General features: G+C 38.8%; 2 long non-coding RNA genes across 2 annotated transcripts; both read left to right on the forward strand.

The window, feature by feature from the left end:
- Positions 1-10,812: 10,812 nt before the first annotated feature.
- On the forward strand, positions 10,813-23,009 carry LOC148743031 (uncharacterized). The gene is made up of 3 exons (XR_015990246.1): positions 10,813-10,884; positions 14,991-15,062; positions 22,938-23,009. It is a non-coding gene; the product is annotated as an uncharacterized LOC148743031 (long non-coding RNA).
- Positions 23,010-25,018: 2,009 nt separating this feature from the next.
- On the forward strand, positions 25,019-46,456 carry LOC148743032 (uncharacterized). The gene is made up of 3 exons (XR_015990245.1): positions 25,019-25,090; positions 33,817-33,888; positions 46,384-46,456. It is a non-coding gene; the product is annotated as an uncharacterized LOC148743032 (long non-coding RNA).
- Positions 46,457-72,089: the final 25,633 nt, after the last annotated feature.

Here is a 72,089-nt window from a genome sequence, read left to right on the forward strand (position 1 = left end):
GGAAATAATGATCATGATCGACGAACATCTTGTATTCATGGCGTTGACCGTCAGCATTTCTCGGATGAAACACTTTAAAAATGCATCGTTCGGACGCGTAGGAAAACGGAAGGAAAACGCTCCGGAGAACGAACTATTCATTAGCATTTCCTCGGAGCAAGGAAACAATCGACGAACATCGTGTTTTCTTCTCGTTCAGTTTTAGCAATTCTGTGTGAAAACGCTTGGAAAAAGTAGCGCTCAAGGAAACTGCAGAAAAACTTATACGAAAATAATGTAAGCTGTTCACGAGTGTTTCTATAAAGCAGGAAAACAATAGACGAAAAACACGTCTTCATCACCTAATCAAGGTCGTTAGTAATTCTGTGATCACGAGAAAACGCTTGGCAACTGCAGCGTTCGCGCACTTGGGAAAACTATAGAAAAAGGTTCAGGAATATAAGCAATACACTAGTGTTTTCGTGGAGCAGGAAAACAATCAACAAACATCATTTTTTAAAAGCATTCACTGTTGGTAATTCTGCGGTAAAACGCTTGGAAACTGAAATCCTGCTTTCGTGCGCACGGGAAAACTATAGTTAAACGTTCAGGAAATCAAGCTATACACTATAGTATTTTCGTGGAGCAGGAAAACAATCACAAACATCATGTTTTCATAACATTCACCCTTAGTTATTCTGTGGGAAGACGCTTGGGAAACGCTGCGTTTGCGAGCACGGGAAAACTATAGAAAAACATTCAGGAAAACAGACTATTTATGGGTATTTTCCTGGTGCTGGATAACATGCGATGAGCATCGTGCTTTTCTTGAGTTTTACTGAGAGTGAACAATGAAGTTGCAGTCCATTTCCGGATATAGGAATCGTGCATCGTTTGCTTAATAATCGCATCTGACAGCAAATGCTCTTATTATCATACTCTTAGTTTTAGTAGTTCTTCGCACATGGCTTTTCAATTAAGCAATAAATGTCACCTATTTGAAGTATTCTCGGATTTCGGTTCTCAGTGAACTTCATTTCTATTTAAAAACTGTGTTTACCAACGAAGGTATTCTTTTTTAATTCGCTCTTCGACGAAGTTCAGCGCAAGCTTTCGGTATCGCGAGAGAGAGAGTTGAATAACATTTCTTCTCTATGAGAATGCAAGTAAATACGTCAAATTCGGGTTGGGTTTAAATAGAATGAAGTTGAACTGAATACAACTGCAAACGAACAGCCAAATAGGTCAAAATACGACAAATGCTTCCAAATAACAGCCTTTTGCGAAGCTGAAACTTATGTTTATGAGCAAGCAACAGATGAAACGGGCGGTGCCAGGTGATGGATGCGATAAAATTATTTCAGGAGTGGATAACTTGTATCGCACTCCACTTTCACTGATTTCCCTTCCCCGTTGTTGTTGTTGTTGTTTTTCGAACTCTTAGAGATGCGTTTGCAGTGAAACATTGGTTTTTTAGAACTGAGTCTGGCAATTTCCAATTGAGTAAAAAAGGGTTCTGCTAAGAATATTGTTCAGAAGTTTGAAAAACCCAGACTTGGTCGGGGAAAATGCAAAAAAAAATGTTGATGAAATGTATAAGGTGATAACATGGCGTTCAAGTCATTTTAAATACTAAAAAATAACTTTAAGTGCCTATGACACTTATTTTGTATTATTTTACATCAAAATGTAATGACTCTAGAACATGTTTTAGTAACATTAGTGGTGTTTTACCGTTTTCTGAATTTTTTATTAAGCTTTATAATTCGAAGATAAAATGTCTGGCCGAGCAAGAGGGGACTGGGTGCCGTTACGTCACAGTAGTAAGCATATGTTCTTATCATGTAAAGAAATGGGCTTCGTAGTTAGTAATTTCCCTGGCTATTTCGGTCATAGGTTCGTGTCATTATGTCCGATAATTCCTGTTTTTCTGACGAAAGTTTCTTCTCCAATGACTCGGAGTTTAATTATATTCCGGACTACGTGGCGATTGAATCCGAAATTGCAACTCAAAGCGGTGAGATGGAGGTCAAGGAGGACAACATAGAAGGGCCAAATTTAAACGAGCCATTAGCGTATCGTAAACAAAAAGAAATGGGACAGAATATTAACAAGTCGTTTGAAAGGTCTCGAATCTACAGAAAGTGGTACGTTACGAGTATTTTTTTCCGACTTTAGTGACCACATATATGTTTAAGCTGGACATCGTCGTCTTCTCAAGCCGGGTTCTAAAATCTTAGGTAAGACTTAGTTTTGAAGAAAACAAGTTGTAATTTGTTTGATATGGTTGAACACATACAGAAACGTAATTTTGTAATCAGTGCATCCTCTTAGATGTTTCGAGCGGGAATTTACAAACTGTAATTAGTCTTCTAGTTTAGTTTGCGAATGTTATTAGGTGTTTTTCTGGCAATTGATGCACCGAGTCCTTGTTAAATTTTACAGAAGGCATTGTTGTCAAAAGAGCAAAGAATGTTCTCATTCTCTCAAATCGCCGGCTGTAATGGAAGATACGAGAGAACCGGTCGGTTGAGAAATCCTCCGGCTTGAAATGTACCATATATATTTGCGAGGCTGAGCCATTTTTGCAGGAAAATACACTGAGAACTAATCAAACATCAACAAGACTAGGGGGTCCACTTACGGTGGAGTATTTCTTTAAAAAACAAGATTCTTACGAGAAAATACCGTAAATGTAATGTATATTGGGCTAAGAGCCGTGCGATCATCAACTTACACAAATTACTGGTCTTACGCAAAGTTGTAGTTACCCAATCACTTTTATTTGAATGGAGCCGTTTTGTTATGTGATAACTTCAAGAATGAGTGTTAATTCGTCATCTTCTTTGCTTTCGACCTCAAGGCCATCCTGTCGTCCGGTAGTTCGGGAAATTTCGAGCGTGTGGATGTTATCATCTTTTGTCGCGTTGAGCGCGTTCAAAATCCCGCGTGTTAAAGACGAATTCTCCATCATCTCATCTGGAATTTCTGCTCAAGCCCGTTTCACTTTGAATCGCTGCGCAATTCCTTCACCTTTATCCGCAGAATTTATCCGTAAAGAATGAATAAAAGTAACACGATCTGACAGAAATCAGCTGAGGCTTTGCTTCCTAACATTGCATTTTATCCTTACTACTATGCCCGAATAGGCGAAAACCACTTCAGAAGTGTTTGAACTAATACAGGATACTTTGAATACAGCTCGCTTTGCTGAAATTTTATGTATATTATTCGTCTCAGTTGACAACTCGCGTGGACCTTTTTAAAATATTTCAGCAAAACTTTTGGTCTCGGCTTATAGACGGGATCGGCTTAAAGGCAAATGATTGCAGTATTGAACATACGCGTGAGTTTGAAGTCGGTGTCTACTTGTGGCTTATTTTCAATAAAATTCCAACAGCTTCTGAAAGCTAAAAGTTTAGGGTCTCGGCTTATAGCCAGGATCGGCTTATAAATAAACAATTACGGTATTGAACATATGCGTGAATTCACAGTCGGTGTCCAGTTAGCGCACTTCGCTCACAAACTGAATCCACCTCTTCCTCCTTTTCATAGCCTCTGGCCTTTGATCGCCCTAAAAAGGAATGTCGTGGAGCGAAATATTCTTTTTCAAGTCAGGGGTATTCGAACAAACCCAAACTACACACCAAAAGGGCATTTTTTTGCTTAAAGATCGTAAACAATAGATTTCACAGTCACTTTGATTCTCTGATTTAATAAACTTGATCTTACTACCTTGACGTCACGAATATTTGGGTACCAGTACTCTTTCACGCGTGCAAAGAGATACGGGGAGCCTAGTTCGCTACAATTTCGGACTTTTATCGCCTCGGAAAATATTAAAGACGCATCAGAACCACTCCCAAATCTTACCAGACACCCTCTACATGCTTCTATTTTATAATTTGATGCAAAAAAATAGGTGTTATAGGCACTTTAAAGGACACCACCCTCAGTATGGACCATCTCACCGGAATGGAATAAGATAGGTGAGATTAGTAAAATAATGTTATGAGCCGGAACAAATGGCAACACTTCGCCAAATAAAATAAAAGGTGCAAAAAAGAAACAAACGGATTTTTCTATCTCTGGACTAGAACTTTGGACTAAACGGTCGAGTGCAGAACTAGTTATTCACGTTTGTTATATTCATATTACAAATAAAGTGACCTTCATTAGATCTAGAGGAAAATGAACACAAATCAAAAGAACAATGTGTCATAAAATTTACCATGTTTACTGGAAAAGGTCATTTTATCCGAAAAAGTCTACTCCATAGTGGCGAGTAAAAAGTAAACACGTAATTGTAGCTGGATGGTACAATATTTAATTCATGGAGAGTTTTTAGAAGCAAAGAAACCGGTATTTAGTAAAGCAGTCGACGAAGAAATTCAATATAACTTGTTGGTCTTTTCAACCTTTGCAAAAAAGAGCAACCACGAGGCAAAAACAAGATTAACAATCGAATATGATTTATGCAAATGTTTTTCGCAATTTTTATCTGGGTCAGCAAAAATTGCCTCCCAAAACTTTGCGTGCGTTGTAATTGACGGGCCGGTTCACAAAACAGGTTTGAACTTGAAAATGGTAGAAACATTTCGGCCTGATGACCTTTCTAATCCCAACCGATCATAGCGAAAACTTCCTCACGAAGGACATGAACCATTACACTGAGTAGATGAGCTCACGAGTCTTGTTAATGTCATGCATTCTTGATGTGTGTTAAACTTGGGTTGATTCCTTCGCAACGTATCATGGTACCCTAATTTCCTGACATGATTGGCATGAGGGACGGCATTCTGATTTGCGCAGCAACATCCCAATGCTCTGATCTGGTTGGAACGTGATTCGTACTCTAATGCGGCAATCTAACTGGTTTGTAATACACCAAATTTTAAAAATGCGGCAATCTGATTAGAAAGTGATATATATTCTTATGAGGCAATCTGATTGGTTTGTGACACACCAAGATGCGGCAATCTGATTGGTGCGAGTGACGTACCACTCTTTACGCTGACATAAAGTATTTGTTTTTGTTTCTTTTTTTGTTTTTTTTTTTTTAATAAATCTCAAAAGTTATGAAACTGTCTATATAATACTCTTATCAAAGAGTTTTATGTTGGCTAGTTGTATGGAGAGTCCTTCTTCATATTTATCGAAAAACCTTCCTTCAAAGCTAATCGAGCAATGTTATTTGTCTCAGATGAGAGATGAAGTAATAGTTAACTACGTACTTGAAGGCAAGAGAAATCGGTTAAAAAAAATCGAACAAACCGCCGCAACTTCATTGTCGGTATGTTTTTTTTAATTGTGGCTGATTGACGCGAGGCCTTTATAGATTATGCTAGCATAATTTTTGGCATAATTTAAGCAAACTGGCATAGTTTTTGCCAAGCAGTAATGCTAGCATAATTGACATATTTTGATAATTTTCGGATCATTTTTGATGCTACAATTTGATCATTGTTCATCTCTTCTCCCAAGCACTTGGTGACCTTATTCGATGTTTCAATTTTTTAGTTCAAGTAGTAGCATTTGTAGTTCACTGTGAATCACTGAGCGGCGTCTGAAACGGTCTGAGCCCGGGTCTAGGGTGCACCGGAACCGGAAGTCATATTGTACGTCATGTGGGTCCCAGTACCTCTCATCAGGCAACTCGCAGATAAGCTACATGAGAGTATGGTCCAGTACTAGTCTGCATGTTAACATAAACCACATGTTTATTTGAATTTCATTGTGGATTTCTTGTGTTTCTTTCTTGTATACCAATGGTTTGTAACTAAAGGTGTATTTTTTAGACTTATTTGCATTTTTTTCAAAGAGCATAAATTAAAAAAAGGGGCATAATTTGGAAAAAAGAGCATAATTTTAGCATAATTTAGCCAAAAAAAAAGCAGCGCTACTAGCATAATATGCTACTTTTACTACTATAATCTATAAAGACCTAATTAACAGCCGTCCTTACCGAAGCATCAGTTGGAGTCTCTTATTGCTCAAATCAGCAATTCCATGAAAAAAAGACTCGTTGATTCTAGGACTTTGTCCGTCTTGACTGCTTCACTTTTGAAGACTGGCAAAGGCCGACAAAATCTAAAAGGTCAGAGAGCATTGGGTTTCTTTAATTTTGACCGCTGAGGTAAACCCCATTGCGACTTCTTACGCACCGCGTAGGTTATTACGCCAATAAACTGTTAGAAAATGTGGTCGTTTTGCTTTAACAATTAACTCGTTTGGACCATTCAGAATCGGTTGTTCTCGTTGGGTATATTCATGTTATATGAATAAATAAAATGACCTTCACAAGAGAAAATGGACACAAATCGATAGAACAATGTGTGAAAAGCTTCAGTTTACCGAAAGATTCGTTATTAAGTCTTTGGTAAGCCTTAGATACTGTTGCTTTATTTTCATTGTCAGGGACATAAATTTTATCGATGGGACTGTAACCATTCTAGCGAAAGTAGCGGCAATAAAATATTTCACGGATGCTTAGTGGGAGTGGCTTTTGAAGTGAAGTACAATGTCGACTTAATTATTTATGTAGCTATTTAAAAAAATTGTCGATTATATTATGAGTGAGGGGGGAGGGAAAGAGGGCAATCGAGAGCCGGTTAAGCTATTACCTTTTGTTGTTCCAATCCAGAAAAATCCTGAATTATCTGTCTATATAATACTTCTACCAAAGAGTTTTATCTTAGTTAGTTGTGTGGAGAGTCCCACTTCTTATTTATCAAAGAAGCCTTGCTTCAGACCTCATCGACCGATGTTATTTGTCTCAGATGAGATAGGAGATCATAGTTAACTTATATTTGGTAACGTTAAGGCCCATCATTACTTATGTATTTCAAGGTGAAAATTAAATCAGCAACTTTTTGAGCCCTCTCCACCCGGTGAGAGTCGTGTAAAGTTCTAGGCATTATCTAACAGTGCAAATCTAACCACCTGATGCAATGATTTCTTGTTGAAAGGGACTTGTCCAATAATCAGTTTAAGAACTTACCCCTGGCAGTTTTGAAAAGGACTACATGGCTCAGAGAACTGTAAGTACCCACAACCAACATAAAATCTTTATATACTGCTCTAACATCCATGCGAGTAATGGGACGGACTGAGGCAGTTTCGGGCAGAGTTCCACTACTTGCAAATGAAAAATATAAAGTCGGTGGCGAAAAAAAGTCAACGCCTGGCGAGCAAAAAGACACCGCCGGTCTAATTCTACATCCCCGCCCCCATGCTCCCCCCCGTCCCTTTTCACAAACTCCATCTCCCCACCAAACGAGGACGAGAAGCTGACCTTTGCCGAAAAAGTCTGCACCATAAACGTTCCCAATACGAATTGTATGCAACAGGATAGAGCGTGTTTTTCTTTTTCTGGATTATTGAATCCCAATAATTAAATTTAGCTGAAAACAATCCACTTCATGTCAAGAAAGCTGGCACTTATATCAGAATTCATCCAGGCGAGAGAAATCGATAAAAAGTATCGTATTTCTCGGTTGATTTGTATAATGTATATCAAAAAGGTGATTTTGACCGATTTTTGTAGTTTCTAGAGCCGTGCCTTATTGAACGTAGACCTGCCAGAAGCGATCACTGATTGTAACCATACGCTGGATATGACTATCACTAGAAGTGATAACCAGACCTTCTGTTCGGTATATGTCGGCCGCGAGTTAGGGATCTCAGACAATGTGCGACAAAGAGCGCACAGCACTTACGGCGATTTATATATGGCGAAACATCACTTGAACTCGATAAAGAACTTGTTGGAAACACTTGCACCGCTTTACGGAGCTTCGACGGCTTTCTTGATTTTATTGACAATATTTAGACTGGAACGAGACCCAAATAATTGCTTTTTAGGTAAACGGAACCTCAAATAGACGACCCTACAGATTTCATAAGTTACTTTAAGAAAAAAATTAAAATCACCTGACTAAGGTATTTAACACCCTCAGGAGACAGCTGTGGCGAGTCTCGACTTAAACCTATGGTTAGGGTTGGGGTTGCAGAAATCGCTTCAGTTCCATTGACCTTTTTCCAGTATTTTGACGTTAGGTTTACAGTTGGGTTAGGGTTACATTTTGGTTAAGGTTAGGGTTAGCACAAGTCAAGTGACCAGCATTTTCATTGCCCTTCAGCACCCTAGGGCAAGTAGCCAGATGGCGCTGGTCTTGCTGAGCCCAAAACATTTTGCACTAACCCGATAATTTAAAAACGGACCACCCCCCTTACCTGCACTTTGTGTTCTAATCCCAAATTGAGCCCTGCAAGGCTTTTGACAACTACCCTCCCCCTTTAAACTTTTATTCTTTAGTAAGATTCACACGTAGTTAAAGACATGAAAATAGCAATTTAGTGACAAAAGGAATATTTTATTAATTAATTCATTAATACACGATAACAGTCCGAGTTATTTCAGTCTGGTGAATTCCTTTCCCATCTTGATGGCAATCTCAGAAATAATTAACTCGGGTGCCGCACGAATATAACTTGACAGTTACGTTCATTGACATTTTGGACCGGGCTTCCAAGACCAGTGTTCTTCATTTAATTTGAATGGTGTGGGTGTTTCTCGCAATTTTAGAGATCGCCATTTATCCATTAACATACTCGTGTGGAAGCAGTTTGAGGTTATAGAATAGAGAATCCAAACCGCCGGCAACTCCACTGTCTTTCATAATACTCTGACGCCTGGTTTTTAAACTGTGGCTGATTGACACCTGTCCTTACCGAAATTTTAGTTGGAGCCTCTCGTTTGCTCAAATCAGCAATCCTATCAAAACAATATTGCTGATTCTTGGAATTTGTCCGTCGTGACTGTTCGCTTTTTGAGACTAGCAAAGAGCTGATTCAATTTAAAAATTAGATAGCAAGACGTTTCTTTTAATATCCCAGAGACAGGTGCCACTTTATTCGCCGAGGGGGTGATAGACGCCCAGTCTGAGCGATTCTCTCGTATGCTAGGCAGAGAACATCCTAATTGTAAGGAGCGAAGAGACGGTGTGTTACTCATGCAATAAAAGAAGTATGTGTTTCGGCGAAAATTGTAATACGGAGAATGATTTTAAAGTTAATATATTTAGAAACAATTGGACACTGGCCAAGGTGGTAGGAGTGTGGGAGGGGAGGGTGGGGCAAGTTGAAAGCTTTATCTAACAACAAATTTCAAACTTTCTTACTTGATGATTCGTTTTTAACGGGGTAAGTAAAAGTGAACGAGACTTAATGGCATGTGATCATAAGATCCCAGATGTCATTTATCCCCCAGGAGTAGTTAGCCTTTATCAGGGCTCAGTCACGACATGAAAACCTCGTCAAAATTGCTCACCTAAGATTACGCTTAAAAGAAAGTTAACAGTGTGGTTATCAAGAGAGCTGTGGTTTGGTTAGTTCAGCCTTTCTCGATTAAATTTTTGTACTAGTTGCCTTCTACGGGAGAATTAATTAGGTTTCGGGCGCATTCATTATTGCGTGAGTGAATCGGTTTAATTCGTCTAGTTCCGTGGAGAGGTATTAGACAGATCGCCTCTCGTAAAGGGTCAAAATTTTTTCCTTTAACTTTTCAAATCGTGTCTATGATCTCAACAACAATCTTTTTAAGCTGTTAACTAATTCCACGTACATCACCCGGAAAAGATTGCGGAAGCTGTTGGGAGCTACACTGCAGAGTCGAGAAAACATCTCTAGACACGGTAGATACATCTGCATTTTGAATGGAATAGCACCAACACGCACCTTCATAGCAAACGATTGTGATGTGGTACCTTCTTTCGATGTCTAATCACAACTGAACCCACACAGCTAGTTTACCCATTTTAATCTTTCGTAATCTCTTTACTCGTGAGCTTTTGTGAACGGTTTGAAATTATACGGAGAGGTCAGATGTCAAATATTTGGAGAGTAAATGAGTTAACACTGCACTGGCTTATCAACGATTTTTGTTACTTTGCACTCGGTTAAAATCGTAATCTTTGAACACACTATCCAGCTCTAGTAAAAAGGCATTTTTTTGTCCCGTGCAGCTTTCCAATTTCGAAAACATGAACAGCCCACTTATCTTTATACTATGTACCTTTAGGCTTCCAGGTTCAAGCACCGAAACTTTCTTTTGGTAACTTTTAGAGCTCAAAATCGGGAAGACTTCCCCATTGCTGCTTCTTCCGCTTATGAAAATTGCAATTAAGGAGGTCAATATATAGTGCAACCGCCTCTGATTAAAAAGCTGACGTACAAAAATACAGAAAACGCCTTTCATCACATTTGCTAGAAAATATGTACATGTGTTAATGAAATAGAACTTTAACTCCAGTTCCCGAGCTCTTTCTAAAAGAACGCAATAACATAGACTCACTCTAGGAATCATGACCACCCATTAAGGTTACTTGTACATCGCAAGCAGCGCCCGTCGGCAAGATGAAGCGAATCTGGTGTTCTGATTGGCTGCCGGAGCGGGCAAGATCGGCCCTTCTTGCCCACTCGGGATTACCCACCTTGATCCCGCGCATGAAAGAAATAGAATAAGAACTACTTTAGTAACTCTTGGACAATTTCGGCACAGAAACGCAAAAAGCGTTACAAGATAGTCGAAACAAATAAAACAGAAACGACTCTCGTAAGTTTGTTGTACTACAAACACAGCTGGCTTTCTTTCCCTGCACTCGAAGCAAACAGGTTATTATTAATTCTAAATAAAGCGAAATCTTTTTGCAATATGATAAACCCTTCATTAACCAAGCTTGTTCGGTCAAGATGGCTGGATATCCAGCCTTCTTGACCTGACGCTTGGTTAATAACGCATATATCTTAAACTTAGTTATTTCCATTTCTTAGGTACTTTAATGGAAATAAAATCAAGGAGCTACCACTTGGAGCCTTCAATAACAACTCCGATTTGACTCACCTGTAAGTAATACATTCATAAGCTAATATTTGACAGATTGTTTAGAAAACGACCTCTAAATCTCTTTATTAACAGTGCAATCTCATTAACATAAGTGTTAAGCTCCTTCTTTGATTTCTTGCCTCAAAAAGAGTTTGTAAAGCTCCAATTTTTGTTACAACATAGCTAGCAGAGCCGCGCAATCAAATTCAGTATACGTAAGCGTGCTCAAAATCCCGATAGTGCACGCTGATAGCGTGAGCAAATCGCTTCGCAAGAAACTTTTTTTTTCGCGCGAGCGGCCATTCTTAGCGCGGGGAAAAATAATATACATCGCGACAATAATGGATACAAACAGAGACTCGGCCTACTAGTCCCAAAACGAAGACAATTTGTCGACCTGTTCCCTTGGGCCAGAGTTCTTAAATGAGGCAGAAAAAGAGAAAAAGAACGGAAAAGGAGACTCGGTATCGGCGCCGTCACGATTCGCTTCAATTGATATTGTTGTCCGTTTTTCGCGTCGGATTTGATGCACAATTCAATCGGCTATGTTCTAAAACAATTGGTTCATGCTTTGAGCTGTGCACTATTGAGTTATGGAGCACGTGGGAGGTTTGGAGAGCTCTCAAGAAGCTAGAGTTGCCCTCAGGTATTGCCTCCGGCAACTATTACGCTTCTTTCGTGCTCTCCAAACTTCCCGCGTGCTCCATAACTCGATAGCGCACGCTAAAGCATAAACCAATTGTTAATTAAAAGCTGAGTATTAGGGTGTTTAAGTTCAAGGGTCTCCGACAGCCATAATATGAGATTAAAAGAGAGTGGCATTGTTAGAGCGTGTGAGTTAAACGGAGGTAAGCATCTTTTTTCATCAGTTACTGGATACTTGAATAAGATTTGTAACTATGGTAGGTGACCAATTCCGCTCTCTGAGGACATCTATTTCGTTTTCATAAGCGAACACATCTTAATGACCATTAATAACGAACTATTCTAGAAAAAAAAAAAGGAAAAACCATTTCAAAACCCCAATGAACGTTTACACTTAAACAACATCAAAACAACTGCGTAATGATTTATTCATTCGATTTGTCGAGCTGTGCGAGTTGTGTGAAAAAAAACATCTATTGCGTGCTACACGAAATAAAATTTTAAGAGACTAATACTGACCCCGTGACAGGCTGAAAACATTAACATCTAAATTTACCCAAATCATTCACCAAAAACCCGGTTCCACATTGTCATAGAAATACCATTCTCATTGTCATCAGTACCACAGGTTTCAAAAAGGTTGTTGAAGGGACGCTGTTTACTTTTTATTAATCTAATTTATTCAACCCATATCAGCCACCCAGTCAAATTTAGTTTCCAAACAAGTAATAGGAACAGTTTCCAAGGGTTTTTTCCCTTAACGCAAGCAATCATGATAAAAATAATTGATCTTGACTTTTTGCATGCAACGAATCCATATGCTGGACTGAAGACAGTTGGCTATTTGAAAAAAATGATCCGAGTATCGTATTGTTTTTCCAAACTTCAGCTCCATGCAGCTTCAGTTGCATTAAGGGACTTCAACTTTTTAAATTATGTTACTTCAGTACCATTTTCTCAGTCCCGTAGCGGGTGGTAACTGGAGTTAGTGGTTTCTCTTTCTTCCCGTGCGAAAATAGATAAATCTCAGCCCCCTTGCCCCAGTTCCTATTTACTCTTTCAGGACAATCACTAGCCCTTTATTAACTCGTGAATTGCGCTTGCGCAAGAGCGAGTTGTAGGTATGATGTGATGAATGGCGCTCGCTCGATTGGTCGATTCCTGTAAACTTTTTTCTATTTTAGACTTTTGAACACATTTAATAGTAACTATTTTTGGCGAGTGATAAACAAACGAAATGGTGACCTTTGTTGCTAAGAATAGTGTTGGGGTGAAAAAGGAGCCAATGATAATCTTGAAAAAGTACAAAAGTATGCGTTTTTCATTTGTGAATTAATTAAAGTTTGCCAAAACTCCGAATACACTTTTATCTCTTGCAGCGTATATTTCATCTATGGCGTCAATACTTCTATTTTTAATGTATAAATCCAGGAAACTGATTATTGTGTCCAAAAAGAAAACAAAGAAAAGAAGTTAAGCAAAACGCAAAATGTAATATGGACGGCGCTTTTGAACCACCTACGTCGCTAGCCTGAGATCGACATTTACCGCCCCGCTATTTACCGTAAAGCCACCGCAACATTTTGTTAAAGACTTCTGAAACTTTATCAACCTATATATTTTACATTTAAAACGCTGATGTTTTGTTAATTTCAACCGCGGGCTCAAACGACTCGAGTCGCTGCTCGCCGATAGTCCGATATTTAAGTGTCGCTCACGGTCAACTGCTCGTAAAGTAGCTTTTTTTAGGCTTGTTAGGTATTCCTGGAGCTGTATCGACGTTGGAAAGTGGTTCATAAGTGGGAACTTCAGTGAAAGAAGCTCAAGCATAAGTTCAATCAATCGAGATGCTCTTTCTTCAATGGTGTAACTCGCATTGTGTATACGTATGTTATTAGTGCACTGTTCAGTTTATATGTTTCCAGATACCTTGAATTAAGGATTTTTTTTCTTAACAATGCGTCCTGGAGTGAGGAACAGGAAGTTCTAAAGATGAGGATTGATATCACTCAAAATGAGAGTAACTATCAGTTCTCAAAACAAGGAATATGCACTGACAGTGAGTGACAAATACTGCCTAAAACTGATAACAGTCCTTACTTTAAGGTGACTGAAGTTTCTCGTAGTAAGACCTATTTTTTTCAAAATGAGTAAGTAAAGATCTCAAAAGAGAGCACTTACTCCTCGAAGATTGTTAAAAATACATCATCCCTATGTCCTTGAGACAAGGATCTTAACTCCAGGAAGTGGTTCTTTCTATCAATATTTGTGCATGTAACACAGGTTTGCCAGGCCATACTACAAACTCAATATCAACTTTTAATCTGACATAATAAACCCAAATTGTGCTTTCTGTTAAATTTTATCACAAGTTGTCTTTGATTGGTTTCAAAAGTTAAGTCAAACCTTAAATTCTTGGAACTCTCTCAACTTTACTATTTAAGCAGAAATCTCCACAACAATAATCAGGCTCGATAGGCTGGGAAACTTATCATTCTCGAGGGAAGGAAATAAAAATTTTGGATCCACCGAATTAAAATGCATGAAAAGACCACATATCTCCATGTGTTTTGCTGTAAGAAAAGATTCGTTCCGATTTTCAATTGCCATGGCGAAACGTACTCCTTATGTCTGTTGTGTTTAGTTGGGCTTCTCGTTTTATTGGTAAAGATCACTTGCAGTTAGTTGGCATTTTCTCAATGTCAGATACTCTAGAATAAGTGCATCAGACCAAAATGTATCAAGGGTGCAGATATTTTGCAAGGTTCAAGGAATGTTCAGTCAGACATCTTTAACACAGAGAAAAGGATGAAAAACACAACTTCATTTTTTTTCCAGATGGACCAACAAACATAACGAAAGCGAAACAAAAACGAAACAAAAAAAACAAAAAACAAAAACAAAAACAAAAAACAAAAACAAAAACAGAAAATAAAACGCAAAGAGGAAACAAAATGTTGAATGCACACCTAAATTACTATTCTTGCTATTGGGATTTGGCTTCCAACTGGTACCTCAACCTACTGAAGCTATTTAACGACGTATGTTATCCCCTAAGATCTTTCACCCCCACACTCTTGTAATATTTAGTCAATGAAACTTGAGATGCAAAATTTCCACCTTGCGTATTGGCTGACAACGCGTCAGTTAATCATTCATCCGCAACAGCCTCTAAACTTTGCCTCGCTCCCAACGTGCCATATGATGAAGAATCAGGAAACAAATTTGGGGTTATTTGCTATTTTGAAAGAAGTTTTATTCGAAACACTTTAAATGTGTTTAAAATGTTAGGAGTTCACTAATTTGCTACATTTTTGTTCATTAAGAGAATTCGCAACACTCTTAAAATCCTACTTTGACACATACCCAGTTTAAGTTATCTAGCTCAATTTTTACAAAAAATGGTGACAAGGACTCAATGACATCGACTTACTCTTGGAATCAAAGAGAGATCTTTAATTAAGCTATCTCCATTTCTTAGGTCCTTGAATAATATCCAAATTAAGGAGCTACCGTTTGGAGTCTTCACTTACAACTCCAAGTTGTATCACCTGTAAGTAACACATTCATAAGTTAATATTTAATGGATTGTCCGAGCTCCAACTCTTTGCAGCTCTAGCTGCATTAAGGGACTTCATAAAAGTTTTAAATGATGTTTAGATGTAGTACAGAACTCAGTTCCGCGCCAGGAGATATCTGATTTATTAGATTTGCCGACAGGCAGGGACACCACAACAACTTCAAATCAATTACTGCGGGCCCAGTAACCCACCCATCCCACCCCAGGGGAGGACATCCATCACACAGTTATCTCGTGCGTGGGAAATTAACGTCTCCTACCCCTAACCTTGAAGCAGACGGGACCTCCATTTATTCGTCCCTATCCGAGAAGACTAGAATATCTAACCATTTCCTGATCTTATAAAAAGGTGGCATATTCTTCTCAATTATTTTAAGACCTTGAGTGTTGGTCAGGCCGGGGCCCGGACCCTCGACCTCCCGCACAACAGTTCAGCGCTCTATCCATTGAGCTAGTTCCTCGTTTCGCTCTTTCCTGTGCAGAATTAGACATATCTACCCTCTCGCACCAGTGCCCGTTTACTCTCCTAGGACACCCCATAGCCCTTAAGTAATATCAACGTGGCACAGAAACCGATTACAATACAAAAAGGATTCGTGATTCGAACCATTAGAGCTACTAAAAATCAAGCCCTATAGATAACTTGTTCACAACATCCCAACTTCAATCGTCTTACTTCATTATCAGCCAGACTGGTAAAACTTTTCACAAACGAACGACAACACAAGCAAGCTGCAAAAAGTCAAAACATTTATGCTGAGGTGAATATTCACATAACTTATGTGAATATTCATAAAACTTATGCCTTGACTGCCTCCTTAACTAAGGTATATATGTGGCAAAACTGAACGGGTGAGCAGTTACAATAACTAATTAGCCCGGTTAAAATTAACTGAACGACTGAAAAACTAAATTACGCGTCAAGTTAACTGAACGTTTAACATGACAATCACTGCGATAAATGCGATGAGGAAACTTAAAAAGAGTGCGCACGCAACATTAGACATGATGTTATACACAATTAAGATTAAAAATTAATTTACGGGGAGAAAAATTCAACGATTATTTGGCGTCAAGTCCTAAAATTAAGATTGTTAATGGCAAAGGGCTTTTCTTGCCATTATTAGTCGCAAAGAGTGTTCCACTACAATTAATAATCGTGGAAAGTACGGCTGTTAATCGTGACTGAATCACTAATAGTCATGTTCGACGAGCCCTAGACTTTTTAATCGTGCATTGTATGGTCAATAACCGCATCTGACAGCGATTGTTTTTCTTAATCATACTCCTCTCCAAAGAAATTTTAAGCAGGAATTTTACTGGACGGCCGCCATTACGATCAAGAATTCAGAATTTAGTATTTCTTCGCAACTGGCTTTTTAGGTAAATGTCACATATTTAAAGTCTTCTCGGGTTTAGTTCTCATTGAATTTTATTTCTATTTAAAAATTGTGTTTACCAACGACGTTTTTCTTTTCTTTCGCTTTTCGAACAGGTTATGCGCGGGCTTTCGGTGTCGTGAGAGAGTTAACTAAAGTTGCTTCTCTATGAGAATGCAAGTAAATACGTTAAATTCGGATAGGGTTTAAACAGAATGAAGTTTAACCGAATATAATTGCAAACAAACCGCTAAATAGGTCAAATTACGACAAATGCTTATTATGAGCCACCGACAGATGAGACGGGCGGCGGTGATGGATGTAATAAGATTATTTCAGGCGTGGACAACTCACATCGCACTCCTCTAGTCCCGGCTTTACTCAATTGAAAATTTCCGTCTTCATTCCTAAAAAAAGAAGAATGTTTCACTGATTTCTTTTTCCCGTTTCTTTCTTTGCTTTTTTTTTTTTTTTTTTTAAACAAACGTAATTCCAAAAGAGATGAGTTTGCAGTGAAACAATGCTTTCTCTTTAGGGTTCAGTGTAGTAATTTCCAATTGAGAAAAGCAGGGTTTGTCTGGAAAGTCGCTCAGAAGTTTAAATAACCTACGCTTGGTGGTGGAAAATGCTAAGAAAAAAATCTTAAACAGATGCGTAAGGTGACAACATGGTGCACAAATCATCCTAAATACTGAAAAAATAACTTAAAGGACACCAGCCTCACTATGGACCACCTCCCTGTGTGAATTCCAGAGAATCACAGGGTAGCGTCGCTTAGCAGTGGAAGGATAGCCAGAACATAGAGCCCCAAAACGAACGCACAAGCACCACGTGTAACAATCCCAAATGTTTTAATTTTATGTGATACAAAATGGAACGTAGCCAGGTAGCGATAAATAAGGTAGTTGCTGAATACTTGGTGTGATTGCGATAGCAAATGTGGTAGAATTATGTGTGTGTGGTTCGAACTAGAAGGTAACAGAAAATGAAACGAAGCTAATTAATTGACTTACAAACGATGACACAGCACAATGACCTATTCTTGAAATCAACTGAACTAATAATGAAGGAAACGATAAACTAAATCGAGCATAAACAATATAGGTAACTTACTTTGGTAGAGCTCCTAGCGTATTTGAAAAGCGCGGGTAGCGGAGTAGACAAAACAATTTTACATTGAGTAGCGGAGCGCACAACCTCTTGACAGCGATCAAAACATGGTTTTCTCTTTGTCGCAAGGCCGTAATATGAGCGAATGACTGACATAAATTGCGTAACATTGTCACACCAATTGGAGTAATCGAGAAAAATAAACCTTGACGTAGATAATCATTAACTAAGCATAGACAATAGGCGGTTAAGCAATAATCTAAAGTACAAATAAAATAAATAGCGTTTCAAAGCTAACACCCCGGAATAGGCCAAGATAAATGAAATGAGTAGAATAATGTTATGGGCTGGAAGAAAAGCTAACACTTTGCCAAATGAAATAAAAGGTGCAAAAAAGCAAACGCCGTCAGTTTTATCAGACTTGCACGTGCCGAACCAAAACAAAACCTATCAGAACTTTTGCTATTTTCAAAACTCTACACGCTATATGTGCTAGTTTTTAAAGCGCGTTCAGAATTTCCTCTTACGGTAATATGAGTTTGTTTTTCGCTCATTTTCCTGTTTATATGAAGAATATGTTTTCACTCCGGTCCTCTTCCTATGATCTTCGTGGTAACTAAATTCTTTCCCCCACTAAACCTAATAAAACTACCTTTGGTCTTAACTCCTTTTGTTACTTCTCAGCTAAGCAGTGGAATGCACAGCCGGACTTTTAATATTTCGTACTAGTTTCTCTGCAGACTTTAAAACAAAATACGGGATATTACCTTCATGGGGAATCCTTTTTTGCTTGACATACTTAATCTTAAGATTGAGAATTTGTAACTAATATTTTCTTTTCTCTACTTTGTGTGTTTAATATCCTTTTTATTTTTATCGCTGTACTGAACTTCTAGTGCTGAGCTTACTAAAAAGAAAAAAAAACATAGGGCGTAACAACGTAACCTATGTTCCCACCAGGATTAGAACTTTCTATAATATACAGCAAGCAAAAATGGTGGGAAAGTAATAACACTAATTAAGATAGCTCGTGCTCCTTTAAAAACCTAATTTAAAAACTACGTATTAACATTTGCTAGAAAGACTGACCACTGGTCACCATCAATTTCGCTAACTATTTACAATCTATCTTGAGGTCAGTTAGACAGCAGCCTTGAATATCCGGGCGATGTGGAGCGTACTTGAAATGACCGCTCCCTACATTAGCCTTAAGATTTCTCTGCATCTAGAACCTAGGAGCATCCTAAGGGATCTTTCCATGTCCACACTCCAGCCTCCCAACACATCTATGATCCCGTTGTATCGGTTGATCTTATAACCCCTGTACTGTGCTTTACACACCATTGCCGAGATGTCATAAGATATGACAACACCGGCAATGCAAGCTGGTTAGTGGCCATAACTCTGTTCTTACAATACAATAGCCCTTCGTTAGCCCTTCGTCGGAGCGAAGGGCTAACGCTCGAAACGTCAGCTTTTATAATCGTAACGGTGGCCAATTTACCATTTCAACTTTGCTGATATGTTCAAATTATTAGGCTCGGACATAGCCCATCCCCCTGTGGAAGGCCTCTGTTGAACCGTATGGGTGGTGACAGCTCCTTTCCCTTCACGGTGTGTGCCGCAATCTTTGTGTTCCAGCTATCGCACAGCTTACTGACAACCTCAAAAATCCATTTCGGAAACTTGTGGAGCCACATGATCTTCCTCAACCAATCATGGTCAACACAGTCATATGCCTTGCGCACATCTATCCATGCGACACTGAGGTTACGCTTGTTTTCATGACAGTCCAACGTAACCATACGATCTATCATAAGATTATCAGTAGTTCCACTACATTCCGCTTTCGCTCCTCTCTGGCTCTTTTCCATTAGTTCATCCTTGTCCACGTGTTCATCCATAGGACCCAAGGCACATGAGGTGAACCACTTGTATAATGTACTGAGGCACGTGATAGAGAGCTGATTTTCACTTGTGAACTCGGCTAGCTTCGATAACTGACTGGTCTTTCTCTCTGTAAACCATTCAGGGTATGTTGTTGAGGTATCTGCAGCTGCTTTAAATGCAGATACCATGCCTTCGTGTAGTGAGTATGTGCTTTTCCACCGGTAGTTTACTACCCTATCCGGGCCTGGTGCATTCCAATTCTTATTTTTCAATATGATCTTAAAAGATTCCATTTTCGTTAGGCCCCAAACCTCTTCTGATAGACGGGGCACGCGTTCACTAAATGCAATCTCCACTTCCTCAAGGTACTCAGCAATTTCATCTCCAGACCCATTCTCTTCCCAAAACGTTCTCCAAAACTCCTCGGCCTCAGTAATGTCACTAAACACGCCCTTATTTATTCTATCCTGGTCTTCACATTCCTTCTTGTATTTTGGTCGAGCATTGCCTGGATCTTCCGCTGCCATCTTCGTGATAGTCGTATGTACGCTGCCAGGGCACTCTTCTGTCAACTTGCGGTTTAGTTCTTTGGGTTTATCTTACCTTTACCTTCTACTAAAACTAGCCTTTAGTTTTCGAAGCACTGATTTCTGCCTAGCTATCGATATGGCTCACAAGGGTTGATGCTCTCAACAAACCACATTCTTTTTGCAAAAGAGCGCGGTTTTTCTTTTCCTTTTTGTTCAACTTCCAGTTTTTCTTTAGCCTCTCCAACTCAGCTGTTGCTTTAGAAGTACTTCTTCTCCCATCTCCAACACTCTCTATATAAGTTCTTTTCTAGTTCTCACTCGGCTACCCCGAATTTACTTTGTGGCTTTGTCCTTTGGGTTCTTTTCCCATCCTTTCAACACGAAAAATGCAGCTACCACAGAGTACAGAATACATTTAGCAAGCTATATGCACATGAATGGACTGTCCGTAGGTGTCGCTTTTTCCCTCTCCATTAGCACACTGATCACATTATTGATGGACTTTTAGCCGCTTTTAGTTGGCTTTTGTTTTATGCACGTATCTATGGTCCGGTTTGAATATTCACCCTCACGCGTGTTTACTAACGTGAGTAACAGTGACGATTGTTCCAACAGCTCCCATTGGAAATCATTCAAGGTGTTCATCATCTCTTCAGACTGATCTTGTGTATGCAAATAGTCCCTTTTACAGCTGTGTGCTTGGTTGCTAAGCCTTTGAACAGTAGTCAGGCTAGAGGTGACCTTGTTATGATACAAACCTTGCTGCTTTTCGAATGTAAATCAGTTTGTTATAATGCTAACTAGATACTGGTCTCTATCACAACAAGGTCACCTTTAGCCTCACTCTGAATCAAAGGCTTGGCAACTAAGTACACAACTGTAAAATGGCCTATTTGCAGGCTCTTCTCGTCACGGCTCGCTAACTTTAGTCCTGTTTTCTAGAAAATTAGCATTCCGTATCTCAGCAGTGATATCATCATGATTCAAATCTTCCAATAAACTCGGTTTACTTTGCGCTGGCTCGCCTCGTACGATCACTGCACGCACCGTATCTACAACACTACCGACAAACTTCTCGAGTCTGGCGGCCTGATCCCTTAAATTCTGTTTGGTCAAAGCCAAATTACCATATCCCTTCTCTATCGACTGAGCTCGCATCGCTTGCATATAACCCATGTTTCTCCCACTTTCCAACCGTGGTGGGTTGTCCGACTTCACCAATTCCAAGGCCATCTTTTAACACTCCAACAAATCTCTGTTCATCTGCTCACTTCACCCCAACCTTCCGTTTGCCTGGTGATGTAGTCGTCCTTCTACCATAATAAATTAACTCACAAATTCAAAAAAATTAAATGTAGCTGAAAATTCCAATTCAGAGACACTTCACAGTCTAGCAAAACTGCTCGACACACAGCAAAGTGTCCTAATCACTTCTCGCAATAAGCTTTGGCGCTCTGAACTTGGCTTACTTTCGATAGGCGCGGACTTTAATTTAACGGTTAAACTTAAACCACGTCTGCAATACTTGCCACCATTATTATTATTATTATTATTATTATTATTATTATTATTATTGTCATTATCATCATTATCTTTTAGCTCGCTAGCTACTCTAAGTTTATGTATACATGTATTAGGGTTTCTTCTATACAAGCGCAACATGGGACAATGTTTCTGTGCACTCTATCTTGTTGACAGTAGCCCTAAATCAGTATTCCGGCGAGAAAATCTACCTGATTCTCAGAATTAGTTCGTCTTGACCATTTCACTTTAATTCTGAAGACTAGCAAAGGCTGAGAAAGTTTTAAAAGCTAGAGGGCATAAATTTTCACCGCTGACGTAAACCCCATTACGACTTTTTTCTTTCCGTGTGGGTTTTTACGCCAGTGGACCGATCGATAGAAAGTGCGGTCTTTTGCTTTAATATTGAACTCGCTTGGACCACTCAGAAGTACAACGTTTAATTCATGGAGAACTTTCAGAAGCAAAGAAACGGATATTTACTAAGGCAGTCGACGCAGAAATTCGAAATAACTTACTGGTCTTTTCAACCTTTGCAAAAAGAGCAACAAGGAGGCAAAAACAAGATTAACAATCGAATATCATTGATGCAAAGGACCGGTTTACAAAACATGTTTTAACTTGCGAATGGTGGGAGAATTTCGGCCAGACGACCTTTCTAATCCCGACCAATCATAGCGAAAAAAAGTCCTCACGAAGGACATGAACTATTACACTAGCTAGATGAGCTCACGATTCTCTTTAATTTTAATCTTGACGTGTGTCAAAGTTGGGTTGATTCCTTCGCAACTTATTGTGGTACCCTAATTTCCTTACATGATTGGCATGAGTGACAGTATTCTAATTTGTACAAGCATACCCCAGTTCTCTGATCTGGTTGGTACTTGATTCATACTCTAATGCGACAATCTGACTGGTTTGTGATACACAAAAAATGCGGCAATCTGATTGGCACGTGATACATACCCTTATGAGACAATCTGATTGGTTTGTGATACACCAGTATGAGTGGCATACCATCCTTAACGCTGACATAGAATTTTTTTTTTTTTTTGATAACTGAAAAATCATAAAAGTCAAAATTTTCACCGATTTAGAGAAATCGTGAATTATCTTGCTATGTAATACTTTTACCTAAGAGTCTTATCATGGCTACTTGTTTGGAGAGTCCTTCATATTAATCGAAAACCCTTCCTTCAAAGCTAATCGAGCAATGTTATTTGTCTCAGATGAGATAGGAAATCATAGTTAACTGATATTTGGTAACGTTAAGGCCCATCCTTACCATTTATTTTGAAGTGAAAATTAAATCAGCAACTTTTTTTAGCCCTCTCCACCCGGTGAGGGTCATGTAAAGTTCTCAGCATTATTTAACAATGTAAATCTAACTACCTGATGGAATTATTTCTTGTTGATAGGGACTTGTCCTATAATCAGTTCACCTTACCCCTGTTAGTTTTGAAAAGGATTACATGGCTCAAAGAACTGTAAGTACCAACCAAGGTAAATATTTATTTACTGCTGTTACATCCAGGTGAGTAATGGGAGGAACTGAGGTGGTTTCGGGCAGAATTTCACTACTTGCAAATGAAAAATATAAAGTCGGGGGAGAAAAAAAGTCAACGCACGGCGAGCGATAAAACACCGTCGGTCTAGCTCTACATCCTCGCCCCAAAGCCCCCAGTCCCTTTTCACAAACCCTATCTCCCCACCAAACGAAGACGAGAAAGTCTGCACCATAAACGTTTGCAGTGCGAACTCTATGTAACAGTTTAGAGCCTGGTTGTTCTGGATTGTTGAATCCCAATGGTTAATTTTTCCGGAAAACAATCCACTTTTTGTCGAGAAAGTTGGCACTTATTTCAGCTTTCATCAAGGCGAGAGAAACCGATAAAAAAGTATTGTATTTCTCGTTTGGTATTTAAAAAGTACATCAAAAAGGTGATTTTCACCGAGCTTTGTAGTTTCTAGAGCTATGTCTTATTGAACGTAGACCTGCCAGAGGCGATCACTGATTGTAACCATACACTGGATATGACTATCACAAGAAATGATAACCACACCGTCTGTTCAGTATATGTCGACCGCGATATAGGAATCTCAGACAATATATGAAAAAGAGTGCACAGCAGGTTACGGCGATTTATGGCGAAACATCACTTGAACTCGATAAAGAACTTGTTGGAAACACTTACACTGCTACGCAGAGCTTCGACGGCTTTCTTGATTTTATTGAAAATATTTAGACTGGAACAAGACCCAAATAATTTCTTTTTAAGGTAAATGGAACCTCAAATAGACGACCTTATGTAATTCATAAGTTACTTTAATACATGATAACAGTCCGATTCGTTTCAGTCTAGTGAATTCCTTTTCCCTCTTGATCCCCATCTCAGAAATAATTTAGCTCGGGTGCCGTACGAATGTAGCCAGACAGTGACATTCATTGAAATCTTAGACCGGCCCTCCAAGATCAGAGTTTATTATTTAATTACATTTCTGCGAGTGTTTCTCGCACTTTCAGCGGTGGTCCTTTATCCAGCAACAAATTCGATGGGAAGCGTTTTGAAGTTATAAAATAGAGAATCCAAACCGCCGGCAACTCCATTGTCCTTTCTAATACACTGACGCGTCGTTTTTAAACTGTGGTTGATTGACACCCGTCCTTACCGAAATACTAGTTGGAGCCTTTTGGTTTCTCAAATCAGCAATCCTACAAAAACAATATTGCTGATTCTTGGAATTTGTCCGTCATGACTGTTTCGGTTTTGGAGACTAGCAAATAGCTGAGTAAGTTTAAAAAAGTTAGATAGCATGACGTTTCTTTTGAAATCCCAGAGACACGTGCCACTTTATTCGCTGAGGAGATGATATACACCCTGTCTGAGCGATTCTCTCATATGCTAGGCGAGAACATTCCATTTTTAAGGAGTGAAAAGACGGTCACTCAATGAAATAAGTATGTGTTTGGGTGAAAATTGTAATACTGAGAATGATTTTAAAGTTAGTATATTTCGAAACATTTGGAGACTGGCCTCGCAGTCTGCAGATCCAAAGAGTCTTCGAGATCCAGAACCGATAAGCAGTAAAAATAGTGAGATCTGAAAGACCTTAATTGAAGCTATTTGACGGTCACTGATAGGCTCGGATGAATTATACCAGCATAAGTTTGTGTATAATGCTGTTGTCAGAAGATCGAGTATGATTCCGGCATAATTACTTATGCGTAAATGCGTCAAACTGCGTTGCAAAAATCTTGAATTATCTGTAAATGTAATAATCCTATCAGGGAATTATATCTTAAGAAGTTGCATGGCTTCTGTCAAACCAAATCAACTAGTTCCTTTTAACGTACTTCCTCGAATTAACGCCTGGGCACTTCTTTAAAATCTCGGTCAATAAAAATGCAAAAACAGAATTCGGCCAATATCCAGCCCTCTTGACCTCACGCTTGGCTAATAACGCATATATCTTAAACTTAGTTATTTCCATTTCTTAGGTACTTTAATGGAAATAAAATCAAGGAGCTACCACCTGGAGTCTTCAATAACAACTCCGAGTTGACTCACCTGTAAGTAATACTTCATAAGTTAATGTTTGATGGATTGTTTAGAATATGACCTCAAGATCTCTTCATTAACATTGATGTTAAGCTCCTTTTTTGGTTTCTTGCATCAGAAAGAGTTTGTAAAGCTACAGTTTTTGTTAAAAGCTGGGTCTTAAAGTATTTAAGTTCAAGGGTCTCCGATAGCCTTAATATGCGATTAAAAGAGAGTGGCATGACTGTTACAGCGTGTGAGTTAAACAGAGGCAAGTGTCTTTTCTCATCAGTTTCTGGATATTTAAATAAGATTTCTAACCATGATAGGTGACGAATTCTGCTCTTTGAGGACATCTATTTCGTTTTCATAAGGGAACACATCTTGATGACCATTGACAACGAATTATTCTAGAAAAAAAAAAGAAAAGTAATTTCAAAACCCCAATGAACGTTTACGCAAAACATCAAAAAAAAACTGCGTAACGATTTATTCATTCGATTTTTGGAGCTGCAAGAGTTTTGCGTAAAAAAACATCCATTGTGTGCTCCACGACACAAAATTTTAAGGGACTAATACTGATACCATCACAGGCTTAAAACATCTGAATTGACTCAAATCATTTACGAACAATGCGATTCCAAATTTTGATTCAAATACCATTCTCATTGTCATCAGTACCACACCTTTCAAAAACGTTGTTGAAGGGACATTATTTACTTTTATTAATCTAATTTATTCAATCCATGTCATCACCTGATCAAAAGTTATAATATCACTACGATACCTCTAAAAAACTGTTCTGAACGTCAAATTTACCTTAATCTTCAAATTACGGCTTTGTATTTACCAGAAATGCGATTTCAATCGTAACTAACTTATCTCATTTAGTTTCAAAACAAGTCATAGGAACACTTTCCATGTGGTTTTTTCCTCGACGCGAGCAATCATGATAAAAATAATTGAATGATTTGGACTTTTTGCATACAATGAATGCATATGCTGAACTGAAAAAAGTTGGCTATTTGAAAAATTGATCTAAGTAATTTTTTTGCCAAACTCCAGTTCCATGCAGCCTCAGCTGCATTAAGGGACTTCATAAAAATTTTGAAATGATGTTACTTCAGTGCTCTCTTCTCAGTCCCGTAACAAGCTAGGCGGTAACTGTAGTTACTGGTTTCTCTCTTTTCCCGTGCGAAAATAGATCAATCTCTGTCCCCTCGTCCTAGTTCCTATTTACTCTTTTAGAACGCTCACTAGCACGTTATATTATTGATATCTGTGGCTCGGAGACTGAGAACGATAAGGCAATAATTCATGACTCGAACCATTAAGCTAATACAAATCAAGCCTTAGATATAACAGGTTACAACATTACGTGTCCAATCGCCTTACTTCATCATCAGCAAGACTGGTTAGACTTTTCACAAAAAATGGATTGAACACAAAGGACCTGCAAGAATCAAAACATTTATGCTGTTATGAATAGTCACATAAATATTAGTAATCGTTGTGCACTAACAGATTAGGTCTCTGTTAAATTTTATCACAAGATGACTTTGAGTGGTTTAAAAACTTTAGTCAAATCTTAAATTCTTGGCACTCTCTCAACTTTACTATTTAAGCAGAGATCTCCACAACAATAATCAGGCTCGATAGGCTGGGGAACTTATCATTCTCGAGGGCAGGAAATAAAAACTTTGGATCCACCGAATTAAAATACACGCAGTTAAAAGACCACATATCAACATGTGTTTCGTGGTAAGAAATGATTCGCTGCGCTTTTCAATGGCGAAATGTACTGCTTATGTATGTTTTGCGTAGTTGGGCTTTTCGTTTTAGTGGTAAAGACCACTTGCAGTTAGTTGGCATTTTCTCAATGTCAAATACTCTAGAATAAGTGTACCAGACCAAAATGTATCAGGGGTGCAGATGTTTTGCAAGGTTCAAGGAATGTTCAGTCAGACATCTTTAGCACCGAAGAAAAGATAGCCATTCAAGGTGGAATGCACTCGGCTCAATGCACTCGGCGCCAATCATGACGGCCACGTTTAGAGTAGCTCTAGTTTCTATCACTATTTTATCCTGGTTAAGCGCTGTATTTCTAAACCATTTATTATTCTTCGAGGCTACTTTTAAACCAAGGTGGGAACCCCTGCACACTGGTGTTCAACTCAAGAAGAAATGCACTTGTATCGTCAAACATGGTTTTCATCGATCAAGAGTTCCAATGCAGAAGCACACTAAACACGGGTTTGTCTCCTTAGTCATCCCTGGCCACGACCCTCCATTGGACATCACGGTGTACGTTGATATTTCGACCAACCCCGGTCCTGCTCAATCTATTATCGCCATTGGTAGCCGGCAGAGAGCCACTCGAGATTTAATTCGGCAACTTGGTTCTCCAATTCGCCAAACAACGACCCTACAGTATTCTCGGCGTGAACTGGTGTCGCTCCGGAAAAATTACAGCCTTCAGGAGAGACGGTCAGTTTTATTTAAGAACATTCGAGCGGATGGAATTTTCAAGTACCGAGGGAAACGGTCTGGAAGACTTACTAAAGCACAATTAAATGCCGAAGCAAATATTCTTCAGAAACGAATGATTTTTCCACCTTGAATAATTATTCACAGTCGAACAATCACACTTTACCGGGGCTTTCAGTAATTCCCGTGAGAACAACTACGCGCGTCATCTCCAGTAGTTACACAAGACAAAGAACTGTTAATTGCTATAACTCTTCCACCTTGAATCAATTTTTACGGTTCAATAATCACACTTTACCGAGACTTTCAACAATTCCCGTGAGAGTAACTACGCGTGTCTCCTCCAGCCGTTACACAGAACAAAGAGCCGTCAATTTCAACAATCTGGCTATTATCAAGCCTAAGAGAAACAACGACGCCAGCAAAAACACCTTGCAATTCGTACCGTCAATAGCTGTGTCTAATGTAATGAGTTTGGCGCCAAAAATAGACAACTTCGTATTTTTTTGAACACCCACAAGTTTGATCTTTGTTGTATAACGGAGACATGGCTGAAAGATTCTATTGATGACAGCGTAGTTGACATTAGTGGGTACAACATTATACGCAAAGATAGGACCCACAGGCTACATGGGGGTGTGGCTCTATATGTAGAAGATTCTATCAAATTCTCAATTCTACGGGACTATGAGTTCCCTGACCCCGAGAGCCCTGAGGTTTTGTGGGCCAAGATCACGCCCAACCGATTGCCTCGGGGTTATAGCTGCCTTATCATAGGTACAGTATACCATCCTCCACCACCTGCCAAAGATGAGCCCCTCCTTGATTACATGATGGATTCTCTCTCTAGGATAGAGAGTGATATCCCTGGCGCAGGTATAATTCTCGCTGGCGACTGGAACAGGGCAAATGTTTCACCAGTTATTAAGCAGTTCCGCCTCACGCAAGTCGTCCATTTTCCAACAAGAGGGGATCGTACACTCGACAGAGTGTTAACTAATCTTACAGAACACTACGAGAAACCTTCTCCATTCCCGCCATTCGGACTATCCGATCATTGTACTGTTGGTTTGTTTCCAAAAATTAGATCGAAGGCCAATATTCCTGCAAACAGAATGGTTACTACACGTGCTGTTAACGCTGAGTCCAAACAGGCCTTTGGTCGTTATATGACGGGGGTCGACTGGTCATTAATCGACACTATAGATAGCGTCCAAGAACAGTATGCTCACTTCAGTCACCTAATTCACATAGGGTTAGATTCTATCCTTCCCAAAAAGCGAGTTAAGTTCCACCGAAACGACGCACCATGGATTTCATCCAAACTCAAGGCACTTATAGCACACCGTCAAAGAGCATATTGCCAAGACAACAAACCATTGTTCCACTACTACCGGAACAAAGTGAACAGGGAACGGAAGCTCTGCAAACGCTCTTATTACACACTAAAGTCAGCGTTTTGACCGAAAACAATCCTAAAATGTGGTGGTCCGAATGTAGGCGGTTATGTGGAATGAACAAAACGTCTACAAGTGTCGCAAATCAGCTCCTAGCAAGTAAACCAGCTACCTCAATCAACCTTAAGATCTTGGCTAATGAAATCAATACAGCTCTGCTGGAACCTCAAGCTTCGTTTGACCCACTTTTAGATAATATCGAAACTGTGAGCACTGAGGGTTTTAAAAATCCCATTATTTCACTGGAAGCTACCTTCAAATGCCTTAGTACGGTCATCTCCTCCAAAGCTGGGGGCCAAGATAATATCCCAAACTGGGTCTTGCGTGACTTCGCTCCTGAACTCGCTCAACCCCTTCGTTGTATCATCAATTCCTCTATTAGTCAAGGCACTTTACCGGACATTTGGAAATGTGCAAACATCACCCCTCTTCCCAAAACAAAGATAGTTGAGGATGCGGCGAAGGATTTGAGACCTATTTCATTGACGCCAACGTTGTCCAAAATTGCCGAACACTACGTCGTCCATGAACATCTGAAACCAGCACTTCTAAAACGCCTGGAACCCGATAAATTTGGGTGTATTCCAGGATCCTCCACTGCGCACGCATTAATAAATCTGATGCACAATTGGGCGCAAGCAACAGACGGAACGGGGAACACCGTGCGGATCTTTGTGTTGGACTATAGAAAAGCCTTCGATCTGATAGACCACAGCCTCTTGCTATCGAAACTCTCGACCTACAACATCAACCCTTACATCATTAATTGGATAATAGCCTTTCTTAAAAATAGGAAACAAAGGGTCAAACTTGCACATGATTGTCTCTCAGAGTGGGGATCGGTCCGAGCAGGAGTACCGCAGAGAACAAAATTAGGACCGTGGCTATTCTTGGTTATGATAAACGATTTGAAAGTACCATCAGCCAGTGATTGTATAAAATATGTAGATGACACGACAGTGTATGAAATCATAAGCAAGGGTGGTCCTAGCAATGCTTAGTCTATGATAAACGAAGTAGCAACCTGGTCAACACTCAATTCATTTCAACTCCATCCGAAAAAATGTAATGAGCTAAGAGTTTCCTTTGTGCGCTCCCCTCCTTCCTACGATCTGATAGAAATTAATGGCTCTAATGTTAGTGCCGTTAGTGTCGTGAAATTACTGGGTGTGTATTTTCAAGACAACCTCAAGTGGAACACTCACGTTACTGAGACGATTAAAAAGTCCGCTAAGCGCCTTTACTTTTTATCTCAGTTAAAGCGAGCTAAGGTACCATCACCAGAATTAGTTAATTTTTATGTTGCTTGTATTCAATCTGTCTTACTTTATGGATGTCAGGTCTACCATTATAGCCTCCCCAATTATTTGAGCTTAAGTTTAGAGCGTGTCCAAAAGAGAGCCTTGAAAATTATATACGGCTATGATAATCATTATAATAAACCACGGCCTAAAAGGGTAAATATTTATGTTCGGCCCATGTTTATCGTATCAAAGAGGTTTCTCGGCCAATTTCCAACATAAATGAGTGTTCAAATTTGACTAGTAATGAATGCAATGACAGACTATTTCTTTTACCAAGATGTTTCTAGAGATTCAGGCGGAAATGAGCGTGGATGGCGCGACCAATTGTGCTGAACGTTATGTCTGTAGCATTGTCCGCATCGCTCTCCCAGTCGGTGTCGAATTCATCCTCTTGCTCGGGGAGGTCTGTCACGTCACCAAATGCGACAACTCCGAGAATGCTTTCGTCAACAAAGGTGATTCTCGGTACTTCGTCTATAGCTCGTGGAATATTTGTATCCTGGTCGACTCGTTCTTCATTGCCTGTCCCTGAAATGTCCTGAGCATCCTTTTGAAATGTTACTCTTGTACACGATGGCGCACTGGAATATATAGCTGGCAGCAGGGCTCCCTCTTTGTTCTTTGTTGTTTCCCTTCTTACCGCCATTTCCCTTTACATTCGTAAACACTGATTCGTCCTAGTACTCCCCAGAATGTAGACAAGAGCATTTCAGCTTTGGCTCACTATTCGCGAGTAATTTTCTTGATTTTTATGCAGAATTTAAAAGACTAGATAAGATTTAAAAATTTTAAAAAAACTTTGGGATTTCCTTTCAAACACTAAACAGTATTTTTCTCAAGAACAGTAAAGGTTAAAAATATGGCTAATTTAACAGAGAGAGAAAGTAGAAAGTAGAAAGTCTTAAGCACTCTAAACAACAAACGTGTCTAGTTACAATGATAAGGCTGAGATCGGACGTCAGCATTATCAGGCACCCTTGGCAGTCGCTTCAGTCCATGTAACGATCTCAGCTTCCCTCCTATCCCACACAGGAGAGGACATCCATCACACAGTAATCTCGTGCGTGGGAAACAGTAAACACTAGAAAATATGGGCAAATAACACCAAACACTAAACCCCATTTAGGCCCTCAGGATACCACATAGCCCATAAGTAATATCAGCGTGGCACAGAAACCAATAAAAATACCAAAATGATTCCTGATTCGAGCCATTAGAGCTAATACAAATCAAGCTCTGTACATAACTTTTTCACAGCGTCACATCTTCAATCGTCTTACTTCATTATCAGCCAGACTGGTAAAACTTTCCACGAACAAACGACAGAACACAAGCAAGCTGCAAGAGTCAAAACAGTTGTGCTGATGTCAATATTCATCGAACTATTAATAGTCATTATGCAGTCATTGATTGGGTCTTTACTCTATGACTAAACCAGAACACCTTTTCATTTCATTAAAAGCTGACTCTGATTGGTTTAAAATCCTAAGTCAAAAGTCCTAAGAGTCCTAACTGAGTGAAAGCTTTGCCCACCACTTGCCTGCCTTTTCCCATTAGCAAATTTCCAATGCAAATTTCTTCAAGCCAAAATTGACCTTGTTATTCATGGCGAACAAAACGAGGCTAGAGATGGTTTGCAAGTAAAGAAACCATAACACCGTTTCAACTTTACTATTTAATCATATATCTTTACGCCGATAACCGGGCTTGATGGGTTAGGGGACTTATCATTCTCAAGAGCAGGGAATAAAAAGTTTGGATCCACCAAAGTAAAATGCCACCAGTTAAAAGGCTACCCATCGCTATGCAATTCGTGGTAAGAAATGATTCGATGTGTTTTTTAGTGACGAAAAGTACTGCTTGATATTTGATTTAAATAGGGCCACCTATTGCACAGAAAGTAGCCATTATTTCTCGATCAGAAGACCAAAGACCTAATAAAGAGGAAAAGCCGTATTTAATCACACAATTTGATGTAAAGTACAAAGATGCTACGTTCGCAAGCGGCCTTACAAGTGTTTAAGACAAGCAAAAAAAATTAACTGTTAATAAAGCCTCTTAAATCAACTTAAAACTTATACCTTGACTGTCTCCGTAACTAAGGTATATATGAGGCATAAACGTGTGAGCAATTACAATAACTAATTAGCCTGGTTGAAACTGAACTGAACAACTGAAAAACTAAATTAAGCGTCTTTAATTTAAAGTTTGACATGACAATCACTACGATAAGTGCGATGCAGAAACTTAAACAGAGTGCGCACGCAACATTAGACATGATGTTCAACTTAACAATGAAAATTAAAAATTGATTTGCAGAGAGGAAAACTCAACGATTATTTGGCGTAAAGTCCTGAAATTAAGATTATTAATCGCAAAGGGCTTTTCTTGCCATTATTTGTCGCAAAGCGTGTTCTATTACAATTAGTAATTGCGGAAAGTAGGGCTATTAATTGTGAATGAATCATTAACAGTCGAGTTTGACGAGCTCTTGACCTAACAATCGTGCATTGTATGGTCAATAATTGCATCTGACAGCAAATGTTTTTATTGATCGTACTCCTCTCGAAAGAAAGTTTAAGCAAACTTTTTATGGACGGCCGCAATTACGTTAAAAAATTCAGAATTCATTACTTCTTCGCACCTGGCTTTTTAGGTACATGCCACATATTTGAAGTCTTCTCGGGTTTAAGTTCTCAGTGAACTTCCTTTCTATTTAAAAACTGTGTTTACCAACGACGTTTTTCTTTTCTTTCGCTTTTCGAAGAGGTTCAGCACATGCTTTCGATATTGTGCGACACTTGACTAACGTTTCTTCTCTATGAGAATACAAGTCAATATGTTAAATTCGGATAGGGTTTAAACAGAATAAAGTTTGACCGAATACAATTGCAATCAAACAGCTAATTAGGTCAAATTACGACAAATGCTTCCCAATAACAGCCTTTTGCAAAGCTGAAACGTATGTTTGTGAGCAAGTGACAGATGAAACGGGCGGCGGTGATGGATGTAATAAAATTATTTCAGGCATGGATAATATGCATCGGACTCCTCTAGTCCGTCTTTAATCAATTGGAAGTTTCCATACTCAATCCTAAAAAGGAAGAACGTCTCACTGATTTCCCCCTTTTTTTTAACAAAGTGACGTCATTCCAAAAGAGTTAAGTTTGCAGTGAGACAACGTATTTTTTTAGGATTGAGTTGAGAAATTTCCAATGAAGTAAAGCACGGTTCTGTCTGGAATATCGTTCAGAAGTTTGAAAAACCTAAACTTGCTGGGGGAAAATATTAAGAACAAAATCTTGATCAGATGCACTAAATGTGACAACTATTTTGCTTCATTTTGTCCATTGAGAGAATTTGCAACACTCTTCAAATGGTACTTTGACACATACCCAGTTTAAGTTATCGAACTTAATTTTTAGAAAAAATGGTGAAAAGGACTCAATGACATCCACTAACTCTTGGAATGGAGGAGAGATCTGATAATAGGCTATCTCCATTTCTTAGGTCCTTGAATGATAACCAAATTAAGGAGCTACCACCTGGAGTCTTCAATTACAACTCCAAGTTGTATCACCTGTAAGTAACGCATTCATAAGTTAATATTTCATGGATTGTCCGAGCTCCAGCTCTATGCAGCTGTAGCCGCATTAAGGGACTTCATATAACTTTTAAATGATGTTTAGATGTAGTACAGTACTCAGTTCCGCGCCAGGATATATCTGTTTCGCTGGTTCAGTTGGTTTCGCTCTTTTCCTGTGCAGAATTAGACATATCTCTGCCCTCTTGCACCAGTGCCTTTTTACTCTCCTAGGACACCCCATAGCCCTTAAGTATTATAAACGTGGCACAGAAACCGATGACAATACAAAAATGATTCCTGATTTGAACCATTAGAGCCAATGAAAATCAAGCCCTATGCATAACTTGTTCACGACATCACATCTTCAATCGTCTTACCTCATTATCAGCCATACTGGTAAAAATTTTACACAAACGAACGACAGAACACAAGCAAGCTGCCAGAATCAAAACAGTGATGGTGATGTGAATATTCACATAACTATTAATAATCATTATGCACTTATTGATTGAGTCTTTTCTCCATGACTAAACTAGAGCACCTTTTAATTTCATTGAAAGCTGACTCTGATTGGTTTAAAATCCTAAGTCAGAAGTCTTAACAGTCCTAAGTCAAAGCTTTTCCCACCACTTGCCTGCCTTTTCGCCATTTGCAAAGTTCGAACGCAAACTTCTTCCAGCTAAAACTTATCTCGTTATCATTGGCGAACAAAACGAGGCGAGAGATGGTTTGCGAGTAAAGAAACCCTAGCACCCTCTCAACTTTATTATTTAATCAGATATCTTTACATCAATAACTGGGCTTGATGGGTTAGGGGATGTCTCATTCTCAAGAGCAGGGAATAAAAAGTCTGGATCCACCAAAGTAAAATGCATGCAGTTAAAAGGCTACCTATCGCTATGCATTTCGTGGTAAGAAATGACTCGATGTACTTTTCAGTGGCGAAAAGGACTGCTTGATATTTAAAGTGCCCCTGAGATCAAAATTTTCGTGCATCATTTTTTTTTAATTTTTGTGTTTAGTCTGTCTCCTTCGCATAGTCTGCTAAATTTCAGTCTAGACCGAGCACCAGAACTATATTTTTTCGGGCCGTTAAATTCGCGATTTCGCGTCCGCCATTATTTGACCATGTTCCGGAAGTTGATTGCAGAACTCAGAGGAGATGACGTCAAAGGCTCAACGCGAAAATCTCACATGGCAAAATGTCAAGCAAACACAACAGAGTGCTTTACTCTATTCTTACAAAAACTAAATAAAAATGATGAGGGATCGATGCGTAATTCAAAGCTGAAGTAATCGTGCAGACCATGCTGCAGGTATTTCTCTGCATCAGAGCCTTGCAAATGGGTCAGAGCGAGATAAACGGATGCGATTTGCGTGAACTCGCCTAGTAGACTTCAATCCTGCAGGAATATTTGGGATCTGCTCCGAACACTTCTCGGAGGACTGTTTCGAGAGATCTGTGTAATTTGAAGGATCTGGGCGAAGAATTCTGTCGGGTTCAGTGCCTATCGTTCAAAAGAGAGATAAGGAAAACCGTCCACAGTGCGATCTCGACGAAAGGGAAGCTACGAATCTCCACGGCTTTTGTCACCTATACATGTGAGTTAATCATTGTCCGCCGTTAACAACTCTCTGGAAGAATACCTTACACAAGGAAAAGAACTCGGTGAACATTTTAAATAGCAATGATAACATAGCCAAATTGAGGAATGAGATTTCTGACCTTAAAGAACTCACTTTTATATAAAAGAGATGAAAAATATAATTGTGAGCTCTGACTGTAAAAAAAGCTGGCTTCAATATCAGCAAAAGTAGAACAAACAGCTTAAGACACACAGAGCATAGAAACACTTCAAAATGCAGGCTTGACGCCAAAGAACCGAGAAAAATAAAATTTCTTAAAAAAACCTCTTAAACTATCAACCATCTGACAGCCAAGTCAGCGTGCGATCAAAGGGTCTCAAATTCATCTCAACACCCGTGACAAACGAATGCAAAATCAGGCCAACCTTGCGAGATTTATTCGCAAGACGAAAGCGCCTCCGTTACACCTTTCTCGGACAAAACAAAGAACCACTTCCATTTCATATCAAACTGAATGCCGCCGGTTCAGTCTTTTATCGCCCTTTAGAGCTACTTGGAAAATTGTCATAACACAACTTGCAGACTGTATCTAAGCCAAAAAAATACTTTGTAACGCAATGAGGTCACGGCTCTAAAAGAGTTGAAACAAACTCTGCTTTAAACCTCACCGAAGCAGCACAACAACAGTCATCATGAATAAGACAGAACAAACAAAAGAGGCCAAAGTACAAGTCAACAACAGAGTTCACTTCAAACCTGTCAAAGCAGCGATAGTAAAAAATACTCAGGAAAGGGTTAATGAGATCATTGACCAAATGCATCGGTGCAAACACATTGATGGGTTGGAAATGGCTTTCACAAACTCCCAATATCCGCCTTGATACACAATCAGCCATTGCCGAAAACAATTTTATATATCATCCGATTATTTCTTACAAAAATGGAAAATCCCTTACGACAAACAAAAATACAGTTTGAAGGTAATAAAGCGATGCGACCTCAAAAGCCACAGGGCGAGTCCGTGCCGTTCTATGTCTATCTCTATTCGCATGGCAAAAATTCATCGTTTTCCGGCGCAAAACTATCCACAGAAGTATCAGATGATTTCTGAGACATTTCATCGTCAGAGAAAGTCGACATTTCTAACCATTTTCACTGCATTATCCCAGTAGGGTAGGACTAGAACGGAACATATGCGAACCATGCGAGTAGTCCACCCAATAAATCCCACCCATCCCACCCCAAGGGAGGACATCCATCACACAGTAATTTCGGGTGTGGTAAATTAACGTCTCCTACCCCTAACCTTGTAGGAGACGGGACCTTCATTTATTCGTCCCTACCCGAGAAAAGTAGAATATCTAACCATTTCTTGAAGTTATAGAAAGGTAGCATATTCTTCTCAATTATTATAAGACCTTGAGAGTTGGTCAGGCCGGGGCTTGAACCCTCGACCTCCCGCACAACAGTCCAGCGCTCAATCCATTGAGCTAAACGGGAGGCATTGTCATTTCACGACTGAAAACGAAACAGTTTTCTCAAAAAAGTAATATGTGTGATTCTCTGTGCAACGAACAAAGAGAGTTGTGACAAAGGAAACATAAGTTTGTTGAGCCTTTGACGTCATGATGACGTTTTCTGCTGTACAATTGCGGGCTCGGCTGGAACATAATTTCAGCAATGGCGGACGATTTTTGGACGACTTTGAAGTGGTAAAAATTGGTCCTCGGAGGTTTGTTTTGAGTTTTTAAAGGCGAAAAGGGTTTTAACTTGACCCAATTCAACATTCTGTGAACAAATTAATCCAAAATAAAATGGTCAGTTTTCGTCTCAGGGGCACTTTAAATAGGGCCACCTGTTATACAAAAAGTAGCCATTGCTCCTCGAACAGAAGACAAAAGAGCTAATACAGAGGAAGACCCGTTTTTAATTACACAATTTGATCTAAAGTACAAAGGAGCTACGTTGGCTCTCGGCCTCAGTGTTTAAGACAAACAAAAAAATTAACTTTAGTAAAGCCCTTTTAATTAACTCAAAAGTTATGCCTTGACTGCCTCCATAACTAAGGTATATATCAGATACAATGTATATGTGACGTTCATATATTTATGGTATATATGACGTTCATATATTTAAGGTAAACATGTAGCAAAAAAAAGGTGAGCAACTATGGGTGAACAACTGAAAACCTAAATTACGCGTCAAGTTAACTAAATGTTTAAAATAACAATCACTGCGATAAATGCGATGAAGAAACTTAAACAGAGTGGGCTCGCAACATTAGACATGATGTTAAACTTAACAATTAAGATTAAAAATTAATTTTCGGAGAGAAAAATTCAACGATTATTTGGCGTTAAGTCCTAAAATTAAGATAGTTAATCGCAAAGGGCTTTTCTTGGCATCATTAGTCGCAAAGAGTGTTCTATTACGATTAATAATCGTGAAAAGTAGGGCTATTAATCGTGACTGAATCATTAATAGTCGTGTTTGACGAGCTTCTGACTTAAGAGGCTGTCTCTCTTATTTCCCCCGGGTCAATTTCGCGTCAAAAATAATTTTGCCAGAAACTTTGTCAACAGAAAGACTTTACTTAGGAAAGAACTAAATTAGATCTCGTTTGATTCGAAATAATTATCTGACTGCGGTAGGGGCCCTAATTATTTCCCAGTCCGTAGGTACCGTCGCAACGCCTCGAAAAATGAAAAATAGACATGTTTTGTAACATTGTAAAATATTTGATTCGCATAGTTAAGCCACCGAATTTATATCAGATTGCTTAAAAACCTTTTTAGTTTGCCAAGAAAGTTAGAATTTTCCCTCTCAATATATTTGAAAAGGCGAATTTTAACATATTCTGACCACTATAAGTCGTCATCGGCCGATGGTCGTAAATAACCTTTATTTAGACGTTACGTTTTGGGATTTGGGACCTGGTTGACAACTCTAGCCTATACAGCCGTGAATTTTAGACCTTTATAGGCAAAAACGTGTAAAAATCCCTGTTCGCTTTCGATTTTTTAAAAGTTATGACCTTTTGAATTAGCACATGCACGAGTATTCGCGATTTTTTCACCTACACTAAAATCGAACCACTAGAGCAGATTTCGCTATAAATACAGCTTACCTTCGGCGCATCTTGGGTTTATGTGAAATTTCTGATGTTTCTCGCTCCCCAAACTAGTGAACTTAATGATAACCCCAGCTAATAACTCCAAACTTCAGCGGTCGGCATCTATCGACACTCTTCTTTAACTGGTTGTTGCGAACTAAACTCGAAAACTAAAGCCATTTTTCACGCTTAATATCCTGTTGAAACTTTGGATCGCCGCTGCATTCTCTTCAAGAATCAGTCATAGAACTCCACAAGTCTATATGCCGAAGTTTGTTGGCTAAAATTTGGAATATAAAGCTGAACGATAGCGCTATGGAACACAGCCATGGTTCCATTTTCATAGAGGTCCGCAATAACCATTGCGGGTGAACTTGCTGGACCTTTATTTTTTCTGGAAGGCCTGCAAGTGTAGTATGGCATGCAAGTGCTTTTTCGAAACTAGAAAGGCGTCAGCCTGTAGCGAGTCTTCAGCGAGGTTGATAAAGCTTTCAGAATGCACAGGTGACATCAGTAATCATCTACAAGTATGTCACGTAGGTCAGCTCAGAGGAAAGGTACAAGAATATGAGCTTATCGTTAACAGGTCACGGTTGCCACACTACCTTTCCCCTGATCATGATCAACTTGAAGAATTTTGGATATGCGAAAAGCATAGAGAAAACATGGGTCAAAACTGGCGACCACGTCGCACTTGCCAGCACCCGTTGTACAGCGGCCGGAAAAAGCAGCTAAATACTAGAGATGCAGTTCATTTCGACATGTCAAGGGAAATTAATACTATCTTTGCACAACTCGTTCCAACAGGTTCCCGTAAATATGATTCTTATCTAAATTCTAGCTTACCAATCAGGTATTGTCCTGAAATGTGGAGCACGGTTTAAATCAAGATAAGATCTACACATATATTGAGGTGCGATAAATGTCAGAATGCAAAAAGTCAATCTGAGGTCATGCTGCAAAAAGTCCATCTGAGATCAGATGAAGCCGGTTGGTATCACAACAGCTCCATAGTAACAGCTGTGAGAGATGTCGCAAAAGGAGCTGGGGTTGAAGTTCATAGTTATCAGTACTCGGAGTCGCAGTCTGGTGAGGACATTTGTGATCGTATCCTCTGCCTTATAAGGTCCTCTATTCGTGCTTACTGCAACGAAGGGCACGATGTTCTAACTGCCGTGGACATGAGAGATGCCTTGACGCAACACCCAGCGAAGGGAACAACCATTGCAGTTAGCATAGTCCACGAATCAAAGAACACTCTCTGTATAAATGAGATTGAGCATTTTAGTAGCTTCCACAACTTCGAATATGGAGATACCCGTCTGAGATAGAGTTTGGAGATGTTATGGCATCGGTAAAGGGAAGTCTATTCCATATGACGTCTTTTATATCAAGCACCAAGGTCAAACGTCCCTTCAAGGCATAGAATCTGAAGGATCTTATGATCCTCCGGAAAACCGTGTGGTCAAGCGTGGTTCAAAGGACAGCAAGGAAACAGAGAGTACAACGCCACTGTTTGAATGCTCTGTGCTTGGATGTGTTGAAGTGTTCGAAACGATTTTGCAACTAGAGCTGCACCTGGACGCTGGAAAGGATACAGTTAGCAGGTTAAGCCAGTATGATGTAATCATAATGGACTGGGCCCTTAAGTTCTCGTCGATAGATACCGCTGGTATCGAATGTTTGAGCTGTTCGTCAGATCCCAGTACACCACTCACTTTTCCTGGGTATACCTCGCGCCACTCGCCTCTACGAACAGGATGGGCCGTAGTCAAACCGAGGGGCAGTGATAGATTTTCAAAGAACGTAAAAGAATACCTAACGGCACAGTTTACAATTGGAGAAGGAACTGGGCGAAAGGTAGACCTCGCCCAAGTTGCAGTGGACATGCGAAATGCGAAAAATGAGTCAAGTGCACGTTTGTTCACTAGAGAACAGTGGCTGACAAAGAGCCAAGTTAAGAGCTTTTTTTCCTGGTTAGCAGCAATGTGACGCAAAGATCAGGGTGTGATCGGGATATCGTTGGACGAGGAGGAAGATGCCCAATGCGTCCAGGAGAATTCTGAGAGACAAGATCTGGTGGACAAAGTTAAAAAAGAGATCAAAGTCTCACGTCCAACCTGCTACGACACGTATGACCCCTGTGAACGTTACCACAGTAACACACTTCAGAAATTCAATGTGGTTTTGTTGCGAGCCATCAGTGGTCATTTTGAGATCCCTGTAAAACTGAGAGACAAAAAGCAGATCCTCGTAGAAAAACTGTCGGACGGGATTAGGGATTGTCAATGTGCTTCACAGTAGAATTATGTTAAACATGTCTTATCCAGTTGCTGAAAGTGTAGAATATGCTCTACAGATACAAACTGCCTTTAGTTCCTATATCAAGTTCTAACGGCGTCGTTATAGTGTAATACTCAAGGCTTATAATATCTCTGACATTCAATTTTGTCGTGCTTGACGCACTTAGAATTCATAATTAGATCAGTGAAAGATAGCACCTTGTTTGACGACATGTCAAGCAGTGTCTGATACACTATATAGGCGTCGCACTGAGCCTTGCTCTTCATGTGAAAATTATTTTTAACAAAAACAGGGATTAGTATGTTCAGCTTCTCGCAGTCAGTGTTATATTTTTTATAAAAACGATTGAAAATTTACTAGGAGCAACACTTATAACATCTGTTCATACCAAACATGTGTCAAAGTTTTTATCACGTTGGTAGCCGATTTCTCCGGTTATTGACAGGTTGCTGCTCTGTGGACACAATCGACACAGAACCGAGAGAAGCAAGCTCAGGACATTTGAAATTAATTTATCAATTATATCATATCAAACTCCAGGTAAAAGCATTTATTCTTTTCAGCCACAATTTTCTCCCCAAATATTGCATTGGGGTGTAAATTTGGATAGAACAAAATCATGCGACACAAGCTATCAGCGGTCTTCTCTTTTGTGCGGACCTTTGTGAGAACAGTATATCATCGAACGGGATCGTCATCATCTAAAGTTAGGCGATTATTTCTTCACTTCAAAAGCCTAAAACCTTCATTTCCTCCTCAGCTTTTAGATATGGAGAGTTCATATTCTGATTCTGGAAAAATTCAGCTCGGAAGCGATATTAAATGAATGATCATGAACCGCGAAATGTGGCCCTAATTCCGACCATTTGTTTTGATACCACGAATCCCGATGGATGCCGCCTACTTTTCGAAGGCAATACCTAGCTAATTGTTGAGGTTGTCATGTACGGGATTCGAACCACTGACTTCTGCGATACTAGTGCAGCGCTCTACCAATTGAGCTAACAAGCAAACTGGGAGCAGGCCGTTACGTTAATTCGTAAAAAACCCCTGTTTTTATGCGTATCTAAAACCGCAGTTCAAAATATATGAACTTCATATATTCATTGTCTCTGATTTATCATCACGGGTTTATTACGAATCAACTTAACGGCCTGCTCCCAGTTTGCTTGTTAGCTTAATTGTTAAGAATTTTGTTAATTGATTTTGACTGCCACACCCTGGCACTTTGAGGAAAGCTTAATTTATGAAACACTTCTTGAGAACGGTACAAAAAACTACCTCAAGAGGTAAAGAATGTTAACAGAACGTTAACAGAATGTTGATATTTCTGTACAGAATTGTGTAGAAATGTCGAAATATGTCCTATTCTCGTCTTTTTTGGAGCGCGACCGATGAAACATTTACGGAGAAATACTGCGTGACGCCAATGCGATAATGTACATGGTAATTGGAGATGATTGATGTTACCAAAATGAATAAAAGTTTAAGAAACTGAGACAACCCATATAATTCAAACTATTACATATTATTGTTGTAAACCTTTATCTAACTAGGGTGGTCCCTTCAGGATACTTAAAGGTATATCTGTTATCAATGGGAGTCCTAAGTTAAAAGCTAACAAAAAGTTTTAAAAACAAATAGTAAGAAACTGAGTAACTAGTTAAAAAAGTACAGTATAACAATTAAAACTGATTCTTATTTAATAAATAGTTATTATAAACAACTGAGCCATTATAATAAAAAATTTTCTTGGTTGTCTCAGTTCTTACTGAAGGTAAGTATATAAAATTGGTTCTTCTTGTTTCTCTTAATGATGACTTCCTTATTCAACTTGAAATAATTTTTTAAAAACTGTGGTACATTATAATTTCACTTAACCTAAAATATGAACGTTACGGTGATCTTCTAAACTCTGAAAATGAAGATACTCGGTGAATGTTGTACCTCATTTAGATTTAACTATAATTTTCGAGGCCCGCCTTTGCAAAGATTCAAGACTTTCCATATCTGCTTTATTGCAGCTGGACCAAACAACATCGCAATGATCAAAAATGGGCAAAATTAATGAATTATACATCTCAAGAGCTGCATGTATAGTGATATTCCTTCTAAGGCACCCTAAGGCACCAACTCTTTAACCGACCTTAGAAATAACATGACGAACATGGTCTTTCCACGTAAGACTATCATCAAGAACAATGCCTAAATACTTAAAATCATAAACTCTATTTAATTCATAATCACCTATTTTGACAACTACTGCGTAAGTAGCTTTAGAAAGCATAGCATCAGTTCCAGAAACTACAAATTCTGTTTTTCTTTCGTTGATAAAAGAAACTTACTGAGAGTCAATTTATTCACTTCATCTAGTTCTGCATTCAAAATTTCCTCCAAGATTTTAATGTCCTTGTGGGCTGCAAAAACAACAGCATCATCAGCATATAATAATATATTACATTTGCTGATAGCAGTAGGTAAATCATTGATGAACAGCACAGACAACAATGGTCCAAGGATTGAACCTTGCGGCACACCAAAAGCAACATCACAAAGGTCTGACAGAGGAACGGCTAAGCGATACTGAGGAGATTTATAACTTTCACGTAGAACTCTCAGTTTACGCTGGGCTAAGTGTCAGCAATCATGGGCCGTTGGTTGGCACGATTTGATTCTAATCACTGTTCTTTGAGGAAATTTGAATTCACCTGCACGGCGGCTTATAGGAAATTACCCATCATTTTCTTGTCTCAATCTTAAGGTCTTTCTTTACTACAGATTCACTCACATTCTACGCGCAATCACTAAGCACATGGTATGTCCAAATTGGGAAGTACCAATCACACACATGACATACCTTTCCTCAAATTTGATTGTTTCCTCTTAACCTCGACGAAACCTATTTCGCTATGAACGAAATATTCAGCCTGCAAACAGAAGCGTGTGGGTCATTGTGTAAATAAACTGGAAGTGAACTCATGCGGTATCAAAAGTAATTTATGGGCGGTGTAACTAATCGTCAAATTATTAGTTGCAGACAACCACCCCTATACAAGGCACATGTCAACTGGCGCATCGATGAATCCATTAAAAGGAAAGAAACAGAAGAAGGAAAAGAAGCGAGAAGGGACGAAATTGATGAACTTTAAATTTGTTCTGCCCGTATCGTAATTAAATGGGTTCTTGAATAAAATTAATAAAATAAGCAAAAACAAAAAAAAAACCATTTAAATAACACTAAAAACTATGCGCATGTTTAAAAGCACCTTATCATTTATCAAAAACTAGAAACCAAAGCTTTCCTAAAAATAAACGTTTTGAGTTCTTTCTTAAAAGTAGCTACGCGGCTAAAGGATCTGGTGGGTAACGTACGGCAACGAATGTCATAAGGCAGGAGCAGCAGGAGCAAAAGCGCGATCCCCCGAGTCTAGAGCAGGTGATCGGGAAACGAACAAACGAGATTGTGTAGGTTAGCAAAGAGCATAGTTGGAGGCAGGTTATAGAGATAACAGATCTTAGATTGTTTAACGTCTTAAAAATAGAAAGAAACATTTTAAATTGAGCTCTGAATGATACAAGAAGCCGGCAAGAGTAGGTCTATGAGAGCTGATGTAATGTGTTCAAATTTCTTAATTTGTGCAATTACCCTGGTTGTGGCTTTCTGGAATTTCTGTTAACGATCAAATTCATAGTTAGGTAGACCGTGATCTTGGGATCTTAGACCGTTACGCAATACTGTTGAAGTATTTCCTTAAAATCCGTCTAGAACGATGTCAGCCTTAAAAATGGTTCAAGCTCATCATAATGCTCTGCTCGACAACTCCGGGACTCGAGTTTTATACACAGTAGTGGAAAAGTCCTCTTAGCTTAAATGACTACAATTGGTCACGCAAAAAGGTGCATTACATGGGAAATATGAACATCGTTTGTGCCGCAACTGAATAAAAAAGTCTTCTTGAAGGGGATTCAAATTAAAATCGATCACAAAACCTTTATGGAGAAAATAGTCCAAAGAGCAAAAAAATTACTTCACCACAGTTAACGGTGAGAGACTATCAACTGAGATGATTAAAAGTGCAGCGTAAAGGTAAATTTCTTCCAATATATGTCACTGATATATCTCTACAGCAATGTAACAAAGAGCGCACAGTACGTTATCGCAATTTATGGCTTAAGCAAAATATATCACTTGGACTCGATACGGTAACTGCTGGGAACACTTGCAATGCGACAAGGAGCTTCGACGACTTTCTTGATTTTACTTTTGATGTTAAAATTGGACCTAATGCCAAATAAATGCTGTTAGAGTGAATGGAAAATCAAACCGACGACTATGAATTTCGTAAGTTACTTTAATGCATGAGGGCAGTCCGATGGTTTAAGGGAAAACAAGGTGAATTCAGTTGTATTGGAATAATCTCTAGCTATTGCAGTAATTCCAGTTAATTCTTTTCCCATCTTCATCAATATCTCAGGAAGAATTAAGTTCGGGTGCCGTACGAATATAACCTGACTATGACACTTTTTAAAATGTTAGACCGGGTTTGAAAGATCAGAGTATGCCATTTAATTAAATTTGTGCAAGTGTTTCTCACAATTTTTAGCGATTGCCATTTATTGAGCAACACATTCGATTTGAGGTTACAGAATGGAAAATCCAAACCGCTACAACTTCGTTGTCTGTTTCTCTTTTTGTTTTGTTTCTTTTTGTTTTGTTTTTTTTTTTTTAATTGTGGCTGATTGACAGCCTTCCTCGCCGAAATATTCGTTGGAGTCTCTTATTTGGTGAAATCAGCAATCCTTTGAAAAAAAAAGAAAAAAAAAAAGAGACTCACTTATTCTAGTCATTTGTCCGTATTGACTGTTTCACTTTAGAAGACGAGAAAAGGCTGAGAAAGTCAGAGAGCTTACGGTTTCTTTCATTTTGACCGCTGACGTAAACCCCTTTACGACTTCTTATACCCTGCGTGGTTTATTACGCCAGTAAACCGATAGAAAGTGTGGTCTTTTGTTTTAATAATTAACTCGCTTGGACCATTTAGAATCATTTGTTCACGTTAGGTATATTCATATAATATGAAAAAAATAAATGTGTGAAAAACAATGTGTGAAAAGACTCAGTTTACCTAATAATCCGTTATCAAGTCTTTTGTGAGCTTTAGAAAATGTTGCTTTATTTTCGTTGTTAGCGACGTAAATTTTATCGATGGAATTGTAACCATTCTAGCGTCCCACTTCATATTCATCGAAAAATCCTTCCTTGAAACCTAATCGATCAATGTTATTTGTCTCAGATCAGATAGGAAATCATAGTTAACTGATTTGTTAAGGTTAAGGCCCATCCTTACTTATGTATTTCAAGGTGAAAATTAAATCAGCAGCTTTTTTGAGTACTCTCCACCCCGGGTAAGAGTCATATAAAGTTCTACGCGTTCTCTGACATTGCAAATCTAACCATCTGACATGATGGATGACTTCTTGTTGACAGGGACTTGTCCAATAATCAGTTAAAGAACTTACCCCTGGGAGTTTTCGACAGGACTACATCGCTCAGCAAACTGTAAGTACCAAACAACGTAAAATCTTTATTTATCGCTCTAACGTTTGAGGGACTGAAAAAGTCTCACGCATAATTGTACAAATATAACCTGACAGTGACATTTCGATGACAGTCCGATATGTGAAGGCGAAAAAAAACAAGGTGAACTGATTCAGTTGTATTTGAATAATCTCGATTGCTATATCAGAAATAATTTAGTTCGGGTGCCGTACGAATATAACCTGACAGTGACATCCATTGAAGTCTTAGACCAGGCTTCGAAGATCAGAGTTTTTCATTTAATTGCATTTGTGCGAGTGTATCTTGCACTTTTTGATAGCAGTTTATCTAGCTGCAAATTCGTACAAAGGCGATTTGAGGTAATAGTATGGAGAATTCAATCTGCCGGCAGCTCCACTGTCCATCATAATACACTGACGCCTGATTTTTAAACTGTGGCTGACTGACACTCGTCCTTACCGAGATATTAGTTGGAGCCTCTTGTTGGCTAGAGTCAGCAATCCTAAAAAAGGAATCTTCCTGATTCTTGGAATTTGTACGTCGTGACTGTTTCGGGTTTTGAGACTAGCAAAAAGCTGATTCCATTAGATTGCAAGGCGTTTCTTTTAATATCCCAGAGACACGTGCTACTTTATTCGCTGTAGGGATGATGTACACCCAGTCTGAGCGATTCTGTCATATGCTCGGCAGAGAAATTTCCAATTGCAAGGAGCGAAGAGACGGTGTGTTTCTCAATAAAATTTGTGTTTGGGCGAAAATTGTAATACCGAGAATGATTTTAAAGTTAGTATATTTAGAAACATTTGGAGACTGGCCTCCCAGTCTTCAGATCCAAAGAGCCCTTGAGATCCAGAACTGACGAGCAGTAAAAAGATCTGATAGACTTTCATTGAGGCTATTTGACGGTCACTGATAGGTTCAGATAAACCATACTGGCATAATTTTTTGTATAATACTGTAGTCAGAAGATCGAGTATGATTCCGGCATGATTACCAAAATTCTTGGGCGTAAATGCGTCAAACTTCGTTTCAAAAACTCGGTGAAATCTTGAACTATTTTTAAATGTAATAATCCTAACAGAAAATCTTATTTTGAGAAGTTGCATGGCCTCTTTCAAACCTAATCAACCAATTCTGTTTAATGTACTTCCTCGAATAAGCGCTTGGGCACTTCTGCAAAATCTCGGCTGGGAAAAGGGGAGCTGATTGGAATGAGGGTGCTTTATAGGAGTGGCAATTTACTAAGTAGATATTAACCAGTTCTGATTCAGCCGTAAAAGGTTGTAGATAAAGTGGCAATAGAGACAGGTTTTATTTGTGTTCAAGTAATCGAGGGAAGGGGTGGGGGGCAAGTTGAAAGCCTTATGTAACAGTGCATTTGAAACTTTCTCACTTGATGATTCCTTTTTAATTGGGTAAATAAAAGTGAGAATTGAATAGGTCTCGCGCGCATTCAACTTTATAGGAATCGGGTTAATTCGTCTTGTGCACAAAAGTGTCTGTTTCGCTAATTATAAAGATAATCGCTAATTGACGTCATTCAATTTTATGCGTCAGCTTAAATTAGCACTCTACTGTAATGTCTATCGGTTTTTGTCATCCCGGTCCTATTGTGTAACAAAAGGCAAGATTCGTTGGTTCGTCTTTTGTTTCTGTTGAAGAGCTAATTTCCCGTTTTTTAATTCACTTCTGAGAGGGTTGTGCCAGTGAGGTCCTCTTGGTAGCCTCTCTTTAGCAAATGCGCTTCATTTGTAATTTTCTCCTCGAATATTTGAGAGGAATTTGTTCTTAGAAGTCTGAGGGTCTCCCCTTTTAAGAAGTCTTTTTTAATTCCTTGTGGGTGACAGGAACTATAGTGTGTATACTGAAATGTCTCAGGTTGTTTAAAATAAGTACGCACATCAGGGATTGCGTCTTTTTCGAATCGTTCGCCTTTGTAGGTGTACAGCTATTTTGTTCACTGTCTCGATCGTTAAGTTGTCTTGATTGTTTATTTTTAGCTTTCGCCACGCGCGCTGATTCGATCGTAATACAGTTTTTAGTGTTCAGTGTTCCAGCCGTTTTGGCTCGTTTTATTTTAGTTTTTTCGGTCTTAAGACGACCAGTTTCACGTTCATAGAAGCACGTGATCGCCTTTACTGTTTCTTGCTCCACAATTTTAAGGATTTGCTTTATCTCATTTTTGAAATCTTCGTCTGCTCTTATTTGGCCCTCGCCCTATATTGTTGGGATTCTTGGCATGTTCTGCTTGGCATTTGGTACAGAGGGATTTGTTCGTTATCCTCAGACTTCAGTGGCGGTGTCATATGAGGCTTCCATGTTTTCTTCATTCTCTGAATCGCATTGCTTTGGCCCTGGGCGTTTAGTAGCTTATCTGCCGTTATAATGTCTTTCAACATTTTCTGTAGATGGTCAGGCAAGACCGCGGTTTCGATCCTAATCTTGTGGATCTCGTCAGTTGCCGATTATCAAAATAGACTGATAGAGATTCGTTCTCGGTATCAGTCACACTGAGGTGTTTCACAACCATTTCGTACTCGCTGGAAGGATCGAAAATCCTTTGTTTCTATTGGCTCTTACTTTTGGCCAATTGTGTGTACGTATCCACGGTCCTTTCCCTTGGGGCATAAGTTGTGTTTTTCGTATAGGCTAAAATGCAATATTTTGAGCAGATACTGCAATGTATTTGCAGGGAGAGAGTTTCCTGCATTAGTTTAGTGCTGTTCTTCATTGATTGCTTTGTTTTCGGGGCAATATGTTGCTTATTCTTAAGTGAAATTGATGTTTTTGCAGTTTATTGCTCAATGTTATTCATTCATTGTATGTGATATTGCTCATTGTGAGTCATTCAGGACACGTGATTTATCACTGCTGAGAAGGGGGCCTGTCTAATAGTAGCAATCAATGTAAAATGGGGTTGACAGGCCTACACGACTCCCCAGCGCGTGTTTAGAGTAGCCTACTCAAAGTTTGGCCATAACGAGTATTTCTTTGGGCGACCTTCCTCTTTTGTAAGATACGAGAAGCGGATTTTTGTATATTTCGTTCAGTAGTGGTTGTGTTTCTATTAAATGCCAATGTCTCATGAGAGTTTTCTTTAGGTTTAGCACTGATGGTTGGTATTGTGTAACAAAAGGCAAGATTCGTTGGTTCGTCTTTTGTTTCTGTTGAAGAGCTAATTTCCTGTTTTTTTAATTCACCTCTGAGAGGGTTGTACTAATGAGGTCCCCTGGGTAGCCTCTCTTTAGCAAATGCGCTTTATTTGTAATTTTCTCCTCGAATATTTGAGAGGATTTTGTTCTTAGAGGTCTAAGGGTCTCCCCTTTCAAGACGTCTTTTTAAGTTACCTTGGCAACGCAATATATCTGAGAACTCAATCACTATGTACAATAAAGTATTGGCTCCGAACGCGCAGCATCGCAGGCTCATTCGACCATATCCATATTATCATTGTCAAACCCGCTTTGTTCTATATACCAAAAAAGAGAACTCTGAGAACATAGGAGAGACTGAAACAGTCTCACGCAGAATTTCACAAATATAACCTGACAGTGACTTTCCGATGACAGTCCGATGTGTAAAGGCAAAAAAAACATAGGTGGACTGATTCAGATGTATTTGAATAATCTCTAGTTCTTGATCGCTCTCTTAGAGATAATTTAGTTTGGGTACCCTACGAATATAACCTGACAGTGACATCCGTCCATCGAAGTCTTAATTAGACCGGTTACCAAGATCAGAGTTTTTCATTTAATTACATTTGTGCAAGTGTTTCTCGTACTTTTAGATCGCAATTTATCCAGCAGCAAATTCGTACAGGAACGACTTGAGGTAATAGAATGGAGAATCCAAACCGCCGGCAACTCCATTGTCCTTCATAATACACTGACGCCTGGTTTTTAAACTGTGGCTGATTGACACCCATCCTTACCGAAATATCATTTGGAGCCTCTTGTTTGCTCAAATCAGCAATCCTACAATAAAGCATTTTGCTGATTGTTGAAATTTGTCCGTCATGACTGTTAGGGATAAGAGATGTTAATTTCCCCCGCACGAGATTACTGTGTGATGGATGTCCTCCCCTGGGGTGGGATGGGTGGGTATGCAGAGCCCTATTTAAACCATTGAAGCCAGCATATGCTGAACTGGGCATCTCTGCTAAAATATTGTTGATAAATAAATAAATAAATAAAATATTTCTTTGAGTCACCTTAGCAACACAATATATCTGAGAACTCAATCACTTATCGAAGTAAAATGTAAGCTTCGAATGCGCAGTATCGCAGGCCCATTCGACCATCATTCAGGAGATCATTGTCAAACTCGCTATACCAAGAAGGAGAAACTTTTTCAATATATTGGTTTCATTAATTGATTCATAATCTTACAACAAGAGATCTGTCACATATATAATACTAATTGGATTCTACTAAATTTTCCCACTTATTGACAATTCATTTACACTAGTCTTGACATTTTAATTTGTAAAATAAAATTATGTTCCGAGCCTCATTTTCAATGGTTACGTGGAGAGGTATAAGACAGGTCACCTCTCATAATGTTGAAATCCTTTAGCAGACAATGCAGAGGGGTCAAAAGTTTTTCCTTGAAATTTTTAAATCGTTTCTATAATCTCAACAACAAGTTCGGAGCCACAAGGATTTACAGAGACGAAAAAACCTCTCTCGACAGGGTAGATACACACACCTTAGAAGTGCTTCTCAAGGCAAATGATTGTTATATGGTACCTTCTCTCACATCGATGTCTAATCACAACTGAACCCCTATGGCTAGTTTAACCATTTTCATATGTTGCAATTTCCTTACTCGTGAGCTTTTGTCAAGGGTTTGAAATTATATGAAGAAGTCGCGTGTCAATCATTCAGAGAGTAAATGAGTTAACACTGCACTCTTATCAGCAACTTTTATTAATTTGATTAAGAATTTTGTTGATTGATTTCGACCGCCACACCCTGGCACTTTCAGGAAAGCCTAATTTATGAAACACTTCTTAAGAATAGTATAAACATGCATTTACCTCAAGAGGTAAAGAATGTTAACAGAACGTTAACAGAATGTTAACGTCTCTGTAAAGAATCGTGAAGAAATATGGAAATATGTCCTATTCTCGTCATTTGTGGAGCGCGACCGATGAGAACTTTACGAAGAAATACAGCGTAACGCGAAAGCGATGATGTACATGGTAATTGAAAGTGACTGGTGTTACGAAAATGACTAAAAGTTTAAGAAACTAAGGCAACCCATACAATCTAAACCATTACATATCAATGAGGAGCGGCGAAGCGATACTGAGGAGATTTGTAATTTTTATAGATAACGCTCAGTTTTCGCTGGACTAAGTGTCAGCAATAATGCGGTGGTTGGCACGATTTGATTCTAATCACTGCTCTTTGGGAAATTTCCAATTCACCTGCACGGCGACTTATAGGAAATGATCCATCACTTTCATGTTTCAAACTTTAAGGGCTTCCTTTTTACAGATTCACTCACATTCAATAAGCGATCACTAACTGAAGCACATGGCATGACCAAATCGGGAAGTCTCAATCACACACATGATATACCTTTCTTCAAATTGGATTGTTTCCTCTTAACTTCGACGAAATCTATCTCACTATGAACGAAATATTCAACCTTCCAACAGGAGCGTGTGGGTCACTGTGTAAAATGGTTGTATCAGCATCCTGAAGGCCTCAAAAACCCAACAGTCTGGAATCTGGAATGAACTTTAGCATTCAGGGGACCTCAGTGTATTGTAACACAGAGCTACGTAGGAAAAAGGACTTATTTTGCGGTTGATTGCCATGGTTACGGCACAAAACTACTCTATTTACAGTGTGCGACACATGACTCTATCGAAATTGTCGATCTTTGGAGCGAGCAATTTCTAAAACCGGTCCTGTGAAACGGTGTTTTTACAAAAAAGAGTTACACTTAGGTAATCCTTTCCCGTGGATTGGTATCGGATAGAAAATATCCACAAGCACGAAAATTGTGCGAGGTCAGCTCTGCAGTTTTAGCTATGTCACCAGCGTTGTAACAGACTAAAAACGGCACTTTTATTGAGTAAACTGGAAGCGAACTCGTGCGGTAGCAAAAGTAATTTATGGGCGGCGTAACTAATCGCCGAATTATAAAGTTGCAGACAACCACATGTAAACTGGCGCATCGACAAATCAATTAAAAGGAGCGAAAAAGAAGAAGGAAAAGAAGCAGGAAAAGGCAAAACAAACTTTGGTTCTGATGAGCTTTCCTCTGCCCGTATCGTAAATGGTTTCTTTCTTATAAGTAATAAAATAAACCAAAAAAAAGAAATTTAAATCACGCCAAAAGCTATGCATACATTTAAAAGCGCTTTATCATGCATTATAAACTCGTACTGAATGCTTTCCTAAAAAGGAAGGTTTTGAGTCCTTTCTGAAAAGTAGCTAGGTGGCTAAAGGATCTGATTGGTAACGCATGGCAACGAGTGCCATAAGGCAGGAGCAGCAGGAGCTAAAACGCAGTCCCCAAGTCTCGAGCAGGTGACCGTGGAATGAACAGAAGATATTGCTTAGACTAGAGAAGAGCATAGTTGGGGGCAGGTTTTAGAGATAACAGATCTCAAATGGTCTAACGACTTGAAGAGAGACGGAAGGAAATTTTAAATTGAACTCTGAACGATACAGGTAGCAAGTGCAGGTCTATGAGAGCCGGTGTAACGTGTTCAAATTTCGTTATCTAGAAAATCATCCCAGCTGTGGCGTTCTGAACTTTCTGTGAACGATCAAACTGATATTTAGTTAGAACAAAAAGAAGTGAGTTACAGTAATTAAGTTGCGAAGATACAAAAGCGTGGATCAGTGTCTTTGTCGGTTGCACACTGAGAGAGGAATTTTTTACTTTGTCTCATGCCTGCAGAGTCCACGAAAAGCCTTGCTTCAGATCTTACCGATGTGAAAATCTATCAGCTTCTGAAGCATTTCGATCTCCCAAACACTGAAAACTGAAAATACAACAGGAATCATGTTCCATAATGCCTGGTGTGGATTAACACCTTTTAGTATAATTTCAGAGCTTAGAAAAGAGTTTCTAGCAATTTGATTGGTCGAGCGGTTCCTTAGATGACGCTATATAAACCGCTTCACGCGGTTTAAATAAAATGTTAAAATAAAATGTTAATAAATGTTACTAAAATGTTATGATTTTAGAAACTTCTCTGTTGTCCAGCTCTGAAATTATGCTAAAACAGTTATTCGCCTCAGCTTCGGTGAATATTGTCGCATAATCCCCTCGACTCCGTCTCGGGGATTATTCGACGATATTCACCTCGCCGTCGGCGAATAATTGTTAAATATAAGACTCGAGCTTTATTCTGTAATCTTGAACTTGTGAGCGATAATCCTCGGTTATTCCGCATTTAAACTGGCCAATCGGAGCCTCAAACGTCAATCTACTCAGAGATTCTTGTGCGTTTCACAGTTGTTTCACTGAGATAGCACGTCCACGTGTAAAGAATTTTTCGCCTTCAATATTGACCAAAGAGAGATAAAAGTCAAGTTATTGTACGCAACAAGGAGAATGTTCGTATTCGAAATGGCGGGAAACTAGAGGACGAGTGCCTATCTTGACCCGTTTCCTATTCTATGAGATACGTTTTACATTAAAACCACCTTTACGGCTCTATCTCAGATCTTAATCATTAACGCCTTGAAATATCATTAAACTCTAAAATAAGATGAAAGAGAAATCTGTTACACACTATTTTCTATGTGAAACTAAATGTCCAGTGTAGGAATTTCGAAAAATACCGTTTAAGTAGACGTACAGATTTTCAAAGACAACATCCTTAATGTTTGATAGGGCTGCAGATCATTTTTCTCACCTTGCCTAACTTTATTCCTATGACTTTTATAAAAATAACTGTTTGTTTCTTGGCCATATCTGAGAAGAACTGGTTTAAACCAAAATGAATCATTTGGCTGGCTAAAGCCGATATTGACCGTGGTCTGAATTTCTCCCATCAAGAGCGATAGCTTTTAACATATGTTTTAAAAACGCAACAGGCAGAAAAAAGAGAGAGAGAGAGAGAGTTCACCTAGAGCAGAGGATTGTTATTGTTTGTTTTCTTTTGTTTTTCTCTTTTTATTGCGCCCATGTGCACGTGGTTACGGGACGAAATAATTCCACAAATATAACCTGACTGTGGCATTCCGATGACTGTCCGATATGTGAAGGCCAAAACAAAAGGTGAACTGATTCAGTTGTATTTGAATAATCGCTAGTTCTCGATCCCTATCTCAGAAATAATTTAGTTCGGGTGCCGTACGAATACAATCTGACAGTCACATCCATTGAAGTCTTAGACCGGGCTTCAAAGATCAGAGTTTTTCATTTAATTACATTCGTACGAATATTTCTCGCACTTTTAGCGATCGCCAATTATCCAGCAACAAATTCGTATAGAAGCGATTTGAGGTACTAGAATGGAGAATTCAAACTGCCGGTAACTCCATTGTCCTTCATAACACACTGACGCCTGGTTTTTAAACTGTGGCTGATTGACACCCATCCCTACCGAAATATTAGTTGGAGACTCTTGTTTGCTTAAATCAACAGTCCTACAAGAAGAATCTTGCTGATTCTTGGAATTTGTACGTAGATAGCAAGACGTTTCTTTTAATATCCCAGAGACATGTGTCCCTTTATTCGCTGAGGGGATGATATACACCCAGTCTGAACGATTCTCTCGTATGCTAGGCAGAGAACATTCTAATTGTAAGAAGCGAAGAGACGGTGTGTTTCTCAACAAAATATGCGTTTGGGCGAAAGTTGTAATACGAAGAATAATATTAAAGTTTGCATATTACTAAAAAATTCTTGAGCGTAAATGTGTCAAACTGCATTGCAAAAAGTCAGTGAAATCTTGAATTATTTGTAAATGTATTAATCTTATCAGGGAATCTTATCTTGAGAAGTTGCATGGCTACTGTCCTGAACTGGTCAATCAATTCTGTTTAAGGCACTTCCTCGAATAAACGCTTGAGCACTTCTTCAAAATCTTGGCTGAAAAATGGAGAGCTTATCGGAATGAGAGTGCTTTATAGGAGTGGCAACTTATTAAGAAATTATTAGCTTGTGCAGATTCAGCTGTAAAAAGTTGTGGATAAAGTGGTGATAGAAACAAGTTTTATTTGCGTTAAAGAAAGCGAGGGAGAAGGGGGATGGGGGCAAGTTGAAAGCTTTATTTAACAGCGCATTTCAAACTTTCTCGCTTAATGATTCCTTTTTAACTGGGTAAATAAAAGTGAGACCTAAATAGGTTTCGGGCGCAATAATTATTACGTGAGTTGGCTTAATTCTTCTTGGCCACAATAGTTTCTGTTTCGCTAAAGATAATCGTTAATTGATATCACACAATCCTGCGCATCAGCTTTATGTGGACTCTACTGTAATGTAGACCGCCAAATAGGTCAAATGCTTCCCAATAACAGCCTTTTCCGAAGCTGAAACGTATGTTTATGAGCAAGCGACAGATGAAACGGGCGGCGATAATGGATGAGATAAAACTATTTCAGGCGTGGATAACTTGCATCGCTCTCCTCTAGTTTCGGCTTTACTTTATTGGAAATTTTCAGAGTCAATCCAAAAAAAAATACAATGTTTCACTGATCTCCCTTCCTCGTTTTTGTTTTTTGAACAAACGTAATTCCAAAAGAGATGCGTTTGCAGTGAAACATTGTTTTCTTTCTTTAGGACTGAGTCTGGCAATTTCTGAGGGTTTTCTCGGACTTTCGTCTAAGATCTCGATTTGCACATTTCGTTAACAGTTGTATTGCACCGCACAAAAGAAGGGAACCATGATTTATCACGTTTCCCAAAGCATTGAGATATGAGTCATGTTCTTCAATCTCTGGGTTTCAATGCCCAGAGCCTGTGCAGCCAAGGTATAAAAGCAATCCTCGTATTCAGGCGGATTGAATGTCACTTCAAGCCCTAAACTCTCTAGCTTCTGTTCCGTATCTAGCATCCCAGCTTTCAAAAGACATCCAACAAATCGAAACATAGATTACTTAGACAGTAACAAGCTGTCAAAAATCCTTTCCCTACGAACTTTATAACGCACTGAAACATGTGCAAGTAGAAAAGAAGAGACGCGCGAGTTAACTTCCGGACATTTCTGACATGTAAAAATAGGAATAAAAAAAGTAAATGAATAGATATTAGATAGCGATTACTCTTCTTGAACCCTTGATACTTTATAAACTCAATTTCTTTGGAGGCCGCAAACTTGATGTTTGTTTCAGTTAACGAGCTCGAAGAGTATGTAGTTTTTTCAGATTTTGACGAGTATTGGCTGGAATATTGCTGGAAGTTTTTTATCTTTTGTCCGACTTCACTATCGATCGATTCTCTCTGGAACCAATAGGAATATCAAAAAAGCCTCGCATCTTTTTTAGCCTTTCAGCTGCTAAGGTAGACAATCCAGTTTGTTTGGATGTCCGTGGTAGGTTGAAGGCTGGTAATTCAGTTAAACAAACGCCGTCAGTTTTATTAGGTTTTCACGGGCAGAACCAAAAACAAAAAAACCATCAAAACTCTTGTTATTTTTAAAATCTATACGCTATAAGCCTTAGTTTTGCAAGCGCGTTCAGAATTTCCACATACTGTTATCTAATAGTTTGTTTTTCGCTCATTTTCCTGCGTACATGAAGTTATATTTTTACTCCGGTCCTCTTCCTATGATCTTCGTGGCAACTACATTCTTCCACTTAGTAAACCTAAGACAACTACCTTTGGTCTTAACTTCTTTTCTTACTTCTCAGCTAAGCAGTGGAATGCACTGCCAGACTATTTTCGTAAAAGTTTCTTTGCAGAGTTTAAAACCAAAATACAAGATGTTACCTTTAAGGGGATTATGTTTTGCTTGACATACCTAAACTTAAGATTGAGAATTTGTAAATAACATTTTCTTTCTTTACTTTTATGTGTTTTTATTATTATTATTATTATTATCATTATTATTATTACTATTATTATTATTATCGTTATTATCACTATTTTGTATACATATATTTATAGATTACCTTTTTATCTATTTATTACCTATATATAGCCACTCTAAAATTCGAGTATAGATAAAGTTTCTGTATGTATGCATCACGGTTTATTGTATAGAAGCGCTGTTGGGACAATGTTTCCGGGTGGGCACCCTCTCATGTTGACAGTAACCCTAACTCAGCAATCCAGCGAAAAAATCTAGCTGAGTCTAAGAATTAGTCCGTCTTGAGCGTTTTACCTTTGAAGACTAGCAAAGGCTGAGATAATTTTAAAAGTTAGAGAGAATAAGGTTTTCATTAATCTTGACCGCTGACGTAAACCACATTAAGACTTCTTACAGCCCGCGGGGGTTATCTTTTCCTTCAATAATTAACTCGCTTGGACCACTCAGAATTAGTCGTTCACGTTGGGTATAGTCATATGATATGAATAAATAAATAATAAGAGAAAAATGGACACAAATCAAAAGAAAAATGTGTCATAAAACGTACGATGTTTACTGGAAAATGGCACTTCATCTGAGAAGGTCTTGTCCATAGTGGCGAGTAAAAAATAAACACGTAATTGTTGCGAGAAAGTACAATATTTAGTTCACTGAGAACTTTTAGAGGTAAAAAACGGATATTAGCAAGGGATTCGACGCAGAAATTAAATATAACTTGGTGGTCTTTTTGACCTTTGCAACAAGAGCAACCACGACGCACAATCAAATATGGTTTATGGAAATGCTTTTCGCAACTTTTACCTGAGTCAGCAAAACTAGCCCTTCCAACACGTTGTCTGCACTGTTAGTTAAAGACCAGTGCACAAAACACGTTTTTACTTGTACTAATGGTGGACAAATTCCGGCCTGACGACCTTTCTAATCTTGACCGGTCACATCGAAAAAGCTCTCACGAAGGACATGAACCATTACGCTGGGTAGATGAGCTCACGATTCTTGTTAATGCCACTCTTGGCCGTGTGTTAATATTGGGTTGATTCCATCGCAACCTATCCTGGTACGCTAATTTTCTGACTTGATAGGCATGAGGGACAGCATTCTGAATTGTGTAAGCATACTCCAATGCTGTGATCTGGTTGGTACGTGATTCATACCCTAATGCGGCAGTCTGATTGGTCTGTGATAGAACAAAAATGCGGCAGTCTGATTGTTGCGAGTGACATACCACTCTTTACGCTGACATATAGTTTTTTTCTTTTTTAATATTTTAACAATCATGAAAGTCTAAATGTTCACTATTACCTTTTGTTGCACTAAACCGGAAAAATCCTCAATTATCTGTCTATAGCATATTTCTACCGAAAAGACCTTCCTTTAAACCTAATCCATCAATGTTAATTGTCTCAAATGAGATGGGAAATCATAGTGAACTGAAATTTGTTAATGTTAGGGCCCATCCTTACCTATGTATTCCAAGCTTACCTCTGCAGAGAAAAGAGACCTTAAGATACCCCGAAATCGGTGTAGGGGTACGGATAGTGTACCCGTACACGTAAAATGTTCATGTGCGGAGCTAATTTGATTAGGATACCCGAGGAGTTAACACGCAGGAATTTGTAGCGATTGTTTACAAAAATGGCGGCCGCGGCGGCAAGTTTTGCTCTTTTTCTTCACAAATAAGTTATCAAAAATTTTTTGTTAAGTCTATCAAATGTATCCAAAATTTTCCTGGTTGTTCTGGATTGTTGAATTCGAATGCTTGAATTTGTATGAAAACAATCCTTCCTATGTGAAGAAAGTCGGTACTTATTTCAGGATTCATGAAGGCGAGAGAAATCGATAAAAAAAGTATCGTATTTCTCGTTTGGCGCGTTAAAGGCATCTCAAAAAGGTGATTTCGACGGAGTTTTGTAGTTTCTACAGCCACGTTTTAATGAACGTAGAACTGTCGGAAGCGATCACTGATTGTAAACATACACTGGATATGACTATCACTAGAGGTGAGGCCAGACCGTCTGTTCGATATATGTCGACCGCGATCTTGGGATCTCAGACTATATATATATGACAAAGAGCGCAATGTACGCTACGATGAGTTATGGCGAAACATCACTTGAACTCGATAAAGAACTTATAATAGCTTTTAAAGGCAAATGGAGCCTCAAGTCGACGACCTTATTGATTTCATAATAGATGATGACAGTCCAATTTGCAAAAGCGAAAAAAAGTGAACTGATTCCGTTGTATTTGAATTACCTCTCGTTATTTCAGTCTAGTGAATTCCTTCCCCAACTTGATCACTATCTCAGGAAAAATTGTGGAAGTTGTTGGGAGCCACACGGATCTACAGTCGAATAAACTTCTTTTGACAGGGTAGATACATCTGTATTTTGAGTAAGATAGCACACACACACCTTAGAATTGCTTTTCAAGACAAATGATTTTGATATGGTAGCTTCTCTCGTGACTACGTTTTATCCCAACTGAACCCCTATAGCTAGTCTACCCATTTTTATACATTTCAATTTCATTACTCGTGAGCTTTAGTGAAGGGTTTGAAATTATATGAAAAAGTCGCGTGTCAATCACTCAGAGAGTAAATGAGTGAAATGACACTGCCCTCTTAACAATGATTTTTGTTAATTAGATTAAGAGTTGATTTTGACCGCCACACCCTGGCACGTCGAGGAAAGCCTAATTTATGAAACACTTCTTAAGAACAGTAGAAACAATGAATTCAAGAGGTCATTACAAATGAGAGAATGTTAACAGAAAGTTAACAGAGTATTAATATTTCTGCACAGAAGTGTGAAGAAATATCGAGAAATGTCCTACTCCCGTCTTTTTTGGAGCGCGACCGATGAAACCTTTACGGAGAAATACAGCCTAACGCCAAAGCGATAATGTGCATGGTAATTGAAAATGACTGGTGTTACGCGAATTGAAAGGGTATGTAGTTTTGTTGGATCTTGATGAAACTTGGTAAGAATATTCATTGGATACTAACGCACAAAAGCGTGTGAGGATTTAACGAAACTGAAGTTTTTTCTTTTGTCCAACTTCAATATAGATTCCCTCGCGAACCGATTAGAATATCGGAAAAGCGTCACATCATTTTCTAGCCTTTCATTTGCTGAGTGATACAGTCCAGTTTGTTTGGTTGTCCGCGGTAACGCAAAGGCTGGTAATTCAGTTAAACAAACACCGTCAGCTTTGTCTTTAAAGGCTTGCACACGCCTACCAAAACAAACCATCAAAACTTTTGTTATTTTCGCAACCTATACGCTATAAGCGCTAGCTTAACCGTGATAGGTAGTTTTTCATGGTTTCTTTTAAAGAAGAACGCTTTGCACGATTTTTGCGGAGGCTACCTTAAATGAACAATCCGGCGAAAAATTCTAGCTGACTCTCAGAATTAGTCCGTCTTGACTGTTTCGGTTTTGAGGACTAGCAATGGCTTCGAAAATTTAAAAAGTAAGGGAGTGTAAGGTTTCTTTAATTCAGTTATTATGTCAAATACATGTGTTAGTTGACTTACTTAGGAGATGATATACAGCCAGTGTGGGCGATTCTTCCATATGCTAGACGAAGGAAGCATTCTAAAAAGGGAAAGGATAGAATATTTCCTAGGCACAGTTCTCAGTGAAATAAGCCATTTAACACTCTCCGATTGTGCCTTTAGGCGAATATTGTAATACTGAGAATGGCTTTTTAAAAAGTGAGTATAATAAGAAGCCTGGAGGCTGGCTTTTCAGTCTTTAGATCCAAAGACTCCCCGAGATATAGGACTGTTTATAACGAGCAGTGAAAGTGGTAAGATCTAGAAAAACCTTCAAACTGATCATTTGAAAGTTACCGGTGAGCTGCGTTTTTCATGTTTGGCGTCAAAAATCTTTCTTCATTGAGAGTTTAATTTGGGAAAGTTAAACACTGTTTGTGCCGCAGTGGAATATAGAGTGTCCTTTATTGTAAGTCAAGTTCATTTCGATCATAAAACCATTGGATCCACCCCTGGAAAACATCACTTAAACTGACAAACCTGATGGAAACACTTGCACTGCCACAAGGAAAGAAAAGGTCAATTCAGACCAGTTGTATTTGAACATAATCTCTAGTTATTTCAGTCTAGTTAATTCCTTTCCCATCTTGATCGCTATCGCAGAAATAGTTTAGTTCGGGTGCCGTACTAATATAACCTGACAGTGATATCCACTATAATGTTAAACCGGGTTTTAACGATCAGAGTATGCCATCTAATTACACTTTTAGCGGTAGTCACTTATTCAGCAGCACATTCGGACGGAAGCGATTTCATCTGTGGTGATCCAAACCGCCACAACTCCATTGTCCTTCATAAAACACTGATGCCTGGTTTTTAAATTGTAGCTGATGGACATCCCTCCTTACCGAAATATTCTCGTGCTTTTCTACGTGGCCTGTATTAGATCTATATTAACGTAAGCGACTCCTGTTTTCTATTATGCATTACCTATATATTTGCAGCAGGAGTTAGAGCGCGTTCAAAAAAGAGCTTTCTCTATTATAAGCTCAGGCCAAGACTATCACAAGATTTTAGAGGCTGCCGGCATTCCACCGATCATGGCTTATATGGAAGACATTTGCCGCAATCTCTTGAGCAACATTATCGGAAAAGATAATCACGGGCTTCGTGAATTGTTGCCTTGTGCCAACCATCCAAAGCACAATTTAAGACGTAACAGGCGTTTCGAAATCCCCCGGTGGAGGACAAACCGTTTTAAAAACACCTTCATGATGGCCTCCACCATTAAATATAACAACAACAGTTAATTTAACGACCGTTTCCTAGAAACCTATGTAGATAATGTAAATATAGCTTTTAAATATAGATAGGTTTTAGCTCATAGATTTTTTAATTGTTATAATTTTGAATATTCTTGTATACGTTATATAATATATTTATTTAATTACATTATTGTAATATACGCAATTCAGCCGCAAGGCTGCTAGGTATATTTAAATAAACTATCTATCTATCTATCTATCTATCTATCTATCTATATTAGATGGAGTCTCTTGTTTGCTTAAATCAGCAATCCAGCAAAAAAAAGTCTTGCTGATTCTTGGAATTTGTCCTTAACGACTATTTTGGCTTTGGAGACTACCTAAGGGCTGAGTTAAGAATAAGATAGTACTGTATCCCACAATTTAAAAAATAAGATAGTATCCCATAATTTAACAAAATAAGATAGTATCCCATAATCTTAACAAATTAGCTAGTATCCTAGACACTCGTCACCGGCTATTCGTTGAGGGGATGATATACACCCAGTGTGGGTGATTCTCTCATATGCTAGGCGAAGAAAACATTACAATTATAAAGAGTGAAAAGATGATATGTTTCTCGATAATTTTCAATGAAATAAGCCATTTAACATTTTCAGAGTATACGTTCGGACGAAAATTATAATACTGAGAACGACTTTAAATTAAGTATACTTGGAAACATTTGGAGGTTAACTCTCTAGCTCTAAGATCCAAAGAGTCCTCGAGATCTAGAACTGTTTGTGACGAGCAGTAAAAATAATGAGATCTGATCATGAAATACCTGAATTGAAACTGTCTGAAGGTCACCGATAGGCTTAGATAAATTTTACCGGCATAATTTGGGGAACAATGATTAACATACTTCCGGTATGAATACTAACATTCTTGATCGTAGATGTGTCAAATGCGTTTCTATTACTTTAAAATGACGTTTTGGGGTCCTTTTCAGCATATAAGTTTCAAACGCCACTTCTCAATACTACTCTTCTCACACTTTTTAGACTAGGTTACCTTATTAAAAGCTTGGCTACTGCCTCGCTTGCTCAGTAAGACATAAATACGTGTAGCCTAAGAATTTGGTTCAATAAAATGATCATTTTTCGTGCGAAGTTGCAGTAAGCCGCTTTGAACACTCTGTTTTTATTACCTGTTAGTGGCTTTAGGCATAATACTACATTTTGAGGGGTCACGTTGAAAAGTACAATGCTCAAAGTTTCGAATATGATATATCTGGCCGCAATCACTGATTAGCTGCTCATTTATGGTTGACGTTAAAATCGTTCTTTTTTGAAAGGTTTAGTTTTCTGACGTTTGACTGCTGACGTAAACACTATTTCGACACTGTATTGCGAGACTGCTAGATATGCCGTGTTTCTTTGCATGTGATGAGGGAGCCTTCGTGAACGGCTGTGACTTTTATTTCTGTGGAACGAATCGTATTTCCAAGTTACTTTGGAGGCTCTTTTTTTACTATTTCATGCTGAACATTGCTGTATTTTCTTTACTGGCTGTCACTGGGCAGAATGCCCATTGTCAAAACGCACCAGTTTTGAGCGCAATTTCGACTGAACGTCTTCAAACTGAAGTGGATAAAGTTTCCCTTTGGCCAATTTTCAAAATTAAAACAGATTCTGTTAGAGTAAAGACTCATAAGTCTGTCATTTGCCGCGCGTTTATTTTTCGAGGGTAGTAATGTTTTTCAGAAATCGCTCTTGAAAATGACTTTCACACTAAAAATGCCCGAGTTTAGTGTATTTTCAAGAGTAAAATGACAATACTTCTACTTGAAATAAATCGTGTAAAATTGTAGATACATCTGTAATCTCAAAAAAGCCGTGCGCTGATTGAGAAGCAAACAATTCTAAAACTTGCAAGAATGAGTTTTACGAACTCTTGTGGGCTAATTTTGTGGGCTAAACTTTTATAGATAACGCTTAGTTTACGCTGGACTAAGTGTCAGCAATAAGGCGTTGGTTGGCACGATTTTATTCTAATCACTGTTCTTTGAGAAATTTCCAATTCACCTGCATGGCGACTTATAGGAAATGATCCATCACTTACATGTTTCAATCTTTAAGGGCTTCCTTTTTACAGATTCACTCTCATTCGATGAGCCCTCAATAAGCATATGGCATGGCCAAATTGGGAAGTGTCAATTGCACACACGATAAACCTTTCTTCAAATTGATTGTTTCCTCTTAACTTCGACGAAATCTATCTCGCTGTGAACGAAATATTCAACCTTCGAACAGGAGCGCGTGGGTCAGTGTGTAAAATGGTTTTATCAGCATCCTGAAGGCCTCAAAAACCCAACAGTCCGCAATCTGGAATGAAGTTTAGCATTTAGGGGAACTCAGCGCATTGTAACACAGAGCTACACAGGAGAAAGGACTTTCTTTGCGGCTGACTGCCTTGGTAACGGCACAAAACTATTCTATTTACAGTGTACGACACATCACTCTATTGACATTCTCGATCTTCGGAGCAAGCAATTTCCAAAACCGCTCCTGTGAAACGGTGTTTTCACAAAAAAGAGTTGCATTTAGGTAATCCTACCCCGCAGATTGGTATCGGATAGACAAATTCCACAAGCACGAAAATTGCCCAAGGTCAGCTTTGCAGTTTTTGCTATGTCACCAGCGTTGTAACAGACTAGGAACGGCAGTTTTATTGAGTAAACTGGAAGCGAACTCATGCGGTATCAGAAGTAATTTATGGACGGTGTAGCTAATCGCCAAATTATAAAGTTGAGAGGAAACAAATTATGATTTGATTCTTGGAAGTTGTCCGTCGTGACTGTTTCGGTTTGAGCCTAGAAAAGTGCTAATTCAAAAAAAAATTAGATAGGAAGACGTTTCTTTTAATATCCCAGATATACGTGCCACTTTATTCGCAGAGGGGATGATATACACCCAGTCTGAGCGATTCTCTCGTATGCTAGGCAGAGAAAATTCTAATTGTAAGAAGCGAAGAGACGGTGTGTTTCTAAATGAAATGTGCGTTTGGGCGAAGAATGATTTTAAAGTTAGCATATTTAGAAACATTTGGAGACTGACCTCGCAGTCTTCAGATCCAAAGAGTCTTTGAGATCCAGAACTAACGACCGTAAAAATAGTGAGATCTGAAAGACCTTAATTCAAGCTATTTGACGATCACAGATAGGCTCAAATGAATCATACCGGCATAAGTTTCTATATAATACCGTAGTCAGAGGATCGAGCGTGATTCTGGCATAATTACTAAAAAATTCTTGGGCGTAAATGTGTCAAACTGCGTTGCAAAAAGTCAGTGACATCTTGACTTATTTGTAAATATATTAATCTTATCAGGGAATCTTATCTTTAGAAGTTGCATGGCTACTTTCAAACCTGGTTAACCAATTATGTTTAAGGCACTTCCTCGAATAAACGCTTGAGCACTTCTTCAAAATCTTGGATGAAAAATGGAGAGCTTATCGGAATGAGGGTGCTTTATGGGAGTGGCAACTTATTAAGAAATTATTAGCTTGTGCAGATTCAGCTGTAAAAAGTTGAGGATAAAGTGGTGATAGAAACAAGTTTTATTTGCGTTAAAGAAAGCGAGGGAGGAGAGGAGGTGGGGGCAAGTTGAGAGCTTTATGTAACAGCGCATTTTAAACTTTCTCACTTGAAGATTCCTTTTTAACTGGGTAAATAAAAGCGAGAGTTAAGTAGGTTTCGGGCGCATTAATCATTACGTGAATTAGTTTAATTCGTCTTGGTCACAGTAGTTTCTGCTTCGCTGAAGATAATCGTTAATTGATATCACTCAATCTTGCGCATCAGCTTAATGTGGACTCTACTGTAATGTAGATCGCGAAATAGGTCAAATGCTCCCCAATAACAGCCTTTTGCGAAGCTGAAACATGTGTTCATGAGCAGGCGACACATGAAACGGGCGGCGGTAATGGATGAGATAAAACTTTTTCTAGCGTGGATAACTTGTATCGCTCTCCTCTAGTTTCGGCTTTACTTTATTGGAAATTTTCAGAGTCAGTCTTAAAAATATACAATATTTCACTGATTTCTCTCCCTTTTTTTTTGTTTTTGAACAAACGTAATTCCAAACTCGGAGATGCGTTTGCAGTGAAACGTTGTTTTCTTTTTTTAGGACTGAGTCTGGCAATTTCTGAGGGTTTTCCCGGACTTTCGTCTAAGACCTGAATTTATATATTTCGTTAACAGTTGTATTGCACCGCACAAAAGAAGGGAATCATGATATATCACGTTTCCCAAAACATTGAGATATGAGTCATGTTCTTCAACTGATCTCTGGGTTTCAATGCCCAGAGTCTGTGCAGCCGAGGTATAGAAGCAATCCCCGTATTCAGGCGGATTGAATGTCACTTCAAACCCAAAATTCTCCAGTTTCTTTTCAATATCTAGCATGCCAGCTTTCAAAAGACATCCAACAAATCGAAACAAAGATTAATTAGACAGTAACACACTGACAAAAATCCTTCCCCTCGAACTTTATAACGCACTGAAACATGTGCAAGTAGAAGAGAAGACACGCGCGAGTTAACTTTCGGACATTTCTGACATGTAAAAATAAGACAAAAAAAAAAAACTAAATAAATAGATAATAGAGAGCGATTACTCTTCTTAAACCCTTGACACTTTACCCTTGACTTTCGACAAAAACCTAAACTAAATTTCTTTGGAGGCCGCAAACTTGATGTCTGTTTCAGTTAACGAATTCAAAGGGTATGTAGTTTTATATGTGCAAGATCCTTCGCAGTAAAGCACTATTTGAGCAATAGTGAAAATCAGACCTGAAAAAAATTTCAGGCCTGTACGGGATTCGAACCACTGACCTCTGCGATACTAGTGCAGCGCTCTACCAATTGAGCTAACAAGCCAACTGGGAGCAGGCCATCAAATTAATTCGACATAAACCCGTAGATGATAAATCAAACAACAACAAACATATGAAACATATGTATGAACTGCGGTTATGAAACGTATATGTGCACGATCCTTGTTGTTTGATTTATCATCTACGGGTTTATGTAGAATTAATTTGATGGCCTGCTCCCAGTTGGCTTGTTAGCTCAATTGGTAGAGCGCTGCACTAGTATCGCAGAGGTCAGTGGTTCGAATCCCGTACAGGCCTGAAATTTTTTTCAGGTCTGATTTTCACAATTGCTCAAATAGTGCTTTACTGCGAAGGATCGTGCACATATACGTTTCATAACCGCAGTTCATACATATGTCTCATATGTTTGTTGTTGGTATGTAGTTTTGTTAGATTTTGGCGAGAATTGGCGGAATATTGGTCGAAATATTTTCTTTTTTCCGACTTCACTATCGATCGATTCTCTCTGGAACCAATAGGAATATCAAAAAAGCCTCACATCTCTTTTAGCGTTGTCCAGTTTGTTTAGATGTCTGTGAAAGCTTGAAGGCTGGTAATTCCGTTAAACAAACGCCGTCAATTTTATTAGGGTTTCACCGGCCGAACCAAAAAAAGAAAACCATCAAAACTCTTGTTATTTTCAAAGTCTATACGCTATAAGCACTAGTTTTGGAAGCGCGTTCATAATTTCCTCATTCTGTTATTTAAGAGTTTTTTTCTCACTCATTTTCCTGTTTATACGAAGAATATGTTTTCACTCCGGTCCTCTTCCTATGATCTTCATGGTAACTAAATTCTTTCACTTAGTAAACCTAAAACAACTACCTTTGGTCTTAATTCCTTTTCTTACTTCTCAGCTAAGCAGTGGAATGCACTGCCAGACTATTCTCGTAATAATCATTCTAAGCAACATATGGCAATCTGCGGTCTTTCCTTATACTTAGGTAGCACGGAAAGCCGTAAAACTCTTCAACAATAGCTCATCTTTCAAACCGGCAGTCTAAATCCCACAGGTATCAACGAACGCTTTTCATTCCACTAATTTATTCGTGTTTTTCTCGTTGCCATGTTCCCACCAATAACGTAGCTCCATTTTCTGCCTTTGAAAGGACATACAACCCACAATTCCTCTAGTCGCTCCGAGAGGGGCTAACACTCGAAACGTGACCTTTTGCAATCGTTACGGTGGCCAATTTACCATTTCAACTTTGTTCATATATCCAAATTATTTCGTTACCCCCACCAACGCAGCCCCAAACGGTTTCTTTACGAACTATCAGCCTTTATACTTCACCACTAAATTTTCTCCGGTTATTATTGGATTAAATCGATCACGTGACGCGATAGTGTTCATCCGTGAAGAGACCCTATCAGCCCATAGTGCCCGTCTGCGGAAAATACCTGGATTGATAGTACTCATCCGTGAAAAGTTTTGAATAGTTTGACGGCCGTGAAGTTAGGCAGATCGAAAAACCAGCGACTTTTCAATTCTGACAGGTATAACGTATTATTTAGCCAATGTATGGTTGCGAATTATTGACATTTGTGACAAGCTGTAGGCGCGGAAGAAAATTTAGTGGTGAACAATAAAAACCAAAGAGTGTTTATGTCTCGGAACTATCGGTCTGATAGTTCCCCTTGGAAATTTAATGTTCTTAAAACTAGCATATTTTGTAGCTGTCGTCTATTCATAAAACACACGCCTCGAGCATCTTGTTCTCCAATTTATCATGTGAAAAAACTTGCAAGTTTCTATGTATAGGCTTTAATTCCGCAGGATTTCACTTGGAACAACTCACTGAACACTAAGACTAAAAACTTCAGGCAACCCGCACTTCTCTCCGTGTTGACCGGTAAAGGGATCCCGATTAGCATGCTGCTTTTCTTTAATGGTGTATATGACAGAATTTTTACATTTTTGAGAAGATCTTGTTGTTTTTGTTGCTGCAGCAAACGAAGAGATTTATTAAACTGAAAATCAGCTTCTATACTGAAGACCACTGATCTAAAATTGCCATTTTTCAAAGCAGTTTCGGTAATGGATATACTGAACCGCAGGAAACAACCTTCACTCTGAATTCGTTCCATCGACTCTCTTCTACAAAATCCATGTGCTGGCAAATAGCTAAGGCAACTAGTTTGTTTTTCTATCCACTTGAATTGAGAAACTAGTATGTAGTTAGGTCAAGTAGTCCTACATCAGAGCTAATCAGTTTCTATTAAAAGCGGACAGCCAGAAGTGTTAGCTATCTTCAGGATATTGCCAATAAGATAACATTTGTTTAAAGCCATGTTTTTTCCATTTGTCTCAAACTTTTGTGGTTGAGAAAATTAGATGTAAACATCGCCAAAACTCACAGAAAAGGAGTTGACGCTGCCATATTCTCTTTATATAACATCTATAATTCAAAACCCCTAACATTGTGTTTCATCACGTCCCCTGCAACCACCTACCAAGAAGGATAATAGAAATAAAGACCGCTTCTTTTCTACGTATATCCTTTCCTTTCCTGCAGCCAGCTGTCCATAACAAAATAAATGGAGATTGCTTTCTTTTTATCAATAATCCTTCCTCCTTTCCTATCAATAACCCTTTTCCCCTTCATACACGATGACAGTCCGACATGTAAAAGTGAAGAAATAAAGGGAACTGATTCAGTTCTATTTGAGTAATCTCTAGTTATTTGAGTCTAATAAATTCCTTTCTCATCTTGATCGCCATCTCAGAAATAATTAAGCACGGGTGCATTACAAATATAACCTGACAGTGACATTCCGTTGACAGTCCGATATGCAAACGGGAATAAAAAAAAGTGAACTGATTCAGTTGTATTTGAATAATCTCCAGTTCGTGATCGCTCTCTCAGAAATTACGAACTCTTGTAGGCTAATTTTGACTCATTCTTCTCTAATCTAGGACTCTTCACGTTCAAATTTTCCACTTTATCGTTAATGAATAGTTATTGACGTCCACGCATTCTGTCCGATGATAAACTTTGCATAAAGATGACAAACATTTAACTCATATAACCTGTCCAAGTATCCATGGCGTGATCTGGTACTCTGTGATGATATAAACACTAGGTTCCAGGCAAGCAGTTAGTTGAAATAGTCTCAGTCCTACAGCACTTTTCTTCTAAGAGTTTGGAAAGCGTTAATTACGGAAATTACCTTGTTTTTGGCTAAGATTTTTCTAGGAAAACCGAAAGCTGACTTGTCCACATGCTACGTTCGGCAGAAAAAAGGGTGCGCATATTGGAATGAGGGCGCTAAATGGAGGTGGGAGGTGGGGCGAGTTTAAAGCTTTACCTTACTACGCATTTCTAACTTTCTGATGTGAACATTTCTTTTTGACAGGGACTTATCCCATAATCAATTAAAGGACTTACCCCCAGGAGTTTTCAGCACTGTTCGGTATCTCGAAAACCTGTAAGTACCAATGAACATAAGTCTCTATTCACTACTGTAAACATCCACACAAGTGAGTCGAGGGCTCATAACTGTCTCATGCAGAAATCCAACAGCTGCAAATGATAAAATATACAATCGGGGGAGAAAAGAAATCCACAGTGAGCAATAAAATACCATCTCATTCATCATCTATCCTCCCCCTCCCCTCCCCACTTCTTTTTGCAAAAATCATCATCCGCCAAACGAGGACTAAAACTTTGCCTCAAAATCAAACTCAACCTTGTATCGGAGGGGGGGGGGTTGGGTAGCGAAAGAAAAGACCAAGCAACCAGGTAAGTTAAAGTGAACCAAAACTTTTTGCCATCTTATCTCAGGATATCAGTGGTTTTTAGCTCCCAAGAGCAGTCCTTACCAGAGCTCAGTTTCGACATGATAATCTTCTCAAAATTGTTCACCCAAGGTTACGGTTTCTAGAAAACTAACGGTGTGGATTTACAAAAAAAACCATTGCGTTAGAAAATATAGGTCAAAAAACGTTGTGAAATATTTTCCCTTCCTCAGTATGCAGTTACATCTGTAAACTAAGAGAGAGAACTTTGTTCAATATATTGATTTAATTAATTCATGATCTTTAAACAAGAGTTCTGTCGAGAGGTCTTGTCACATAATTGATTTCTACTAAATCTGCCCATTTGTTGACTGCTCATTTACAATGTCATAAAAATTTCACTTTCTAAAAGTAAAATTTTGTTCGGAACCTCATTTTCTACGGTTTCGTGGAGAGGTATAGGACAGGTCACCTTCCATAACGTTGAAGTCCTTTGGCAGACAAAGAAAAAGAGGGGTCAAAAGCATCTCCCTTAACTTTTTCGTGTCTACCTCAACACCAATCTTTTAAAACTGTTCACTGATTCCATATACGTCACTTTGGAAAAATTGTGGAAACTGTTGGGAGCCACAGGCATGTACAAAGTCGAGAGAAGCTCTTCGAAACATTTTCTTTTGTCGAACTTCAATAAAGATTCTCTCTGGAACCAACTGAAATATTGGAAAAGGCTCACATCCTTTTTTAGCCTTTCATCAGCTGAGTGTTACAGTTTAGTTTGTTTGGATATTCGCAGTAACGCGAAGGCTTGTAATTCAGTTCAAGAAACACCGTCAGTTTTGTCTTGGCTTGCTCGTGCAAACTCAAAAAAACCTAGCTGTCAAAACTTTTGCTATTTCAGAGTCTATACGCCATAAATGCTATCTTTACAGTAATATATCCGAAATCGAAGATCCGGCGAGAAAATCTAGCGGATTCTCAGAATTAGACCGTCGTGACTGTTTCGGTTTTGAAGACTAGTAAAGGCTGAGAAAATTTAAATAGTAAGAGAGCATAAGGTTACTTTAATCTCATTTTCCAAAGACATGTGTCAGTTCATTTGCTTAAGAGATGATATACACCTAGTCTGGGCGATTCTTCTTCCTGCTAGACAGATGTTGAAACTTTCCTTGCAAATCCGTCTAGAAAGATGTTACCCTTAAATAACTTCAA

This window comes from Stylophora pistillata, chromosome 1 (genome assembly GCF_964205215.1).
Source record: "Stylophora pistillata chromosome 1, jaStyPist1.2, whole genome shotgun sequence".
Taxonomy (NCBI): Eukaryota; Metazoa; Cnidaria; class Anthozoa; order Scleractinia; family Pocilloporidae; genus Stylophora; species Stylophora pistillata.